At 39.4% G+C, this 60,948-nt stretch overlaps 2 protein-coding genes across 5 annotated transcripts; both read left to right on the top strand.

The window, feature by feature from the left end:
- Nucleotides 1–1,991: 1,991 nt before the first annotated feature.
- Nucleotides 1,992–23,043, top strand: LOC139122844 (diencephalon/mesencephalon homeobox protein 1-A-like). Of its 4 annotated transcripts, none has more exons than XM_070688652.1 (6): nt 3,073–3,426; nt 9,796–10,100; nt 18,304–18,525; nt 19,858–20,036; nt 20,632–21,118; nt 21,610–23,043. In XM_070688652.1, the coding sequence occupies exons 3-6, from the start codon at nt 18,309–18,311 to the stop codon at nt 21,996–21,998; spliced, it is 1,272 nt and encodes a 423-aa protein (XP_070544753.1). In that variant the 5' UTR covers nt 3,073–3,426; nt 9,796–10,100; nt 18,304–18,308; the 3' UTR covers nt 21,999–23,043. The 4 variants fall into 4 exon arrangements, with proteins under 4 accessions (XP_070544755.1, XP_070544753.1, XP_070544754.1 ...); XM_070688655.1 differs by having other exon boundaries at nt 3,084–3,426; nt 18,304–18,456; nt 21,610–23,042; XM_070688654.1 differs by lacking the exons at nt 3,073–3,426; nt 9,796–10,100 and adding an exon at nt 1,992–2,125.
- A 12,932-nt stretch (nt 23,044–35,975) lies between these two features.
- LOC139122843 (diencephalon/mesencephalon homeobox protein 1-A-like) lies at nt 35,976–48,322 on the top strand. Its single transcript, XM_070688650.1, has 5 exons — nt 35,976–36,107; nt 41,136–41,279; nt 45,580–45,758; nt 45,977–46,460; nt 47,528–48,322. Exons 2-5 carry the CDS (start codon nt 41,138–41,140, stop codon nt 47,893–47,895), a joined length of 1,173 nt encoding a protein of 390 aa, XP_070544751.1. The 5' UTR covers nt 35,976–36,107; nt 41,136–41,137; the 3' UTR covers nt 47,896–48,322.
- Nucleotides 48,323–60,948: the final 12,626 nt, after the last annotated feature.

The following is a 60,948-nucleotide window of genomic DNA, read 5'->3' as shown; positions in this document are numbered from 1 at the left end:
AGATTTTGACCCCGAAATCTACATTTGAAAAGAAAAGGTCATGATTTTGGCGTGAGTACGTACTGAATACTAATTTGTGTAGATTTTTAATGCAAATGAACAACTCCTAATATGGGTTCATCGATCAAACTGTGCATGTAGTACCTGAGTTTAGGTACACGCAGATACGGCGCCAAACTTTTCTGAAAAGAAGAACGATTGTCGAGCATTTGCAATAGAGAGTATTAGCGATAGGCTGATGTGGCACTTTTGGAGGCAAAATCTCTCTCAATTCTCCTACCGCTTAAAAGAATAAAAAATACTCAATACTGGTAGCTTATAGGTCTACAGCAGGCCTGGGGTATTGAGCCCAGTGAACATTCAGATCTTTATCAGTGTTATCTCTGAGCAAATTGACTAACTCACTGTGCAAAACTTTCAAAGCAGAACAAACGACTGCCCCTTTAAGGCCTAAAATCGGAGACTGTAATTTTCATCAGAAAAAAATGGCGGTCTCTCTTGCCCAAATCTTCAAAGGTTCAGGATTTTGCGATTTTTCAAGTGAACACTGCCCTCTGCTGCTCTCATGATCACTTATATAATCAGTCAAGCAAGTACAAAACTTCTAATTTTTTATGGCAGTACTAAAATTTTGTACTTGGAATTCGCAGAGTGACCGCAAAATCACCAGACTCAAAAGCGAAATTCCTAGAAACCATTGTATGGCCTTAACTTTATCTTTCACCGTTCATGTAAGGGAAGAAATCATGACGATACCTAGACATTCTTGTGAACACACAACATTAAGTTTATTATTTCATCATGAGTTAAATATTGTCACATATATGTCGTGCGTGTATCATTAGGCCATTGGAAGTGTAATAATTTTAAGGCACCCCCGAGTGGATTTGCTGTGAGATCACATGTCAGTCGAGAGCATAACGGTTTACATTGGAGTCTATTGCAACTTGCTGAAGGCGGAGAATCTTTAGCAAATATCCAATTGTATGCAACAGACCGGTACTCCTACGGGTTTTATGTAACGGTGGACCCTGATGATACTGTTTGTTCGTCAGAGGTTGACTGTCCAGCAGGAGATAGCCCGATAACATCTATCTGGCTGATTTGAGCTCTGATCTTATTGACACGGCGGCTTATCCAATTACAAGATGATAGTTGTGGGAAGATCTGTTCTCACGTCCCCAGTGCGCTGGGAGTGTGAGAACACAGTGTGAGAACAATTTGTTCTCACACTCTGTATTGTTGCGCGACCGAACACCTCGTATGTGAAACGTATGTTGATTGGTCAATTCTGCTCAGCGCCCAGTTCTCTGTACGAATTATTTGACGAATAGAACATCGCGTAATGTACAACTGGCACTATAGGGGACAGACGACTGAACCGCAGAGTGAACAGGTTGTTCTAGATTTGAGTACGGTCAGCGCGGCGTCGGCAACAAATACACGGAGGATGACCGCTTTTATGTTGTAACGGGAGAATTCAGGCCATTACAAACCTATCGGCTATACGCTCGTCGACATATTTTCTGGAGAAGAACTGCCTTGACAGCGATACATTTAGCGAATAACTTCGATGAGCGAGCCATTTGCACACGAGGCTGTAGCAGACGACAGCTTTCACGCAATGTCATCAACAGATGGCCACCAGAGCTGTTTCGCAACATTTTCCTCAGATGACCTGGAGAATTTTGTGGCTGACCAACAAAACAAAATTGCCATATCGGTAATATACATGTTAACGTGTTTGATATGCTCATCAATGAACGGAACTTCATTTTTCTTTGCGGAATGATACAAATGAAACAAGTGCAATCGGGTGCTGGTTCTTGATAGTACTTATATAAACCTACCACAATAAAATGCAATTTTCTTAAGATATTGGAGGGACGTGAGAAAAATAATCCCACACCCCAATGGGTTGGGATGGAATGTCTCACACTCGTTGGGGAATTCTGTCTCCACACTCGCCTTCGGCTCGTGTGAGACAGAATTCGAGACATTCCATCCCAACCCGTTGGGGTGTGGGATTCTATTATTCCCGGTCACATGACGACTGTATCTGATATCTGCGAATAGGATAACACTTATCACCGGGCCGGACAGAAGCTGACAATTTCATTTGACGGTACAGATTTCGTTTTTTAGGCTTCGAAAACATTTAACGGGAGAATATTCAGAGTGGTGGCGGAGGAAATTAGCAATTATCCGAGAGAAGAAATCCAATTTATATACATTGTTATTGATAAGGGGTACGCATTTGGTAAACTCACTGTACGCTACAGCAGTTTGCAGATATCGTCTTGTTGTCATGGAATTTCTGCATTATTATTTACACTTATTGACCTCTTCAAATGTTTCACAATAATTCGTTTTCATTGTAGCTTGACACAACACTATACATGACATATGCGAGCAAACATGCCTTTTCTTTTTGGGCCTTGAACGGAAATTTGTTCCTGTCATCGAGGCTAAACGGAAATCGTCCACGTATTTTGCGGTTGTCATTACAGATCGACCGTCTGTTGACTCCTTGCAGAAAGTTGTCGCGTCAGCTTTACTTGAATCATCACTCAATGCTATTCGATAAGCTATCTTAATACCCATCCTTCTAGTCCGGGAACAAAAACTTCAAAATGATATCTTCTTGGTCTGCAGATAATTGTCCAGAAAAGTGACCTCCTTAAAGCTTTAATCCCTCGTAATCTTCTCATGATTTGTCTCGGTATCTCACGAAATGTACCGTGTTTTATGTTTCGGTACTCCCTAATACAGTGCATAAAAGTTTGGGCGGGAAAGCAGAAGAGCCGACCATTACCACCCAGTAGGTTGACTATCTAGTATAATTTTTTATTTTTTTTCATCATAGTGACTCTGACAGGCGTTTTCCTATATCTAGGTATCCAAGAGATGCGAGACGTTTTAGGGTTATAGGGACTGTGTTGCAAGCAAATCATTTTTGAACAGTTAAATACGATGGGTGCAACCACTAATCAGAACAGCCAAACTCACTCTCGGCAGACGACAATTTTGGCGCCAAATTAATACAGCGACAATATGGATATTTCTGACAAAATTGCCAATCGTTTGGTTTCAGAACGAGATGTGGCATCGCAAGCCGTCGAAAAAACACAAACTCTCCAAATCGCATTGCAGTGGTAGCGATTCATGGAACAGCTGCTCTGATAGTGAATTAGAATTTGAATGTAGGAAGTTCCTGGTAATCTGCTTAAACTCTTAAAATAACATGTCGTGTCGTCGATAGCGTTTATCAGTTAGTTTGCAGTCGACAATCCCATACAGTCACTGTAATAATCTTTCTCTCGCCGTTTCTGAACTCCACTCGGACAAGTCGAATAGGGGACTCGAATTGCACCAGCAACAGGTGGTAGCTTTGAACAGCACAATTCCCGACGTCGCTTGAAGCAGGTATGATCTCTCTCATTACATTAATCACACGATATAATGGCACGACATTGTCAATCTTTCATCATTCTTCTTTGGAAACATTAACAAACTGTTATTGTGAATCTGCCGGCGCCATACATATATGTTGGACTGACTTTGGCATTTTTGATTTTCACACTAAAATTTGTACTCTCGTTTTCACAACAGTTATTGCCAGCTTGTTAAAACGCGCCTAAATGTATCGCTACATGCGTGCGCTCTTAAGCTTAGGTATATGTCGAATAGAATTTTTGTTTGTTTTTTCATTATTTTGTTATCTTGTTGTATCGAAGATTGATGTCATGTACTGCCCAAATTTCAATAGTTCACTAGAACCCTGCAAATTATTTGGTCGCACATGGAGGAAATAATTAACGAGTAATGTTTCAAACCAAGGCAAGAAAGGAATCATTTCAAAGTAATCGGAAGTGTACAGTGAACGATGGAGTCTCCTTCATTGCAACACTTTCTCTGTTACTATTTAAAATGGTATACATATCTTGAATGTCAAAAGGACCATTAATTTTGTCGAAATTTGAATCAACAAATTAATCAGTGGGGTAGAGCTGGTTTTCGTCTCTCTTTTGGTGGTAGAAGTCGATGTATTTTCCGTTGCGATCGGATCAACACCTTTCACCCATTCCTCCGAATATGCCGGGCTAGCTTGGACGAAACAGGCTCCCTCGCTCAGTCGTTGAAAAGCCATGCAACTTATATAAGAAGGGGGCTGCCTGTCAGTTTATTCAGTCGCCATAAGCTTACAAGACGCGTGTCATAATACCGATTGCTGTCACAAATCCACATTTAATTGAAACTCCAAAATCCCACTTTATATTTTGCAAATCCGATTGTCTCCCAACTACATTGTCCCGTTATCAGTGTTCGACGATTTCCCTAATACCGATTCCGATCTTTTATCTGCGAAATCCGTATACTGACTGCCTGAAAGCGGCTTCGTGCAGAATGGGTTGACCTATACTCTGCAGAGCCCGGGGAAACAGCAAGGCATGTCGGATAAGCTGAAAAGTATGAGTTATTTGTAACCAATACAAATATGAGTAAAATGTATTAAATATTACCAAATGCAAAGCAAAACCTGACACAACTACAATATTGTAATACTGTTTTAACTTTTCTCGACAGGAATCTGCTCCTGTTAACTATTAGAATATAATATAATTGTTCAGTCTTAACGCTCGATAAACCGGGTGGTCCAAGCTTCCGAAAAGTTGCAGTTTTTCCTTTTAACAAAGGCGGCGGTTTTACGGTGACTTTAAGAATGAAAATGATTGTTAGGAAGTAAGAGAATGATGGGCGTTGACGAAAATCCCCGGCCCGTTCTAGCTGTCCGTGTTATCCCGCTGTCTTGCAACTTCATTAAAACGTGGGGAAATATGCCGTGTAATTGTGACAGGCGACACAAAAGCGCCATGGAGGTAAGGGCTGTCAGCTTTTGTTGCATACACTGTAGGCAAAATCAACGAGTGCCGTGGCTTAGGCCGGATTAGCGCCGCGATATTCATGCAATTTACGGAAAAGGCAAATTGACACAAAAGCCGGATTGACATCAGATTGAAAACATATTATGATTTTTACAGCGTGATTTTCTTGTGCCTGGAAGAAATGAATTGTGGTCGCGGATAAGCGTACAGCACGTCGGTGGGGCTGATTCAAGTCAGACATCTGTGCGGGTCGCCATTTTTTTAAAGCGGGTTTTACGAAGTTGTTTAAGAATAAGCCCCGTTCAGTATAGTGTGGACGATTTGTGTGCGCAGCTGCATGGCTGCTCTTTTGCGCTGTCTTTTATAAGAGTATTATAGTAAAAATTATAAATAGGATAGTCTCATTTACAACTACATATCCAGATGAAAAGGGAGTTACAATAACACTTGATATCTAAAAATTGTTTCTCGTCGACGTTCTAATTTAAATTGAGATGAGGAAAGCAGCCAAAATTTGATCATTTCACTCGCAGTTACTGCACCACTGTGCTTCACGTAAGAGTTTGACTGCTACTTGAACAGTCGCCAGCCGTGGTATGGATAGAGAAAAACATACTTTCCTGTTAATGTCTTTCAAAAATATTACAAATTGGAGATGGACACACTAAAGAACTTCAAATTGGTGTTCAGCCGAGCGTTCTTCACGAGCAGTTTCCCCTCCCGGTAACAAAACAGTAATTAAACTTATCCGGCCCATTTTCACAGAAGAACAAACGAGAAGAGAACGATTATTGTCCAGACGACAACTCAAAAGGAGGCTCCCGCCCTTTCTTTGAACTTCCTAAAAGGTTTCATGGTCAGTGATGTTTTTTTGAAAACAGCATGATCAAAAACCGGAAAAACATTCAGCTCCGCGCTAATCTTTTCAAATGCGCTGATTGACAGAATTGTTGGAGGTATTTTTTTTTCTTCAAACGGTCTATAATTCTCTAAATTCTTTAGAGAATAGACCTGTTCGGTGGGGGTTTGTCGAGCCATTCAAAAAAGTAAGAAGTTACAAAGCACTATGGTACTCATAGCATTTGTTCTTGAGAGGGTATTACCTCTGCTTCCGAACTAATGGTACTTTTTTGTTTTATTTTACAAACGCTTCTTTAATTCTGTCTAAATATTATTTCTCCGAAAGGTTTCAATTTTTCTCCCAACAAAACCGTCAATTGGTTCGAAAAGGCCTTTTGAAATAAGAAAGACGCGCCCGGTCGAGCCATGTTTCATGTCAGCAGAATGAGTGCGCCATCTTTTGTGTGTGTTCGCTTTCACAACCACCACTGTCGTTCATCGCTTCTTCTGCGGTACTTCCCTCCAAAACAAATATTCCAGCTTTCCATCGGCAATTAGAATATCTTAAAATCGCACAGAAATTATGACCGATCGAGCGTTTCGGAGATCAGCTTATTAGAGTCCGCAATTCATAATTATGAGACATCTTGAAAATTCCTAATTCGTATATTGTTCGAAGTGCAGTCTTCGTCAAGGGAGCGCTAGTGAACCTCAATGAATCGGGCCACCCGTCCGAAGAACACGTTTATTCTTTAGCTGAATAGGGTCCAGTTGCAAAATATTTGACTCGAGAGATTTTTCAACTACCAAATACCTCCCCGCAGCCATATGCAGCATTGCCTTCCGAGACGGTGATATGTTTGATAGAGTGGACACACCTTTTTACAGAAAGTTTGCTCTCAAAGCCCCGCCTTCGGGCAAATTAAGAAAACATCGGCTCAGACCCGTTTGTGTTCTGCCCTGAGGGTGGGTGAAACCCAAATACGAGTACAAAACGACAGACAGAATAAGCCCGCTATTACTTTCCCTTGGAAGACCAGACTATCTAAAGAAAATGCGTTACAGCGTTCTTACACTGTCTAATCGCCTATAGAATGTTTTAAACACGTTCACAGCGAACTTAATTCCGTGACCAATTTTCACTTGTGTCAGCTTGAGTGCGCCCTCATAAAGAGAATAGCTGCTTCAATGTTATCTCAACACCGAGAAGCTGGAGGCAGGATTACCGCCACTTTTAGAGAATCGTTGAGAGGGCACTTTTCTGTTTGTTTGACGGGTTGCTTTTACCAAATAGCAGGTGCCAAGGGAGTGAAATGTGAGTCAGAACTGAATTAAACTTAAAACATAAACTTCAAAATTATGTGCAAAATCGCAGGTGTCGCTCAGTCACGGATCAACTGCGCAACGCGTGAATTTTTATTGTTGAGTGAAGTTGAGTGGTTTAGTTAGCTGTTTCTGAACCGTTTTAGTGGAACTCAACGCCTTTGATGTGGAACACAGAAACTATAGCAATAATGGAATATCGTGGAGTATACAATTTCTGAGTGAGGCCCGACTCTGTCACCCAAATTGCCAAAACCAGCACCACGGTGACAACGATCATCATCATCATCATCATCATCATCATCATCATCGATATATCATTATTATCATCACTTCACAACAATGATTGAGCTCTACCGCAGATATCACGCACGGTGATATCATCTTTGTTACTGCATATTTGTTTATGGCAAAAGGGATTTTATAGAAAGTAGATAAAATTTGTTTTATATTTTGGGTTTTTTCCCTTAAAGATTCTCTAAGGTACGTAAAAATACAAGTCTTAGTTGCATAATATGCAACGTCATCGCAGACACTGTTGAATTCTTGTCCCGATCTAAAGTTCACTGTACACACATACAGAACTCAACTCGACACCCATACAAGCAGGGACTCAAGGCTTTTCGACACAATTTTGGAGTAGGACAAGAAACTCTACATTACAGACTGGACAAAACGTTACGTCAAAAGTTACTGCCGGTGCAGTTTTAATCTTGTACCTTAGTCGCATTCGGTTTCTCGGAAAATGGCAAAATTCGGAAACATCAGCTACCGATTGTCTTGACTTCGAAGACAATCTCCTTTTCATCTGATCGAGGCGCGTCCGACGCGCCAGGTACTACCTCGGCGAGTTCGTCTTTCACTCCTTCACGTCTATCATCACTTTACAACGTCGTTGTACATTTCACAGCGACCTGGGCACTTTGTTCGCCGTTGTTGTGTTATAATCAGTCACTGGAGTGTCCATTTCACGGCTCACTGCAAGAAAACGAAAAGTGGTGAATGGGTACATAGAATACACGCCTAATCTGTGATATTTCAGCTTTCCATAGCCACCAACAATGAAACACGAATTAAGATAACATCATGAGATCCACCTAATCAGTTTCATAGACTGTCTGCATGAAGTGAAGTTTGCCGTCTGAATGAAAAATACCCGAAGGCAGTTTACTTACGAAAACACAGAACCTTGGTACAGAGGTTGGGTCCCCGTCCACCAGAAAAGAAATGTTTTCAATGCCCCCAAAAGATCATGGGAAGAAAAGCTCGGATTTACAGGTATTGTGCCGGTTTAGTGGGCTTTTACTTAATTGACCAAAATAAAACGAGGCCTATTCTATTCACAGGTTTTCTACAAACGTCCTCTACGTCCCACTCTCAACGGTTGACAAATGCTGGATTGTTTTGAGAGCACTCAGAACAAGGTTAATCAAAGCTAGGTCTAATAGCTTGGTAATTGGCCAAAGAAGCTAGACAGAATTCTTCAGACAAGGCATCGTCGAATCGATGTCTTTTGTCGACCTCTTAATCTACCGTTACAGGAGACGAAAAGTTGATTCTCTGTTGAGTTTATGAGCGTCTTTTGAAACACTAAAAAGTAGCTACGTATCATTTAATTTTCAGAGAAAACATGACACAGAGAGCAACCATAGGCTTCAAATCTGATATTGAGAGTCAGGCATTATCAAATTAATCCTAAATGCCAAAACCAGAGTGTATAAATAATAACACAAATTACTTCAAGTACAAAGTAATAATCTATGTAACTTAAGTTTCATGCATCCTGCAATCCTTAGACTTATAGAACTAAGGGAAATATAGTGCTATTTGTCTGATAATTGCAGGGCTCATAAAACTGTAACAGATATCATTCCTTTGTACTCGAAATAATTTGTGATTTGTGTCGATAAGATGATATATATATATATATATATATATATATATATATATATATATACAAAATCGACACAGTTCGCAATAAGATCAACTACGATGTGATCGTGGATCAACATATGATATCTCATGAATGACAAATTAAATATTTAACTTAAAAACAACGTAAACTTACCTGTCTGGTAAAAGGACTTCTGAAAATTTCTGATATACAGAAAGATATGCGCAAATGAACAAACACACACAGAGACACACAGATATACACAGACAGACAAACACAATATACCTTCACCAGCCAATGAACACGTCCCATCAAAAAAATCACCGTTACCTTATTTAAAAGCTGTCACAACAGTTGTGATTTCGAGCAGAAGTGAACCTGTTAAACCATCATCATACTCCCTTTGTTATTGTTCAGGTTTTATTATAGCGAAATGCAAAGATTGTGTTGCGACAAAGAAATACGTTCGCACTTGTTCAAACACCACCCGTTGGAGTCAAAATCACGACAAACTCGTGGTTCCAACATCACAAGATGATTCGAAATTCGACGGTAACGACTAATCTTTCCCAGCATGATTGACAGTTCAGAACCTTAAGTTTAATTCTAAACATCCTTCTTTTTATACAATGAGTGTCTTCACCCCAAGCAGTTTACATTAGGTCGAACTTTTTAGAATGTACCAGATTGCCAATGCACGTTTCGCACATATTGACATTACCATCACGAAATATCCGCTTATCGCGCGTTTCAAACTGTCCATCGTTTCTCGTATAGTAGAAACCACAACTGAAATTCTCAGATACCGTGTTCAAAAGTCTTTATATTTATTTTTTTAAAATTTTATTGTAGTGTTTGTCTGCCGTTGAAGATTAATTAAATCTGCTCCGCAGAGTTGTCGGACAGAAAAAATCAGCCAGATGCGTAGATTATCCGGAAACTTAGGGAGCCCTGTCAACTCGCCGTACAAACAAAGGCACCATTGAACGATTCGCGGAGTTGATCAAACGCGATGAGCCCCTCTTGTCTACCGAGAAGAGATCATTTCAAACCGTAGCTTCTGAAGGTGTACCTCTGCTCGAAGGCAAGCTCCACGCCAACGAACAACAAGTTCAAGTTCTGATTCTAAGCTTTTCAACATTTGTCTACGATCACAGGTAGGGAAGTGAAACCTTCTTGTTATGTTTTTTTAATGTTTATGCACACCTGCCTTGATTAAAAAACAAAACGGAAATCATCACCTGTTGAAGTCGACGTTCGATATAAAGACGAAGTCTGCAGCTCTGGTCATTTCGTTCTCTCAACAGCGAATGTAGTTCTTGAAGGATCGCCTCTAAGCTGTACACAATGATATTTACAAACTTTTCACATTTACGATGAGCTGATTTTACCGCACCCTAAGTTACGCCGAGGCAACGATAGCAGTCTCATTCGAGTCTGGAGAGCGATAAAAAAGTTCTAAAAAATTCGAAGAACATCAGCTTAACCTAGCTGTACAACACAAAACAGTAAATTTCAATTTGAATTAATATGTAAGTTTGCGCAAAATGTACACTCCGTTGGGTAAATTTTTTATGAACTACTCATGAATAATATTTGAGGGGCTGTGTTAGGAGGCTATCGTTGATGCATTGTGGCCCTGAACACGGTGTAAACTACCGCGCTTTATCTTGTTTGTAGATCAATTTGCAGTCAATTACATTCTGCTCATTTCGCCTGGTTTCTGATACAATTGTAACGGCTAAGGCAATGTGTAATCAACACCTTCCGTGTTTGTTTCCCTCTAATCCGAATTTAATGTACGGTCTCTCACAGGTGTTTAATATTTCGTTGCGTGTGTGATGAAGTCGTTGACAGCTGTGTGGTCGTATCATTGGTCGCACACACACAAAAACACCGGTCGATCCGGTCCCTACTGAAATGCGCTCACTCGAACAAAAGCATAGAGACCCCTGCACAATATAGTACCTCCCCTTACTTCAAGCTCTGAATACGGTACAATTGCGGCCTCGTCGATCATATTTTTGTCAAGATTTCCCCAGAACGGATTTCAAACTCGATTTTCAGCGATTTGGACCTATAAATAATCACACACCCACGGTAAAACATGTGCAAACAGGAGCGTTTATGTGAACAGGTTTTTTTGTAGTGTGTGCACTAAAATCTGCACACACACATTGATTACATACCGGTAGCCAACGAATCAATCCACAGTGTAAACCTCTGGTGAGTTAATCCTCTAGCTTTAATTCTCCATTAACACATTTTCTGCAGTTATGTCAACTTTTCAGACGAACACACAGCTACTTAGCTCAGCAAATATCCACCCCGCTAACAGTTTTTTCGTTGTTCTTTGAAATGAAGATAGAAAACAGATATTCACATACGCCACTGGCCGTTAAGCCTGTTACTGTGCTCCATCTTTCACAGCGGTCTAATCAACTTGACGAAAACGGCCAAAGCGCAGGCGTTTTTTGTGGAGCGGGATTCCAGAAGTTTCCTCCATTAGAGTCCGTCATTGCCGCTTACTTCCCACGGAATATTAAAGTTTTCTAAATGTGATTTCCAGTAACGAACAGTACATAACTTAGAAAACAATTAAGAATAGAGGGGGTATTACTACCGCAGCACGGCCCGGGTCTTGGCGGCGGCGCTGTCAACGAACCTAGGGTATGAACTATTTGGTATACATGTATATCTGTGCAATGCACGACCAATGCATAGACTTTGTATGTCTGGTATTCGTGCATACGTACATCAGCGAAAAATTACAATTATCATTTTGCTTTTAAAACAAAAATACCTCCACGACCGGTGTATATTTTTACCGTAACGATGATACCTATATGGACAAACCGGTTCACATTGTATCGTTATGCTAGGGTCGCTTTGACAAAATATATAAAACATCTTGGTAAGAACGTTCTTATTTCTAGTCCATGAAACTCTTGTTTTCTTCATAATGCAACTATGTTGGAAACGAGATGTTTATGATTGAAGAGGTATCTTGATATCCGTTCTTAAGAACTACACATGAGACACTCATGCCTGCATTGGCTTGGGTGGTCCACGGTACAACCCGCACAAAGCCCTTTGGAAACAGCTTGCATAGTGCTGCAAATTGATTCAAACGAGGCGTCGCGGAATGAACTGCCCAAGACCAGGTCTCTCTGTTCCCCACTTCTATCATCGCCCCTTGCATATTTGCAGGGCTGGACACATTTGTAGTAGATGGTTCATTCACTTCATTCACCAGTACCTTGAGTATTTGGAATATCGGCAGCCGCTCTGACGGCAGGTAGGACGGGTACACCATGGCATTACCGGCGTTGGAACTACCGGCGTTGGGGTTACTTGGAATAGGTTCGGTCGGTCGCTACAGGTGTAGGTACGGCAGCTTTCTCGCCAGACACCGGTAAATTGGTCGTACGATTTGTGTTGTATTTTTCCGGCCTCAACTCTTTCTGACACTTCAATCATAAAAGCTCGTCTTCAACACTGTTGTTTTTCTATATCGTCGATATCGGTCCCGATTGCAGGACCTTCAGGTTGTGCGGTTTGGGCGGACGACATTGCAAGTTGCAAGTACTGTTCGTCAGCATTTTTGTAAGGAGATATTGTGAAGCGTCTAAGTTCAAAACGATCTTTGAAGTTCAGTTCTGCAAAGCACAGTTTCACAGACAAATCTCACATGTATATTGATCTATAACAGGGCGTAAATCTCGTGTCTTTTGTTGGGGGTTTAAAACTTGAAAAGCGATCTTCCAAAACTCTGCTATCAATTCTTCTGATACATGGTATTTGTCTTATTCAGATTCAATGCGATTTTCTTCTTCAGAATCAATGCGATAATGTTTCCCACAGTGTCAGTACAACTTTCAATAGAGTCATTCGTTGCATAAACTCAACTTCATCGATTACAACCATCGTTGCTATCATACTAAAACAAAAAAGAACCTCAGAACACCCTCCCAAAACAAAAGAAACTTCCCTAATACCTATTCTGACCAAAAGCAAGACAGTCTAATCCCATTTAAGGCATCACATAGACACAAAACACCTGCTGATCCCATTTAATGTAACACGTCCATACTATGCATAATTTAAAACACAGTCTCTTAATTAGGTAACCGTGCTCAGGAATAGTACATATTTATGAAATCATTATGAATATGTAATTAATATAATCGATATTAGGATCAATTTACCTACTATACTGCTAACGGGTTACACAATCCAGTTTTGGCCCCTGGGCCCAGTCTTTCAGTTGATTTCACTGATTGGGTAAAAACGGCATTCATCGGTGTCGTCTCAGAATACGTGGACTAGTTTCCGTGTACGATAACAAAAAAGGTTGTGTTTATGTACATCTACTCCACGAACTACTGCAATAGTGACAGCAGGACAAGGTGTTTTGTTGATATTTGCGTTCAAGGTTCTTTACCTGCGTTGAATTTTCGATAGTTCTCGGCTACATGAATGGTTCAGTTATAGTCAGTGCGGAACAAAACAACTGATGCTGGTAGACTCTTCAGGTAGGGATTTGAATATGTTGTCAGACGTGGGACGGTAGACGAGTCACATAGACGCTACCATTGTGCAGAATGTACCGGCAATCGAGGTGGTCACTGTTCGTGGTAGGGATATTGAATGGTTCTGACTTAGCCAGGGTTCATTTATTTGGATGAGTTTATCCTATGCTGAAGCCAAGGCAGTGCCAAAGGTCCATTAACTGTAACTTTTGGCGCGTTTTCCCATGTTTTTTGCCAAGTTCGTAAACGACGATTTCTTGGCCTACTCCCAAAATCATGTACTTGTAGAAAAGCCCGATGTCCAACCGCTTCATATAAACCTTATCTGTGTGGTACGTATGTCAAGTGTTAACACTCAGATTTCAGTCCGGACTGATATTAATGTTAAAACAATAATGTAGCATATATGTTTACGATTTGCATAATACTTAATTGCAACAATGAAGAACAATTGCGGTGAGAAAATGGACCATGCCTTTCAAAAAGTAATGTAAATGTTATCACAAGTTGCAATTATTGTCCTTTTCAGTTTAACGACGCTTTCTGATAGCCTTGCACGGATAATCAGGCTAGTGATCGAGGGCGTTAACAGCTTATCGGGAATGTCCATTTCAATCATAGTTATGCTGTGTAGAAAGAGTAAGTCATTATAATAGTATTGATAACGCGACATAATAACGTCAAAAGATAATCAATTTGATATTCATTGGTGGATGAAGTTATATCTCTTCTGTTTCTTTAAAAACTCTCAATAAAATGCCATTACATCATACCGATGATTTTTTTTCTTTACGATAAAGATATTCTGTGTACTTACGCTACATCGGTACAAGGCTGTTAGGTTACACGCTGGTGTCAGGGTGTGTAGCTGTTAGGTGTACAGTGGTGTATTTCTCGTTGAAAATGGCGAAATGTTATGGGTGAACCTCAGGAAATATTGAGAACCAAGATCTTCATGACAATGTTACAAAATTATGCTATTTAATTGCAAGAGAAATATCCGTGGAGCTCCGTCACTCCTTGACCTACCCAGATCGTCGATTCGGTTGAAAATAATCTCAAACGAATGATACTGTCCAATAGACCTTCTGTTACTGTGAACAAACTGAACTTTTAAAATGTACGAATTTACAGAATCATAGCGATAAAATTGATATTTTCAAATATTGTCGAATCATTGGCTCGTCATGCTATTGCCCAGTCAGCGGCGAGTAACCTCGTGCACCCTTGATCTGTAGTCTGGAAGAGACTTCGTGTGCAGGAAGAATTAAAACATTTTTTGGATGTGTTTGTGGTAATCGATTCTTCCGGGGGGTCTTTTTGGTGCAATTTGTCACTAAAAAGAGAAAAACGTCAGAGTAAACGAAAAGGACTTAGTTTTAATACAAGCAAAATCACCGCAATGTATACAGTGAAATTCAGGCTTACTTAAATCCGATGTACTTAAACCCAACTTCCGGAACAAAACTCGGGATTTTTGAAGGAAAACAAAAGGTTAGAATTCTGTAATGTCCTCTGATTCACATGAAGGTGTTCAGTTGCCGCATACATTAATAAAGCATGTACGAAAACTGACATATCAGGATAATGGAAACAACTTTCCATGATATTGCTTTTGACTCTTTCTCTACCTGTGTCTGTCAGTCTCTGCCTCTGTCTGTCAGTACGCCTCGCGCCTATCTGTCTGACTGTCTATCTCTCTGTCTCTTTCTCTATATCTGTTTATCACACTGTCACTTCTGCTGTGTTTGTTCTGCCCTCTTTCCCCCTTTACCATTTTCCCCTATCTGTCTCTCTGCATGTTTTAAGCCTTTGTCTGTGCCAATGGCTCTCTTTGTGTCCTTGTATTTCCCCCCTCTTCTCCCGCCTCTGTCTCTGTCTGTCTGTCCTTAATCTCTGTATATATCTACCTGTTACAATCTGTATGTTTTTCTATCTGTCTGTCTCTATGAATGTCTCTCTCTGTGTCTCACTGTCTCTGTCTTCCCCTCCCCTCTCCCCCCTCTCTCTCTCTCTCTCTCTCTCTCTCTCTCTCTCTCTCTCTCTCTCTCTCTCTCTCTCTCTCTCTCTCTCTCTCTCTCTCTCTCTCTCTCTCTCTCTCTCTCTCTCTCTCTCTCTCTCTCTCTCTCTCTCTCTCTCTCTCTCTCTCTCTCTCTCTCTCTCTTTTACTCTATTATCACCATCGCGCATGACTCCTATGGCTCTGGGAACTCTATCGATCTCCATGTGTTACTTAAATGAAAGTCAAACCATACCTCTTTCCGTTCTAGACCTTTTACATTCGTCCGCATATCCAATGGAAAAACATTACTAAACGGACAAAGGATTTCAAGAAAGATATTAAATATAAATCTGCACAGCGCCAATTATAATTTATGTGTCTGATATAGCCTCGGTATATTTTCATCGATTATAGTATTCTTCCCTCTTTTGATGCGGTTTTTCCATCTCTCTCACTATTGCCCGCTCTATCAAAGCAAATCGAATACACCCTCAAACTGTATGAGTTGCAAACAAAAAAGAGACGTTTTTGTCAATTTTGCGAGTGCCTTTTCTTTGATTGTCGAGAAAATCGAGCTGCCGATGAGGCTGTGATTATCCGCTGTCGAAGGAATCGAGTCAATATGTTTTGTCCCCGTTTCAACAAGTTTGCAAAGTGTCCCGTTTTGTTTATGCGTATGCGAAAGTGTCTGTGTGTCTCCCCTGTCACTGCAAAATGTCGGCATCAGAAACGATTTGCAGAAATTTATCAACACATAGAGATTCAACATTTGTGTCCCAAAGGGCGGGAATGTCAGATAATGCAACGTATTTCGACGAGAATGAAGTTTGGTAGCATATTTATATTAAGTAACTTGACTTCGAACATCCAAGTCAGATATAAAATCCAATATTTTCAAGCTTTCGTCTTTTTTTTTCAAAATATTATAATATCGCCAAACTTGCAACTGCAGGGATATGGGACAACTTTAGATAATAATATCATGAAGGTGTTTTTCCTCAAAACGAGAAACATTGGTTACTAGAATGGCCTATGTAAAATATTGTCAATCCAATTTGAAAATAAATTATCGCCAATCATCGTCCACTAGCGTTCCCAGCCTTATGTTTGCCCTCTATACTTATATTTGCTCTCTATACATTTCAAAAAATATACTTGGTCAAGTTTCAGCGAATTTGTATTCCTGATTCAAAAACTCACACTTGACTTTTCATTTTCGATTATGAAAGAGAACAGCTTTGAGTTTCCTAGAGAACAACATGAGTAAATGCGCAAAACTCATATTTCGGGTGTTCGCTCTACCTTACGGGTACGATGACCTTATACTGGTAAGTTTTGCGTACAAACATGACGTCATAGTGGGATTAATGTTTTATTGGGAACTTGCAAACGCTTATCTAGTTATGGTCATGTGACTGTAGCACTGCATAATGAGACATACACTTTCAAACACGATACGAAATTCTCAAAACTACATCAAATGATGGGGCTCTGTCTGTGGATTTAGGAATTGGCCAGGAAACTTAATATGTTTTCGCCGTCAAGAGGCAAATCAGAGCATCTGAGCTAGCTCTTTGCAGTATCATGTTATATGTGGCTACGATTCTCTTCCCCAAATTAGCAAACAAAATCACGACGAGGTAAATGATAAATAACAAACAAACAAATCAATGACTAATCAGCCCATGAATTTGGATGTACTAATATATTTTGTTGTCACAAAGAACTGTTACATGTTATTTAAAAAATGAACTTTTTTCTTGATTTTACTCCCTGCAAATGAAAGTCATGTTCTATAAAATTTAGTTTTGGCGTTTATCTGAGAGAAGCAATTTACACAGCGCTTTTGATGCCCAATTTTCATAGTTCTAGCTACACCTGTCATGTCGCTAATCCGATTTCTACTAAACTAACAGGAGGATGTTAAGTCGATTAAAATAGGGCCTCTCAGTAATCCATTCAAGGAATAATACAAAAAACGCCAGGGAGAGAACACTGCATGCATGGAGTGTTGTTCACTAATCCAGTTGTGAAAGCTGGACGGCCAGCAAGCCACGCCCTCAATTCATTGTGTGTCTCCCCATTCCCGTTATACTTAAAGTGGCGATATAGAGCCCCTTAAGCAAGTTGTAAAAGTGACATAACCGTTCATACTAGTTTTGTATAACAGTCTGCATAGTGGAACGAACAAATATAAAATACACCATGATTTATTCTATTCGATAAATACTCTGGAGCTAACTCTCGGATAAAAAAACTATCTGACTTGTATCTTGTCGACTGGATATGCCATTTCATGCCAAAATCATACGTACTCAGAGGTCGACAAGGAACCGAATTTATTTATTTATTTATTTATTTATTTATTTATTTATTTATTTATTTATTTATTTATTTATTCATTTGTCCATGCATCCATTAATTTGAATAGTTCTTAGTTTTCAAGTTAATCATTTTCGACTCCTAGTTCGTATATGTTTAGTTGGTTGGTTGGTAGGCTTATTATTTATCTGTTGTTGGTGACTATATTTCTGTTTGTCTTTTGTCTATTTAATTATTTTATTTCCTTAAATGTTCATAAGTTTAAAAATATTGATAAATGGCATTATGAAACAGATACATTTGAATTTCGAAAACAATGCGATGCTATTTATATGGTGTAGATGTTGTCAGGAACATGTGTCTGCGTGCACTTTTTCTGAGCGAGCATATTGCCAACATCCATAAATTATTAAATAGCACTCTGTACCAACACTTTGAGGCTCGTTACCATGGACACCGCACTTGTAGATATCTCTATAATCTCTGACATGTTTCGTTTTTCAGGAACGATGCAGCAATATGGCGGTTTCAATGGTTACGACGTACACTCCCTGGGTACTATGGGCGCAGTGTACGGCGTCCCACAGCAGACGCACAGTCCACAACCTGACTACCGTCCCGCCGGCCCTGCTTTGACTCTGGCCGAACGTTTAGCAGGTGAGAAGATTACTAACGTCCAATCAGAGATGGTTTATCTTAACGTGTGTGCGAATCACCCAATGAGAGGTGGGTGTTCATTCCGATGAGTATAAATTGGGTTTCTTGCGAAACATCACAGAATTACTCAAAATATTACAGAATTCCTCAAAAGTTATTTTTTAGCACTCAATCAGATTATACAATGCATTAAGTAACTTTCCAGTCCCCGGGCCAATACGATGTCTTAGATAGCCTGCAGAAAAAATCCTGCAAAATTAAACCGCGTATCTGTATATGGTGATTATTTGAGCTTGATGAAGTTCATTCATCGCAACTTGAAACATATTCGCTGTAATCAGTTCAGTATCTCGTTCTTTCTTTTGAAAGTTGCGTAAAACCACGCGATAGGATAAAGAACAAATGTGCAAATATAATTTTTGTTCCTTTTTGAAGACAAACCAATCAATCGAACACGATTCGAAACTGCATGGAGTGCTCTTTATTTGAGAGCGGCGGAGGCAAAGACCTGGCCCCGAACAATCTCACAATACGGCTGCGTAAAGCCGAATGCATTCTCCTCGTGTATCCGCATATAATCCAGGCACATAAAGGAAATTATACGATTTACTCAAAATTAGAAACTAGAACCAGCGAGCATATCTACTCTTATTGGATTTATTAAATTATGAATTCCATACGTAGATTATACAGTCATAAATTAATCAACTTTCCCGCTTTTTTGCGATTAATATTAAAAACTTAAAAAGTGCCATGCTTGTACTTCAGCAGGGGTCATGCTCCATGAGAGACGCAAAATTGATTTTTAATTCACGCACATATTAGTTGGTATCGAATCACACATTTTTTTGTGTCTGCAAAATTTATGCGCCGCGTTTCTCGATAAGTACGGAGTAATGAAAAGGTTGGACCGGAAATAGAATTTATGCTTTCTCTTTGAAAGGTTGAGCAGTGGAAAGACAGAAACGTGACGACAACTTGTCACAGTATAGCTAGGACAGACAAGTAACGATGGACTGCAGGAAAACTAACGGTCTGTTGAGCACGGAACAGACAGATCGATAAAAGTGAAAACCGACAGATATAGTGCAGGGCGTTGATCTGCTCGTTGTGACAAAAATGGTTTAAAGTTTAAACAGAAATAGCGAGTCAAGCACGCAAGACATGAAAGAACGGGAAAGGGAAGGGCCGTAAATAAGATTAAAACATTTAGTTGTGAGTTACGGGAGAAAAACATACCATTAAAACTATGTTATGATGAATTCAGTGAGATAAACAAGGCGTTGTTATTTCAATTCTACAAACGATATTCCATTTCCCTTGTTTAACGTTTGTTTACTATCATTCCCGCTTCACTCTATAGTGACATTTATTAAAATATTTATGATTATTGGTTCACAGATATAATACTCGAAGCTCGTTATGGCGGGCACCATCGGAAGCAGCGGCGCAGTCGCACTGCATTCACCAATCAGCAACTAGCAGCTTTGGAGAAGACATTTGCAAAAACGCATTACCCGGATGTTGTAATGAGAGAACGGCTTGCCATGTGTACAAATCTACCAGAAGCGAGGGTCCAGGTTAGTGATGATTATTCAAAAATAATTCACTTGTGACTCAGTTGAGTCATTAGAGAGATTAAAAACTTCTTCATGGCGTGTTTAATCTCGAAGTGAGAGAGAAAGTTGTCCGAGTTTTTGTTAAAAAAAGAGATTGCCTATAACAATGTAGACATCTCAAAATAGTCTCATCCTAGATATCTTTTTTTTATTTCTTCCAATTTGATGAGTTCATTTCGAGCATCTGCAATATAATAATAAGATACATCATAATTTGTTTTCTTCATCGGAAGATTTTTCTTGGCTTGTAAATGCTTCTGCATCATTACCTTTTCCCAGTCATGTTAGTTTTTATCTTTTTTTAACTCTGAAGAGGCGTGTATCATCTCACGAAATCTTAGTTTTGAAAGAATAACACAGAATAGAATCTGCTCAACTTCCGTCTTTCCAAGGCATGGATATGTGCAATTATTGAAATGCCAAGTTCAAGGAAACGTTTTGTCTCCAGCAAAGTTTCTGGTCTTCCCAGCATGCCCTGTTCAGTCCTGAGTGTCGCCCTTGCAACACCGGTCGCTTTGTTGTTTGACAATTTCGGTGCGTGCCATTCCATTTTCAGGTTTGGTTCAAAAATCGGCGAGCCAAGTTCCGTAAACAGCAGAGATCAAGAATTAAAGAAGAAGGCGGGGAACGAAAAGAGAAAGAAGTCAACGGAGAAACGACAGGAACTACACTGGGCTTCGGGATGTCGAACATACTCAACCGGGGTGATAGCGTCGAGGATCCAATATCCAGCTCCCGGCAACGCGTGGAGGCAGGATCCGTCAACGACGACGGGTCACGTGACGTTACGGACGTTACTGAGTCGACTGAGCAAGACGCCGGGAGTGATAAAGACACTGAAAATAATGACATTGACATCGTGAATCACGAGGATTTGAAAAAGGAGGAAAGAGAAGCGAAGTCGCCCGAGGCTGAAATGAAAGATGAAGATTTGACAGATGAAGACAAGGTTAAAGACAACCCTGCAACTGAGATATCACAAACATCTGGGGCCGATGTAAGGTGTGGGAGCGAAATTGAAAATGATCGTCCGGAGATAGCTCGTAAGTAGCAATATCTTGTCAGTTTGGTTAAAGTGTGGTACTAACGGTGCCGCTGACGTGAAGTTAACCAGAAACGTTCTAGATAAATCTGGACGAAAACGTGAGTAACACGTTTCGTCAGTTTAATCGCATGATTTCATTATTAGTCCCGAGGGAGCGGGTACTTTCCACCGCTTGTAGCAAAAGTACCACTTTTCCTACACACTATGACTTTTTAAACCATAGACGCCAGCATAACTTTCGAAAAAGTTGTCTCTGCCATTGTGCTGTACATGAAGCCGCTGGAACAAGTGACCGCCTTGGATCCCATCGCTAAACAAATTAACACGTGTTTGCGTGTCATATCGTGTTGTTCGAGTGATGCTTGAGAAAAAATAGAGTCACCCATATGTATATCAATACATTGTGACGTCATGATAGTTATTAGCTCTAATTACAGGTCTCATTAGAATTGTTGTTTATTGTCTCCACACTTTCTTGTCGGTTTACAGACATACCTTTGATGTCGCCGGACACCTGTTTTCAACCTCATCTCCAGTCTCCTACGTCACAGTTCAGCGTGCTGCCTTACCCTTCACATTTTCCCCTATCGCATCACAGATACGTCACTTTCCCATCATTCCTCAAGCATCCGGCGCAGTGGCCTCTGACCTTTCCTCACGACGGACACAACTTCCAGAACCCGGCACTTGTATTGCCCCCTGCCCTGCAAAGTGGATGGAATGGCCCGATGAGGCAGCGGCTGTTCCCAGGTGCACTGACACTGCCTTGCTCGGCTATGCAAAACAGCAGTATAGAAAGTTTACGCATGCGTGCAAAACAACATTCATCGTCATCGGTGCCCACGGATGCCAGTTTCCTTTCTTTCTGTAAGGATTAAATGTTAGATCCTGCTTGAAAGAAAACACGAATTTGACGGACATTATCTTCAAAGAGTTGAACTCTTTCACTGCAACTGGACATAAGGAAGCCAACATATACTACGCAGCGGACGCCACTTCAGCAAGCAAAAATCGTCGAACATTGCTGATGCAGCATCGGTGTGCAGCTCTACGCTGAACTTTTTCAAACTAGATATACCATGTAATAAATTTTAATTTACAAGCATTTTCGAAAAAAAACATGACTTCTGAAACTCTCTCAACAGAAACCTTAGAATGCTATCTTGAATCAAAGACCGTTGATAATTTAAACACGCGAATGACGAACGAAACTCAGTGTGATTTTTTGAAGAGGTAGCTGTATTTTTATTTCGATTATCAAGCACCACTGAACACTGACAGTGTGACACGCATGCGCCATGGAAACTGTGTACTGGTGTATACATGTTACTCAATCACAATTCAGAATTTTCTTTTGAAAGGTTTGCTGTTCGAAAATTTAGTCAGCAGTATAAACATTAAAGAACCTATTTTCAGTAATTCTTCTTGTTTGGGAAGTTCAAATCATGGTTTTGTCGTCGGATTTTCACACTTTGAAAACTTTCGTTTTTGGGAGGGGTTGAGGTGTACTTCAACGAGTTTTGTTTGCAATTCGCGGGTTTCCATTATTTACGGTCCCCCCTAGGTTCTCGTTCAAATTCGCATTTCAAAATACTATGGCAAACATCGCCGTTACTGTGTTTTAAGTCGAAGAGTCGCATCTTTGCAATTATTTTCAGCATTCAGGGGATCGTAAACCAACAGTTTGATGCACAAACTGCCAAGAATTATCATGAGATTGACGTAAAGCGCGCAGACATTCAGAAAATACAGACTTAGCAACTTACTCCTTGTACACGTGACGGGTAGCCATGATTACTTCACGTTTTTTCACTCATCCGCTGATGACTGTTTTTATGCTTGATTGAAATTCTAATAAGAATATTGCTAAATACGACTTTTCGGAGTTAAATAAAGTGATAATTATTGACAAAAAAACATAGGCTCTTGTGAGATTCGTTTTCATGTATCTAACTTGCGCTTTTCGTGGGTTTGTTTAGTATGGGAAAATAACTAGTGGGCCTAATGCCAACATAATGATTGGTAGCGGACACAGTCGAAGAATTGAAGCCGAGTTTTATGAATAGAAACATAAAGTTGATAAAATAGGGTGATAGGCAAACCTTTGCAAAGACTTGTGGCCAGAGCCAAACTATTTGTACCGGTTGCCCGCTTTGTGCGGTTCGCCCCTTGTGAAGATAGAGATGGCTAAAAGTAGCGGTCATATCAGGCTAAGTGGCTCTCTATAATACCGATTGAGTCCATTTCTATTCACGGTCATTCTAAATGGTCCGTGTATGATCCCCTCCAGAGTGATTTGCTTAAACGTGCCTTTCAAGTCTGTTCACACATAAGGTGTAACACTGCTAACATATTTATTTTGGGGTCACTTTGTTGTAAATGCGCCGTATCCTCGGTCAAGTTCTGTCTCATTTGAGATGCAACATTCTAATCTCACTCCGCCGTAAAACCACTCCAGAAATGAATGTGCCTTCTCCTTGGAGTTAAATGGTGTGTTCTGAAGAGAACTCACAACTTCTCTCGAGTCCACCAGGGTCCTTGGTCAGTTTCCGAAACGCGCATGACAAAATATTGGTATTTTCTGCGTCAGTGTTTACTTCTTGCTCATTTCAGTAGTTTGTGGTAGTGTGGAAAACGGATACATTGCCCTCTCTCTAAAGTATGTTGAAATACAGACTGTTAGCCCTGACAACATAACATGCACTGTTTACAATATGCTATGTGTCAACTATTACAATGAACATTACGTCAAGCTGAAAGCTTGCCATGATTTTGGAGTGAAACAAAAATCTGTGCTTTACTAACTAAAAAAAAGATATAAATAAATTGAAATTATCAAAAGTTACAGCTAAGTGAGCTGTAATGTATGCCCAACAGAGAAATTTGCCTCGTGGTCTATTTTTATTTTTTTTTCTGTGACCTCAGAATCGAATTTACATGAACGGTTTTGATCCAACACGCTGTTTTTAGGAATTTCAAAGTTGATTATCCAAATTATGAAGACCACTCATTTCGTTGATATTTGAAACATTCGTTCAGTTAAAAATTTGAAGTACATGAAGAAGAACATGGCAAATATGGTGAGGGAAATAATGCGGTCATTTAGTCTCGAGGATGATAAAATGACATTAGAATTTTAACTTTTTTAGTTGCACTCTTGGTCGAGAGAGACTGCCCGGAACGGCTTATTTGGGAACTGCCGCGACTACAATTACACTTCAGACATTGATTTCTCAAGAGCTCGGTAGGTAAACATTATTCCGTCGTACAATGGCCGAATCTTTGCACTTTTCATCGTTATTAAGTGGCCATCCACCCCCGAAGAAAGTGACCAAAGTGCCGGTACAATAGTCTTACAAAATAGTGGTACAAAAGCCACGCCCGACATGACAGTGGCGGTTTGGACAGTCTTGAGCTAATGAAGTAACATTTATTGTGGAGGGTTTGGGAGTGGAGGGGGTAATGAGCGTCAATTAAACCATACAATTGCTCCTGATGGTTTTGATTCCTTTCTAGGGCAATTGTACGTTTCTCGATCCCTGCGTCGTGTTTAATTTCACTCCGACAAAGCGGGGACGCATAAAAAGGCACAACAAGAAAACACAATTAAACTGTAGAGTGTCGGTTTCACTGCCTTACGGACACGCAGTGAATGCCATGAAAGGACGCGCCGGGAAAACAAATCCGAATGCGATCAGGAAGAGATCCAAAGTTAAAAAACAGACGCCAATAGGCACGAATTACAACAACCTTGCTTTTCAACTAATCACCAGCGTCAACGTAGACGGGTTGCATTTACGGTGTCGATTCGATCTGAAAGACAAGATCGCCCCGGGCGGTGTACGGGAGAAAAGAAACCGTGTTCTTCACACAATGTTATTCCTGTCGAAAAGGTGCCAATTACTTTTAATATCCTCGGAAATTTACACAGCAAAAGCTTGGATGTATTCCCTTTCTTTACCTTCTGTGTGCTTTTACTTAATTGATCCATATAAAGCGCACCTTTTTTTCTTTACACTGTAAACTGGCCCTCTGAAATTCCTTACTTTGGTCTAACCAAGTCTAACAAACGAAGGTGTGTCGGGTACCGTATAAATTAGCGTTGGGACATCAATGGGGGAAATATAATGACGTGCTGGGTATGTAAGCTAAGCCGGGTTTTAGCGAGACATTTCAAGTCAGCTCGCATTCTCGTCTTAATGCAGAAAATCCATTTGGACGGATGAAATCGCAGCATTTAGCGGTTAGGTAAACAGAGGCGAACGGATAACATTACACGGCAGCGTCCACGTTCTCCACACCTCCGTGATCACCGTCAAATCTGCCGCTTGATTGACGGGGGGTTTCCAGTCGACATATAAACATATCGTTTTGCGGTCACAAGATGAGGTCAACCCTGACGACGGAGTGCGCAAAACCGCACGGGCGACACATGCTATTTGACATTCAAAAACTGCCAATCAACCGAACTGCAAATTTCGCTATGCAAACTTTGCTAACCCTACAGTTATACAAGTGACATCACTTTTCATTCTGAATCGACGCGGAGTGATTTGGCGCCGAGTTTTATATAATTCGCTTACTCATCGTGTCGAAAACGTCTCACAACAATAACGTTTTAAGGAATTTACTTGCGCATGTCTTTTGCGAGAACAGAATATGTAACAGAGTTTATCGAGGGAGCACGTCTTGAAAATCCACTCATGAGAATAGTACAGACAAACGTTAAACGGCTCGCCATTCCGTCCGTTTGTGGCACCAATACCAGGCCTCATGGTCAGCTGGTCAGGTAAAAGTTGCTTATGACCCTAACACTACCAGGTAAACATACAAAGCATCTGCAATATTAAATAACTGTCTTGAATCACACTTTAAAATAAACCAGATTACTTGTAGCAAGACTTTTAACACGTCACAAAAGAATCGCACTCTTCCTAATAATTGCCACATTGCCGGGGTCATCATTTACAGAATCGAAGTGACTAGAAATATTGACAGTTTTGACATTTACTAAATGAAGGATGTTGTGGCTTAATTGTATTCTTCGGGCTCTAAGCATGGCAGTAATAAATCTTCGAACACACACCACACACAATGAAAATATATTAAATTTAAATCTCTATAAGGCCAATTACTGACGATTTCTTATGTATAAACTTATCCTACAACTATCGATTAGATGCAAGTAAAACCATTAATATGACCAAAGTCGGTTGAGTTGATTACATTTTTATTGTGCGATTCGATCGAAGATGAACTCTTTTCTACCTCACTGTTTACACTAGCGAACAATTTAAAGCAACGTTTATTACTGTTCTGAAACGTGATATGGCAACCCGGTTTCCATATTAATGAAGCATCTGTCTGTACATATACTTGAGTGTCGATGTCGTGTCTGTACATACACGCATCTCTCTTTCTCTCTCTCCCTCTCTCTCTCTCTCTCTCTCTCTCTCTCTCTCTCTCTCTCTCTCTCTCTCTCTCTCTCTCTCTCTCTCTGTTGTTCTACTTGTGCTCTTGTCTCTAAATACTAAATACTGAGTCACTACGACAGATGTGAAAAGATGGGGTCCTTTTCGGCACAAAATGTGATGCGTCTGAGTGGCGACATCGTACAGTTATGTTGTTTTAATAATCTTCTATGATTTTTGTTTTAGAAACTAAAGAATACTTATGATATGGTGATTTGTAGATTTTTGTAAACAAAATTTGGGCTTTCAATGTCAATGACCCCGATTTCAACGCTTGCACACCAAATATTCAGAGTCAAGGGCAGGTATTCAGTCGAGAATTCCCCCTTATTTTGTAATGTTTGATCTCATAATATGGTTCACGGCGTACAGATATTAAACAACCTTGCATTGATGAAATGGTAAAGCAGTGCAGACACTGAGAACTGTATATTTGGTATTCAATAGTAAAGGGGTAGATGTAACTTTTAACGGTTTTTTTTCGCTTTTTTATTTCAATGTCAACTACAGGTTCTTGTTCTTCTCACAAAAGCATGTTAAGATAAGTATTCAACTTGTGAACTCGGCTTGTACATGTGTAGACTACATTGTTATTGTTGACAGTGATCTGAATTCTTGTACGGACTAGAATTCAAGCGAAAGTAACAACGGTGCATTATACACAGATAGTTGACAAGCTAAATGGATGGTGCTTCAACATATACTTACATCCAAGTAAGACAAAAAATTTCAGTTGGCATACAAAACAAAAATAGGGAAATCAAAAGCATCCAAACTTACAGCTTTCGGCCCTGTAAGAATACACATTAGTTACAGCACTGGAGAAAGGAACGTACTTGCCGAGGGAATACGCATTCTGAACCTCCCGATTCCTTGAGGGAGAGAAAATAATTCAAGTAGAATACTGTCCATGTGTTTTAATCGTACTAAGGGGCAGTTGTATGTGCAAAAGTTATCTTTCAACGGGACTTCACCTCTCACAATATACCAACTTAGTAACAAATGGAATGACCTCTGTTGCCATGCGCGATAGAAGTTCGTCATGGCAGATATTTTTTTCTGATTTTTTGGTTCTGTCTCTGTCTCTATCTGTCTGTCTGTCTCTCTTTCTCTCTCTCTGTCTGTCTCTTTGTGTGTGTGTCTGCCTGTCTTTCTATCTGTTTATGTTTTTGAGTTTTGTACACAGTTTGTTCACAAATGTGAGAGACTTTTAAAGCAATAGTATAAAGAACCAATTCTACGAAAAATTGAGAGGTTCATATTACTCTAATTTCATTAATTGACGGAGGACAATCGGATGTGGAACACTGTGACTTGGGTCACGTGATCGCTTCTTTTCTTGGCCATGTTGTTAAAAGCTATGAAACTTGGTTTTTCGTAGAACATCTCGTAGTCATCAGCTGAAATGTCTGTAATTGGGAGGAGATACGAGTCACGTTTGTAATGATCACTCAAGCTGCTGTCCGATGACATTATTGTCTGATCGTCCAATAATGTTCATTCATACACATTATCCCGCAACAACGACGCACAGTGCTATGTTATCCGCTTATTCTCGCACTTCATAAATTAAAACTCGTATCTTGTTTCGACTCGAAAACTCCTCACCACCTAGCGCCACAAGCCGACATATCCGATGATAACACGTTTCCTGGCATTTAAAGGCTTATACATAAAACGAGGAAAAATCTTTCCTGGTCGGATGAAATTTTAGAACATGATTATTACTGTAATTATACCTTTCAACGCCACAAAAAGACCTTAATGGCATTGATGTGACAAATTCAGCACTCAAGATTTAGGTCAAGCGTTAATATACTGCTTGAATAAGATAACGTTACCTACAGATATCAGCTGAGACAAGGCATGACACTTAGTACGAATTATCTGTATGGTAATGAACGGACTACAAATTACTATATAACATATTTGACGAAGCTAAGGAAAATATTCATGTCGCTACCTGATTAAAGAAGAATGAGCCTCGGTAGCAGATATTCAGACTTTCAAAATGTTACAACACTTTTGTGACCCACCACTTGTGGTGACTAATTTTGAAGCTTTTGGGGTGAATAAAGTTTTCACCGGCTTATAATTTTGTGAAATTCGATAATTTTATTTGCCTCCATAGAGTTAACACAGAAATGGCGGCCATTTTGAATTTCATTTCAAATATCGGTATATATCGGGAATTTTTTTTTTCTTTTGTACCAAATTTGGCATGTTGGCCCCTGATTTCCATTCTTTATATCGAAAGGAAATGGTCGCATGTTTCTAGACTGAATATTTGTGGGAAAAGTGTAGACTGTAGTTTCTAGGCGCGAACTATCTCAAAGGGGCAATAGATGTATTTTTATGAAATTTTTGGTAGTTTTGTTCCATAAGCTAACACATATTTTCATACTATTAATTCTTCTTTCTAAAATTCGTTAATACACAAAGTATTAACCAAACCAGTACACACAAGATGCAATATTTGTATTAACATATTGATAGATGTTTATTTATAATATATTTCTTTCAATTTTCTACATCTACTTTTAGACACACACACTGGTTGGGTTGCAAAATAACAGTGATAAAGAAGAAGCGGGCACAAAGAACACGGAGACAGACAGTAGCATAGAAACATGAATCACAGGTTCATGTTTCAAAATAATACATAGACTGCAGAAAAGGTACTCCACCGTCACAGCTAAAATAAGAAATAAAACATAAATAAGACGGGTGAATAAAAAAAGCAATGTTTCCAAGTCTCCTGTACATATCCGTATTTCTCGACAGCTTAGCATGCAGCCAACTTCAATTAATCTTTTCTCTACTCCATACCCACCGCTCAGGGTCAAAGCACTTCATCTGCTCCGCTGTATAGCGTCTCCTTTTCTAAAACCAAACCTCCATTCAGCTGCCAACAGGAGGACAATGGGCGTTGCAATAAAACTTGAGTATTAACAGCAAATCCTATCAACAGTCATTCAATATATGTTAAATAATTAGATTAGTTCCTGACAGTCATGTACACAAACACAGGTACACACCGAAGCATATATAATAAATCCATAAATGTACATTTCTATTGTGCGCGATTCCATCATGCCGGGTTATCGTATTACTCCCAAAAAATTAGCAGTTGTCCATTTCATGGTTACATTAAAGAATAACAGAATAACATCAAGTTGTTTTTTCAGTTGATAATGGACGCCCGTCGTTAAATAGAATACTGTTTTTTCAGGGAGTAAAACCATTGCCATGACAATAAAATGTACCGTGTCAAAAGTGACCTGTAAAGTTTATTATTTAGAGTAAATGTCTTAATCCGTTCGCGTTCCCGCCAAAAAAATTAGAGAAAGCATTTCCAAAATTAAACAAAAGACCACTTTTTTCTTAAGGGTTTTCATTATTCATGCACAATTGCCTCAATTTTCTTCAAAATCTCAGAGAAAGCCGTCGTACAGACACGGAAAAGAAGCAAAATCGTTCAACAAATTTAGGCGGGAAGGTTTGTGATAGTTGGCCATGTAACCTCAATGATGTTCTATCGTTTGGTGACAGGGTTCCTTAGGAGGCGAGTGTAGTGTATTAATGCCATATGTGTTTGATAGACCAAAACGATTTGACTCTCAAAGGTGTAGTTCTGTATAATCGAGCGTTTCATTTGTAAGGTTATACAATTTTACACGTCAGGGAGCAATAAAGGAAGTATTAGAACTCAGTAAAATACCTACATATAAAACTGACCCAGACAAAGTCATACAAAAATAATACAATTCCACGTATATACATTATTTGTTATCCACTTCTTTCTCGATTCTTGGAAGAAACTTAAGAGTGTTTCTCGCCAAGGAGAGTTCAAATGATTTGTAATCTTACCAATAATCTTGCAAGACATCAACGCTACATTGCTTGTGAGACACCGACTCTACATGACAAAATACGCACAGTAGGGGAAGCATGAAAGAGGTTTCTAAACGACAACATACATGTCGGAATAATCTTTGACGACTTCACTGCTTAAATGATAAAGAAATGTTGAGATAAAAATTCTACTTCGTCTGTGAACAGCGATAATAATCTGAAGAGAGGGTATATAGCGATATCCAACAGTAGTTCTTTGGGCTTTGGCCTCACATTGCGGCTGGTATGTCCTTTGTTACCCCCTCCCCACTACGGTGTTGTCTTTTCTTTGTGAGAACGCCAACATTTTCGAGAAAGCAACCCATTTTCAAGACAACGACAACCGGTTATGAAGATTTTTATCATTGTTACGTTATTACTGTTAATCGACAAGTCGAGAATTAGTAGCGGTTAGTGGTTTGTTAAAAATGAACGACACACCGCACTCTACCCAATGCCAGTTCATTTGTGATATAATACTTCACTTCGTCTAACGCAAAACTCATCTTGCCGGCCAAACGTTTTAAAACCGCTAGTAAGACTTAATCTTTTAGAAACCAATCATTCCAAGTTATGATACAATTATATTAATGATTGTATACAACAGTTTGAAACTGTATTTGTTTCTAGCTATTCATTCAAATTGGTGGACACGAGTTGAACTGCAGTTTTGATGTTATGAGTGCGGTGAATGGGCAGTTTGTACATTCGAAGGAGCATTACAATCCTCTACACTAGGCAAATAAGTCTTTTCATCCAACAAAAAAGGATTCGGAAAATTCTCACTGAGGTCGTGGTAGAAATAACATTTGCAAGGCCGTGGGGCGAGCGGGCAGTTTACCCATGGTATCAACAGCGGGCCACCGGAGTCGAACACTTCTGTCTGGTCCATTCACACCTTTGGAAAGTGTACCGCCTCACCAGGGATTTGGAGGTTTACCGGCACAAATTCTCGTTTCGAAAACAATCCCAAACAAACGCTTCCCTTTCTCACGAGAGGCTCCGCGACACTTGTCTTGACATCTAACCAATAACCAGGCGAGCCGTGGGTCCTCTATCGCTGCTTACTGGACTGCATCTAAGATCCAAACGACGAGATGCATTGATCGCAACTCGGGCCCTTGGGCACGGGGAACGGAGTGGAAAACGAAATACGCGTAGTGTTAGGATATATTTTGCAGTAGCACCTACTCACAGACAAGTTATCCATAGAGATAGGGTAGTATTACCAGATCTAGTACTTCTTTCGTCCCATCTAAAGCATTCGATAATTTGATTATTTTCCAGTCAAGTCAAAATGGATTGAATCTAGACGTTTTATGTAACAACAATCTTGTGTTTCTCAGTAGTTGGGAGTTCAAATCGAAAGATGTTACTTCCAAGACAGTTTTTCTCTCCCAGATAGTAACATATTGATATGGCATCAGCGATCGGCATTACTGCCAATTACATGCATGGAGTATTGCCATTGATGTCGTTGAAATTGATGATGATGATGATGATGATGATGATGATGATGATGATGATGATGATGATGATGATGATGATGATGATGATGATGATGATGATGATGATGATGATGATGATGATGATGATTATGATGATGATGATGATGATGATGATGATGATGATGATGATGATGATGATGATGATGATGATGATGGCGACGATGAGGATGATAATGATGTTGTTGTTGTTGTCGTCGTCGTAGTCGTCGTCGATGATGATGATGATGATGATGATGACGATGATGATGATGATGATGATGATGATGATGATGGTGGTGGTGGTGGTGGTTGTGGTGGAGATAGTGCAAGACGACTTATACCTATCGTAATGGTTTACAGTTAACCGGTATCTTAAAGGGCAATGTTAGTAAACAAGCAAATGCGCCAACAAAAACTATCCCGGGTCGAAGGATGTACAGCACCACCTCCGAAAAAGTTCTTTTACCACACGCGAAACAGGCAAATTAAATGAAATTGACTATATCATAAATATAACCGTCTTGAAGCCCTAATACACAGTTGAAAGGAGAACATTAGCGGAGAGCCTGTCGATAGTGATCTATATTGCCCTAACTCCATATCCTTGATGTAGTGGGTATTTGGCGCTTTATCCTTTTCCAAACTTCAAACTTCAAACTCTCAAACTTTAGTGGGCAAAAGGGGCTTTTCAAATCCGTGACGATATAATATGTGTATACAAACATACACGGATGCACACTGATAGATAGACATATATATATATATATATATATATATATATATATATATATATATTCTATCTATCTGTCTGTCTGTCTGTCTGTCTGTCTGCCTGTCTGTCTGTCTATGTATCTATCCATCTATCTATAAAGCATTGCCTGTACCTCGAAATTCTTCTGTTGAATGCCTGTTGGTACCAGAAAGAAAACAGAGACCACTGCCCTGAGACCACAACTTTATTAAGAAGGATGGACTTGTGCTTTGGTGGATTATGAAGAGCCCGGATGAGTGTTTCTCAAGTACCGCCAGCTTTATCATTTTAAATGGATTTATTGTAATGCTCTCTCGCCTAACAACTTTCGCATAATGCCATGCTTTTAGCGGGGGCATTAGCCCGAGAAATCTTTTGGAAATTTACAGAATTTTTTTTTCATGTCCCAGGACAGTCACATAGCAAACACGATGTTTTGAAACAAAAACCTGCAGCCTTTCTATCCTGGCCAGGACCCGCCTCCCGACGTCCTACTGTTGACTCAAGGTAAAGCATGTGTACGGTCCCCTCATCTTAGTGAAGATTCGTGCTTTTGCAGTGAGCCTTTAGATATGGCTTCCGTTTGTTGAGTCACAGAGACCAGCATTTTGTTAGCAGTCTCTGCCAGTCGAATTTCACCTATATAAAATGATGATGAATGCAAGGAATGATGGAACAGTTTTGCACATGACGTCATTAACCGTTTTACTTCAATATTCATCAGAAATAAAGAACAGGTATTAGTATTGTAAAGTTGTCTCTCTTCCTTCCCGCTTAGCAGTTTTAAGTCGAAATACCTCTTCCTTTGTGTCCCAGTTTGTCCATCAGCAAGTGATTATCAGATATTTTCTTTGCACGGCCTTGGATCTTTCAGGATAGTTTCTCGGTCTTAAATGTGGCGTGAAATTATATTTGAAACGTTGATTGATCGATGTGGTCAGGAGTCTTTGTTCTACAAAAAGGAAACAGTGTTGTTAAATCGCAACAAGCCGATCTAAAGTTTGGTTACTATTGTCGATTAAATAAACTTTCGAGTTCGGAGAAAGGCATTCACCAACCGAAGAGTTCTGAACATTTGGGTTCAGTAGGATTCCACTTTTTTTCTAATTAATCGATCCATTGATTGATTGACAGGTGACTCTCATTTCATTTTTCCGCGGGAAATTTACAACAGAGTTCTTTTTTTTCATTCAAGAGGTGGTTTTTCAGGGGGTGGATTGTTTATCGCCTATTACATCGCTAACATATGTGTGATTTCACAGAAGGACCCGGCTTTGTCACAGCTTCCTCACCGCGTGATTTCGGCGGGAATGTCAATTTCACGATTCACTGACGTGATCTGCGTGCGACGGAAATAGTAAAAAAAAGGCATCCGTTGAAACACGGGAGCTAAAACACCCTGCCCGCGGCTGTACAACGACACCAATAATTGCCACGAATTAAGATCACACGTTATCGTCTTAATCACCCCAAAACTGAACGGTACTTGAAAAAAAACAAGCAGGGACTTCGGTTTCCACAAGAGAAACACGACAAGGGCCACAGCCCTCTGGAAAACACACCGCTTACTGTCTAAGAGAATAAAGCCCATTAAGAGAGTAGAAATTCTTTCAATACCCCGAAAGATTTACACAAGCAAAGAAGGTTTTTATTCTCTTTGTAAAGGCTCCGTATACCTTCGCCTAATTGATCTAAATAAAACACTCTCTTTCCCCCCTATCAGCTACTAGACCTCTCTGCCGGCTCCCGCTCTACCATATTCTCCCCGTCATCTTATTGCAAATTAAAACCGCGCGTTGACTTCCGACCAGGTGTGATAACAGCATATTGAAAGCAAATCTTTCTCCACAGACACTGAGCGTTGTATTAAAGACAAGGAAAGCTCATTAACTCTATAATAGGTGCCGTGTGACGATTACAGACAGCTGAGGTGTCAGTTTCATCTTAATGCTATTTGTCTTTAATTTAACTGCGTCAATTTCTTTTCAATTTAAGTGAGTCATCTGATATGGCGGACTTTCAACCTTTCTGTAGAATTGTGTGGATTTACATTTTGGTGTGTGCGTCCACAGGTTGCGATCTCATGAAATCCGAGGTTATCGAGCGAAAGCATGCGTTTAAATGTGCAGCTTAAAGTTGGCCGAGTGGAGATAGGGTTTAATCAGAAAATAGACCTCCATTCCAACGGATGAAATGCTACAACTCACTTTGAGATGGTCACGTGGTCTTGGGGGACGCTTTTTATGCACGCCCGAACCAGTATGTTCGTTTGCTATAGCACTATGGCTTTATGCACGCTGTATGGAGAGCTGATCAAAGGCATATTCCCTCCACTTGTTATTAAACGTAATTTGACCTGGGAGACTTGACTACTTTGTGAAAGAAATATCATACCGTAATTGCAGTTAAAATCTCAGTCAGCTCCATAACTATTCAGACTGTACTTTCTATTTTTTCTGTGTGTATTTTTTGGGGGTCTAGGTTTCTTTTTCATATCGAAATGGGTTTGCCTTGTATTCCAGCGTATATTAGAGAGAAAAAGACTATGCGCTTATTTTCTTGAAAAAAAAATCTATATATATATACTTTCAAAAGTTGCAGTTATTCTCCTTTTAATATCAGTGGCCATAAGCCAGACTATTTTTAACTTATGAATTATCACTCGTCTACTTCTTGTCCCCGAAAAGCAATACAAATATTTTACTTCTCGACGGCCATCACAAACTAGTATGTACGCCCTGGTATGGCGACATCTCTATAGAAAATAATACAAAACGGCTTTTTCTTCGATTCGGAGTCAATACTTTGCATAAAATCTGTAGCTGGGTCAATATAAATCTCTCGGAGTCGTTGTATATTGACCGCTATCGACAGCGTGAAATGTACACATCGTGTTTATCCCTCAGTATCGATGATGCGCGGTTGTTGGTTGCATTATGGCTGTCAGATGCACAGTAGCTTGATTTCTGGCTAATCAAAAGTGATCGAAAACATCGCGTGATTCCATTTTGACTCAGAGCTCTAGAACTTCCTTAAAACACATCAAGTATCTTGAAAAGACTCCTCTGGCATATAGCGTGGAGTCAATAAAACGGAGGAAAAAGATTTTGTGTCAAATACCAAAAAATCATAACATATGTAGCGAACGAAATGCGGTGCGCCGTAACGAATACGCCTATACCACTGAACGAATTCGAATAAAGAGAACAGGGATAAACAACACTGACTTAGGGGGTTAGGTGATATGTTGATATTTGGAAACTAAACATTATCAGATGAGCTTACAGTGTAAGGCTACTCTAGAAGTGACTTGTCTGTTACTCTCGAAGGAACTCGGATCGGATCCCGACGAGGCAGCAAGGTAGAGGTACCTGCGATCCACAGGTAAATCTAACCCCTTATTTGTTATTAAGTTGACATGTTCACAGCCGAGCACCCAAGGTTGAGATTCAGTTAGGTACATAATTGATTATTTCATTAATTTTGCATTAAGTCTTATCGGCTACTGGAATTGCGCTGGTTGGATGAAGGGGAGGAGCTGTATTAGTCTAGTCTTTTCTAGGTCTGGGTTATAACTTGCTTGACCGCCTTGTCCAAAACAGGAATGCCAACTGTATTGACACCGTCACGTTGAGCATCGGTGTGTTCACTTGTTGCCTTGCCGGATCTGTGGACGAATCAGTGAAGCTGGAACGAGTAGACTGCGCCTGCAGTGGTCTCGCTTCCATGTCCGTTGACAGAAGTCGCTGACTGGAACATTCAAGTTCATGTAATGGAAAAAACTTTTATTGGCAGTTCAAGTATGCTGGTCTCTTTCGCTGTACGCGCTCTTAACAATCTAGTCGCAGTGAAGGCCCGCGCACATTTAAATGGTGAGCCTGTCCACAGTCCCTATAGAGGGACTGTGACCTGTCCAACAAACTCGAGATTAACCGTTGTGCTGGTAAATTGTTCTAGCGGGCTACAGGAAACGGTAGCCCCAGCTACTACCAAATCGTTTTAATTAAACAAACTTTAGCCTTGGACGGTAATAAATTGCAGAGACTTCAAAAACTGTATCGTTTTTCTACTAAAACCAAACATTTCGTTCTCTGTTACGGGAGGATTCACTTGCCACCAATGCGAGACTAGTGGAACTCCCGTCATATTGACAGGGAAAAAAAACTGTCGCAGGCTTATCATTTTCGATTGTTACCTGTCAACTCATCTTCTAAAGCTTGTCTTGTGTACATATTTTGAGCGTTAATGCATTCGTGAAAGAATGGAGGGTAGCACACAGCCACGATAGTTTATTTGACCGTGCTATTGTGGCGCTGCGCGTCAGTTTGATGAGCACACATGCTATGTACATATAACGTGAAAATCAGCCGCGGAATCCATCAATATTACCTCACATGGATAGATAATCCCGGAGTTAAATCTCGCCATTAGCATGAACGTACACAGTAATATCAATGTATACTTGCCACTTTCACAAAGTATTGTCGCCGAGCTTTCTTTACTTTGACACATGTATAGCAGAACAAACTTAGCCAACCTTTAAAATTGGAAGGTAAAGTTTATACTAATATGGTACAGGACCCAGGCAGCCAAAGAGCCCAGCGTTTGAACTTCGTGGTCAAATTGCACTGGAGGTTAAATATTAAAATTTTGATCCAAATTGCTGTGTCTTTTTTATTATTTTATAGAACAAGGAATTTTCAAAGCCTTTCCATGAAAATATCCTGTTAATTACCTTAGCAAGCGCCCGCACAAAAGGATCTGATTTAATATTTTGTTTCCAAGCGGAAAACACAAATTCTACTTTATCCATTTCAATTTTTTTCAGTCGCTCTCTCACGGCCAAGATGAAATACGCTGTAGATCACATCGGTTGGAATCTTGGTTTGCAGTACTTGAAAAGTTGAAATGTCTTCTTAATCAACGTCTTAGAAAATAAATGAAGCACTGCAGTGCCAAATATCGTAAATATATAGTGGTCGAAACTGAACTTGAGACGGAATACCTACACGATTAAACTCTCTTAAAAACACTTTTCATTGATGTGAGTCAAGAACCTTAAATTCCCCAGGAAGGCCTAGAATGTTGATATTTTTTTTTTAAATCGTTGACCTGCACCTCGCCTCCAGGTGTATGAGCGCCGTCAACACGCGCGGGTGACAGAAAGCCTAAGTTTGAATTGAGGGAACATAACATACATTTTCTTTTCAAATTTTGTGTAACTTTTGTGTAACTTCGACGCACTACTGATTTTTAAAAGTTTCTCAGCCTTAACCATGAGATGTCTTCTCACAGAGTTTTCACGGTGAGTGGCCGACCAAATTCAACAGCTTCTCTTGACCTTGTCCTTTGGACAGAATAGGGTGCGCGAGCCGGTTGCCTCGGACACGGCGAGTCCTGTATACTGAACGGAACGCAACGGCACCTGTTTGTGTTGCCCTTTCTCGTGATGTTTTCGGAGATATTCGGGCATATTGTCGTCCTTCCCCGTGACATTTTCGGTGATATTCGGGCAGATTGTTCGTCGAAACTTGATGCTGTAATAGTCAATCTTTTAGTGCCAGAAACGGTTTATGCCGTTTGTTAGCACACATTACATCGTGTCACAGCGGAGCACAAGTTGTCATTGTATTACCACAAATTAACGCTCAGCCATCACATCGATTTTTAAATATTGTTTACGATATCTACGATATCAAGTCTAAAAAGTACACTATCATAAATCACTTGTGTGAAGTGTGGCCACTGCCGTTTTGTTACAACCATGAAATGAAACAACTTGAAATGAACAAACAAGTTTTGATATGTGCTGAGTGTTACCGCGGTGCAGTGCAGAATTGTCTTGGCGGCGTTGCTGGGTTCTATCATGATGGATATCGTCACAGTTGTTATTTAATAGAAGCAATACCAAAGGGTGAAAAAACTGTGATTCGGCGTCATTCTAATGCAAGTATTCGCTAGTCCTGTCATAACAGACTGTACATGTGAATTGTGCGATCCCGGGGTCCGGTCGAAACGAGCCAACCATTTTCTTCGGAAATTTCTTATTGATACGTCCTGAGCCCGAATTCAGCTATGAACGCCAATATTTACAGCGGTTTACTGTGTAAGTCAAACAATACAACTTCGTCAAAGGAAGGTTAATTGTGTGTTTAAATTATGAATAATGGCCGTTGCCATAGGTAACAAAGTGATCAATCCCGAGAAATCGTTTTTTCGGGTGAGGACTAACGCGCGCGAAAGGCAGTACTTTCCTTCAGTCGATGACAGTTCCTGAGTGATCGAATTATCGTATTTTAGTACATTTCCAAGCACGAAAACTTTAGATCTAGAAAGTTTAACGTAATATTTATCGATTCGCTCCGAAAAGACAATCAAGAGTATTAGCTTTTTTGCTGCCTGCGTGGCAGTTGCGTTTCCGAATTGACGCGTAGAGACCCCAGATTACGAAACCGCCATCGAGGCTCACGTCTAAAGCACGACTGCAAACGCGAGAGAATTCTTCGATCGCCAAAGAAATTGAACAATTATTGCATTCATACCTGCAAGGGAGCTAAAAACTGAAAATACAGCAATATCCTATTAAATTTTTAAGACTGAGTGAAATTTTCTTTTTCTGCTGTGATCTAATAGAAAAAAAGTATCCCAATCGATATTGGCGCCTTTTGGTAGCTTTAATGTCATCAAACACACAACGGCAGCGCAGCGAAGTTGCATCGATCCCTGTCGAGCTATACGTACAAAACTGTTTTGTTTTCTTTCCCCTTGCCCTTATAATTGTGTCAGTACTGGGGATATGAAACGTATTATGGTGCGAAGACAGCGCACAAAGAAAGGCAAATCAGATATAAATCTGTATAAGGCCAATTATAATTGATGCATTTGTGCAACCCCGGCCACTTAACATCGATCTAACTTTTCACTAGTCGCTTTCCTAATTACGTCAGGCGATGTGTATAAATTCCCTTTGTTCCCATGGATCGAATTTTTTCTCCTTTCTCCTTTCTCGCTCTCTCCCTTTCTCTTCCTTTTGACGGATAGCATCAATAACACGAGACAACATCCCGTGTTTTGCCGCCCCAAAAACCGTCGTTAGTTATGTATTTTGTGCTGTTTTGTTTGTTTCCAGCGTCATCAAAAGGTTCGACACGTGCTGTTGAAAGTTGCTTTTAATTTGAAAATATAGTTTCATTCATAAAAAAATAATAATTACGTTTGTCTTCGAGTGAAAGTCGCTTGCTGGCACGATGACAGGATATAGAGACCGGCAACTGTGTAGTCGGTTATATCAGTTTCCATGGCAACAACACTTGAGGGATACTTAAAACTAAAGGTATTAATAGTACCGGACTTCAAAGAGCCGCGTTTGCCCAACGCAGTCACGGCGCGGGTAAGATTCACACGTCTTTGCGCGATCTTCGCTGAGGACTCGATAAACAACAAAAATTCTTTACCAACATAGGGGTATGGAAATCGTTTAAACATATAATTATACTTTCTTTGTTTAGAGTATTTGGTATTCTACGATCTTCGACATTAAGTGTGTTTACAATGACCGAGGAACGTAGCCTCCAGATCTCTGAGCCAACTATACAAAAGTGGGACGCTGAACAATGACTCTGCGGATAATTTAATCAGTTCGATAGCACATCTAAATGGGAGACTTTCACCGTCGAGGGAATGAGCTTGTCTGTTTTTATTCTTGATTAACGAAGACTTTTTCTTCACAAACTAAATTATCCCAGCCAACCCTGTTTACAGTGGGAACGTGTTTAAAGAGAACAAACTATAAATTAATATTAGACCAACACAAAATATGTAATGTGATAAGTTTTTTTTGTGACGTGGGTCCAAAAAAGAGCAATTTACTCTAGCCCTTTTTGACGAACATTTCTTTACACGACTGTACATCTGTCATTTTTGTAATCCGATTTTGCTGCAAACTCAGGCGTGTCTATATTGTAACACCAAATAATGTTGCGTCCCGTTGCTGACACATAAATCCGAGCGAAGCTGCAAAAAAGTTTGAGGGGATTCGCTTCTGAAAATTAACAAATGTCATTGATGTCATAGTCATTAAAAACAACGAATGATTGGAAAGTTAATAAAGGTTTATTGCTTTTAAAGGACAGCTATGAGTGGGAAGATTTAAGCTTATATTACGTTTAAAAAGTGCTGTTCAATCGAATGGTTGGCGCTCACCTTAGAGGGCGCCGGGAGGAAACGAGGAATTCGTTGAAAACCAAAGTTCAACTTATTTCTCTTGTCTGGTTTTGGTTCATGTTAGCCAATATTAAACGAAATTGCGTAACAATTAAATGTCTTTTCCTCTTCGGGATGGCTGTTTCTGTCGGTGGGAGATGAAATGTTGCCACGGTGCTGACGCCTATCGCCTCGTTCCGTCCATTACAGGCATGCAACAGTTCAGTGGGTTCGGTGGCTACAACATGAATACCTTGGGCTCGATGGGCGCCATGTACGTTCACCAACAGTCGCACAATTCCACAGAATTCCGTCCGTCAGTGCCCGCCTTAACCCTGGCTGAACGCCTGGCAGGTAGGTGTTTACCAACAACGTTTGATGCTCTGAATTCGAACAGTACTTTTGTAATAATTTGTCGCTTTGTTTACTGTTGTAAAATTTACTATCTGTAACGTTTGATAATTTTTCTGTTGTATTTGTGTATTTGTAGAATATTTTCTCGCCTGTGCCAAAAATCATTTTGAAACGAGCAACTGTTCAACTGTCAACATAGTCTGTGTGCATGCAATGTTCAATGTTATTTTTACGAATAAATGTTAGCCCGGATCGAGTAGAACTCATTTGCCAAGAATGGTGAATTCTACACATTCAAGGGAGAAAAGAAGAAACGATATTCATTTTCCAGAACAAAAATTATGAAAATGTAATCAAAAGTCATAGCCATAGTGTAATTTAACCACTCTGTCATGTCACTTTAGAGCTTTCATCTTCTGTAAACTATTTTAATGAAGTTCAAACACTGGACAACGTAGTGAATATAGTCGGATTTGACAAACGAAGGGAATGTTATTTCAACACGGGCATTTAAAGGTTGTGTTTGCTAAAGGTAATTGCCTTCATCTTAGTTAATGAACTCCCAGGTTTACACAGAGGGGATAAGACACGTCAAATCCGCCCTTGTTCTGTAACTTCCACACCTGCGTAAACTGAGCTGTTCCCCGGGCTCATTTCAGACCCATTGCCCTTCCGTTGTCACGTCAGCAAGCCGGAATTAAGCGATTCATGCAGAAGATGTTTGATGAGAAAAACAAGAGTGGATTTACTTTAGCAAACCACAGGAGCCAGGAATAGAATTTAATTGAATCGGGAACATTCATTAATTTTTTGGTTTTTGTCTCCCGTCAGTTCCTACCATTGTCGAAAATTAGAAGGACAGTAGCTGTAACTTTTGGTGGCATTTTTTCCACTTTTTTAAAATTCTAACCACAGTGTCTTGTCGAAATGCATGTTGAAACATACAGTATTAATCTTGTCGACACAGGCTATACAGGTGTAGACCGCATTGTCATTTGTGTTGTTCAGACTGGCCAATTTGCGTCGGTGTAGCACCGGTGTTCGCCCTGGGCCGACGTAAAATAACCAATGTGGACACGCTGAAATGTGAATCGGACCGAAATTCAAATGTAAACAATAACAATAAATTTTACACTCAGAGACGCTATGTAACATTTACAAAAAAAAAATAGTTGTTTCAACATGCTTTGGATGGGGACTCAGAAAAAGAGCTCGCAATTGACAAATATTAAAAAGGTCATCCAATTTAAGTCTTAGCTACTGGTCCCTTAATGTAAAAAAGTAGTTTATTTTAACAATCATAGCAAATAATTGTTTCTTTACTTTACACCCACCTCATTTGACGAGACAGTGGTGTGCTGGGGGGAGGTAGGGGGAGAGATATGTGCAGTAGGCACACCCGTCCGCCATATCTGATGCTGTGAAAGAAATTAAAATGAGAAAGTATGAAACCATGTAAAGGTGGCACAGAACGAACACTTTGTACACTGTTAATTCATTTGTAATTGAATTTGTTCTTAAACCGAATGATAGCCTGGGGACGAATATTATTCACATAAAAGAGGCCATCGTTGATGTACACGGGTAAAACGATTAAGTAAGTAACAGTCTAAGTCAATCCAGACTTAAAAGTGCCCAGGGTGATTGACATGTCGTTTGAAAGAGCGAAAAGTGCTGTAGAGGTAATGTTCATTTCAGTAATTGACATCGCTGTTAATTTCAAACTTTTCGCCTCCACTCTGTTTTCGTTTCCCCTGATTTAATAATCGGGGAAGATATGTGCGACCGCTGTACGTAAACTTCCTAACACATTGACTACCACAACGGCGAAACCATAAACGTTACTGCTTGTTTGCTCAACACGAGCTACCACTCTTTTCCAATCACGTCCAAAACTACCTGCAGCCTCACACCGGGAGTACGGTTCACACTACTACGTAAACGCTATTCGGGATTACTGAACATGCGCAATTGGATATCTATATGCTTTGTCATCAATAATTATACTATGTAATATAAATTTATATACGTACAACTTGTGTGTATATATATATATATATATATATATATATATATATATATATATATAGCATTATATATATATATATATATATATATATATATATATATAATATATATATATATATATATATATATATATATATATATATATATATATATATATATATATATATATATATATATATATACGAGCAGGACGTAGATTGATGTCTTCATCGGACTGGCAGAGTGCTCAATAGTTGAACTAGAGCTATAGGTAGATGAAAGTCCGGAGCTGGATTATTAGATTAAAACATTTATTCGCTACTCAGAGTTTCGTGCATCTTGCGATGCAGTCATCAGGCAACTGCCAAATACAAACCAATACATTCTAGAGTAATGAGAAAATAGAACAAAGGCATTCTGAATGGAACATATCGTGATGCGCGTATATACGCGCGCGTATACGTGTTTAATTTATGTGGGATAGCAAAAATCTTTTAGAGTGCCTGCAGCACGAAATTAGCTCATTGCTAATGAGCTAAATTAAACAACTTAAACCCCAGTGAAGAGAATAAGACAAACTGCAACTGCAATAATAAATGCCCGATGAATGGTAGTTGCAATGATGAACACATAATATACCAAGCGGAAGTCATTACATCGGACACAAAACAAACTTACATCGGACTATGTGATACAACATTTAAATTTAGATATAGAAACCATATTTGCTCGTTCAAAAACCAACGCTATAAAAATGCAACTGAGTTAAGTAAATATATTTGGAACTTAAAAGACCAGAACATTGAGTATGAAATCAAATGGAGAAAGGTAAAACAAGCTAAGCCATACTCCAATACCAACAGAAGTGCAACTTGTGTTTGTGGGAAAAGTTTTTTATCATATGTAGACCAACCATGGCAACGCTCAACAAAAGAAATGAGCTAATTTCGTGCTGCAGGCACTCTAAAAGATTTCTGCTATCCCACATAAATTAAACACGTATACGCGCGCGTAAATACGCGCATCACGTTATGTTCCATTCAGAATGCCTTTGTTCTATTTTCTCATTACTCTAGAATGTATTGGTTTGTATTTGGCAGTTGCCTGATGACTGCATCGCAAGATGCACGAAACTCTGAGTAGCGAATAAATGTTTTAATCTAATAATCCAGCTCCGGACTTTCATCTATATATATATATATATATATATATATATATATATATATATATATATATATAATATATATATAAAGCATTGTATCGCTGTGTACATGTACGAGGAAATTATCACTTCACTTCAAAACTGTCACTTCAAAACCAAAGTCCATTGTGTTTGAGTCACATTCCAGTCACAGCTAAATGCTTTGATATTCACTGAATGAGATAGTCTATTCGAGAAAGTTTAAAATCTATGGGCTTCCTTATACCACCGCCATTTCATCAAATCGACTTTTTGATTCCCAATTATAATTAAGGTTTCTGTAGTTCCAACTTTCTATAATACCTGAACATCGGAAACTATGTGATGAAGAGATCATATGCATCATGTAAATTGGGCAAACACTAATATATCCTTTAAAATTTCAGAATTTGAATTCTAAACGCCTTTCAAACGACCTTGTATAGCGCTGTTCACGGTTACAGGTTTGTTACTAAATATAGCTGTACGCGCGCGACATCGGACACGCAGCTTGAAATGCGGACAAATTTTATCAATGTTGCATGCGTGGTTTTTTTTGCAGCTTGTACTCTGAGTCGTGAATATGTTTTTTAGTATTCACTGGTACACTAGCAGTCGCCCACTGAGATGTATTTTCGTCGTTCTTGCATGCGTAATTTTCAAAAGCGTAATCTAAAAATACGGACAAATATTTATTTTTGCATACTGATGAGAGAACAGTGACGTAAACTGTGAACTGCCCTATTCCATACAGGTTATACTCGGACTAACAGAAAGTTGAATTTTCTTCAAAGGCTATAAATCTAGAATTTCAGTTCGGCATATTTATCCCTTTGTTGACTTTTTTGTTCAATTCCCATGATATGGATACATTTTAAATATAGACAGCTGGGCTTTCCACGCTTCCACTATTCCAACAATATGACATACCATTTCATTCTGAGTTTTATAGAGACACCACATGATACTCGTACAAGTTTTTAAACCATCAAGAGTAATTTCCAGTCAGGATAACCACCCACCAGTTGTCTCTTTTCTAAAAATATCTTCAGTGTGACTAAACTGGTTTGATCAGAGTCTCTTTTGCATTCATAAAATTTTGTTATTCGCTAGATATTATTCTCGAAGCTCGTTATGGCGGACACCATCGGAAGCAACGCCGCAGTCGCACTGCATTCACCAATCAGCAGCTTGCAACTTTGGAGAAGACTTTTGCAAAAACGCATTACCCGGATGTCGTAATGAGAGAACGGCTTGCCATGTGTACAAATCTACCAGAGGCCAGGGTCCAGGTAATTTTTAAAATTTTTGTTTCGTTGTCGTTTTTGCCAATGTTAAAATTCAAAATAGGAGGTTGTAATCGAAACTAGTAAACTTACAACTCTCAGATGAACCTCGTAAGCAAACTTCAAAGCGAAAAATACCCGGATGGAAAAAGTTGAACAAAAGAACTTCTGTGTCACAACACTGTCCCAACTCTGATTTTAAATCGAAAAATTATGTACATTAGGTCTGGTTCAAGAATCGACGTGCCAAGTTTCGAAAACAGCAACGCCTGAAGGCTAAGGAGGGTGCGTCGAACCCAGCAGGTCAAGGTGACCTAGACCGGCCTGGAGAGGTTGGAGGGAATTCCGCTGCCGAAAAGACCGAAGGCTTGGGACAGAAAAGTGATAACGAACAGACGGTGAGCAAAAATTCTGCGCAAGACGTTGAAAGGAATCACTCGGATGTCGAATCGGAAACCGAGGATGAAAACCTTGTGACCTGTCAGCGTGACAACGAAACTGAAGGCGGCTGTAATAAATTGGAAAGCGAGGTGAAGACACAGGCAAACTCCATGGAGGATGAAAATGCTTTGAAATTGAAGGAAGATAAGAGCGGTACAATAAGCGGTGAAGCTGGTGATGACCAAGAAGATGCTGAAGATCTCAGTAAATCAAACCAAAAAACGGACAAGAAATGTGCCGCCCATGCTCTCCGAGCGAAGATTAAAGGTGAGGCAGCATGATGTGGTTGTGCCACTTCGGTAAAATTCGGAACGGTTCGGTACAGTTCGATTTTTGTTCAGTTCGTGGCTGTATTTTGAGAGGTATCAGTGGACGATCCTAATTTGCCACCATTTGCTAAGTGTAACCACTGGCTTTGAGGGCCGCATCTTTGAGGGTCTAACATATGTGTCCCTCGAACTGACAAAAGTTGCAATTTGCCCTTCTTCAGTAACCTTTTTAATTTATGTTGTTTTGGTCCGACTATATTCCCTGAGAAGCTACATTTTTGGTTTCCCATCAAGACATACCAAACATAGACAGAAAGGAACCATTAACAAGGATACACTTTTCAGCGCACTACTTTACCAGGGAATATCTTTCGAATTAATACCGTGTTTTACACGTACCTACGCATCGAAAACGTTTGTAAAACAAAAAACTGCAACCATGTTTTGCATCCGATTAGGGAAACAGAATTTCAACATTTATTCTGTTCTGTGCCTCAATCAGCCAGATTTTTTTGTTCTATTTTCCGATAGTATGATGGTTAAATTTCACAGTATTCTCCTTTTCGCCAGTCAGTATGTGTAAGTGCTGACTTCGAAATTTAAAAAAATCTTTCACTCCAATTACAAGCATCAAAAAGACCTTGATTATGTGTGTTTTTTGGTAAAGAGAATTAAGCGCCACCAGCGGGCATTTTGAGTCCACACACATTCTGCCCAAATATAATTTCCAAAAATGACGTCAGTGTCAGAGGTTAATTTACAGGTGAATTCAACTATCGAGTCATTCTCATCGGTTCATTCTATGACAAAGATACAAACAGAACGTACGCTGACGAATATACACAGCCATAATTCGCCTTGGTTTGCCTGGCACGACCTATGTGTTCGGTCGTTGCTGTGCATATAGTTAAAAATGTCGAAGATTAGGCCTACGTGCGCCAAGTGATGCAAATGGGAATACGACTGCCAAAGTAGTGACGGCGCGCCTGAAAGCAGTGGAACTTCCACTTTAAGTCATTTTAACAAAACTTAATGTGATGGCTATTTTTGTTTCCTTCTTTCCAGGTCAAACACCCCCATCTTCACTTTGCTCATTCCAGCCAGCCGGCGCACCTCCGATGACGTCATCGCAATTTAGCATCCTTCCCTATTCACCGCATCTGCAGGTTGCAACCGCGGGGCATCCCGCGTACATGTCGCTCTTCAGGCACCCGTTACATGTTCCAGGGCCGCTGAATCTGCAGTTTCATCAGGGCATATTGTCTCCTGTGGCCCTTCAACCTGGCTGGAGTTACTCCGGAAACCAATCACCATCACTGCCGCTGCCACCTGCCTCCAACACCTTGCAAATCAGCAGTATTGACAGTCTGCGCATGCGTGCGAAACAACACGCGGCGACATATGGACTACCCTTCAATGGAGCTGAGAGCTAAGATTTGTTTGAAAGAGACAGTGGACACATATTTCGACGAAAAAAATTCCATAAAAGGACGACTTTATTAATCGATTCAAAAACACCCGCTTTGGCCTTAAAGCGAAGTAAACCGTCTCTTTCGTTCGTCAAGGACGATATATAGTACACTTTCAAGCTGACACCATAAAGTAGAGAGACGAAATTTGCGAAATTTGATTAACCCTTTCACCATTATACTTCGGCCCAAGTCCGTTATTAACAATGGTGAGTATGGGCCTCCTTACAGGAAATCGGGGTGAAAGACACCCAAAAAGGGCTTAAGGAATGGATAGAGTTCGATGCCAGGAATTTTTAATTCTAGAATTAGAGATTGCAACGGTTTCACTTTCATATTTTTAAAAACTTTCATTAAAGTTAAGCTTGTCACTGTCGTGTGTACATATCAATATGTCATCGTTGTGTCTGTTTATCAATAGAGTGTTCTCTGTATGTCTCTGGCGAAAACGGAGGCAAAACATCGACTTCATAAATCTTAAATCTGATATTTTCAAATCGGGCAACAGTTTTGTCGATTGGTGATTTTTGTCACACTTTATGCAACTTTGGACATGAAATCGTCTGATAACTCTTACAACGGTCACACGCTGTTTGGGGGGATTTTGTGTCTTTCCATATTGCCAGTTTCAATGAAATTCAATTATGTTCTCTCTGCTATTTGAGAAAACTCGAAGAAACTCACTTCCCTCCGATACTAATCACAAATAGAGACCTGTCGAACAATTTTAAAAAGTAGTCGTAACAAGCTTTTGAAGCATTCACTGTTCGCAGGATAGTGTGGTCGATAATTTGTTTGATATTTTTGAAAGTGAATTTTTTTTACTATACGAAAATCGAAGCATGTGAGGCACATCATTAATATTTTACGGACGATGCAGTTTACACTCAAACTGTGGAACGAACGACTGGTGTATAAAATGAACGCATGAACCGGACAAACAAAACCACAAAGACGTAACATACCATTCCTCATTCACTAACAAGCATTTATTCAAAACTTTTTGAGGTGGAATTTCGACTGAATGCTTTCATCAAAGTGTCCTGGTGAATACGACATCACTTTTGATATTTTGTAAACATAGCTCCACCTGTAAAGATCTTTCAATTAAGAACGTTTCAAAGATGAAGGAATCTAGTCATCAATCATGGGTTAATTAACAGTTTTAACTCGAAAGGGAAGCAAATAAAAGTTTCATTGCAGTTTTTTAAGTGCTAAAACTCATTTATGTGTGTTAAAAAGTGAAAACCACCGATACCAGTAATCAAGCAAGTACCTAGACCCCTTTATCCCCTTCATCAAACTTTCCGAAGATATATATATATATATATATATATATATATATATATATATATATATATATATATATATATATATATATATATATATATATATATATATATATACATTATACATACATATTATATAGATATAGATACATATATATGCATACATACACAAACAAATTTGCAATTACAGGTAGGCAGGCGGATAAGTATGTATAATTTTTTTTTTACCCTTTGAGTGCCAAAATCGATTTTTGTTGCCTTTATACAATATAACGCCAACAATTTCTTTCAGATGTAGACAATTTTGGTCAAAAAGTGTAGCTCCTGAACAATTTTGCCTATTTGGTACAAAACCATGGAAAAAAAATTGCAGAAAATTCATAAAAATTGGTAAAATGTTGCCCTGACATTTTCGGGGGAAAATTACAGTGCTCAAAGGGTTAAAGCTACTTTCACATAATCTCAAATTCAATATCGTTCGTTTGTTACCAACTGCAACTTGCGCTTATGGCACTGATTTCAGCAGCCTTCAACAAAACTGCCGATTTTATAAGGAGCAAGGAAAGGTCTTTCGCCTATTTGAAAAATCTTTACTTCTCTCCATTGACTGGTAATCCCATGATGCCATGGCGAGAAAACTTCTTTCAGTGTTTTGCTCTCACAATTCTGTGGATTCTCTCTTGCTCGGACAGACACATCAGTCACTTCAGGAAGGCCCATAAGTCGATGCTTGATATACTTTATCGGCTTGTACGAGTACAGTGGCCGCTTTCAAACTCTTTAAATCATTAATTCGCTCCTTTCGGACAAGTTACAAAATAATACGATAAAATGCTGGCTTTTAATGTGCTACAATATCCGTTTCAAAACTCACGCATTTCACAAACCATTTAATCCGGCCTCGCAGTGGAAATTATGCAATCGTATTATTTCAGCTGAACTGATTTCCAACATCTTGGAAATATTCTGTAAATGAACCGCTTGGTGAGAACTAATATATTGAAACAACAGTGGTTTGAATAATATGCTCTGAAATGTCCGATCTTTATTGATATGCACTTGACGGTATGTACCTTCGGAGAGTTAAAAAGTATGTATGTATGTATGTATGTATGTATGTATGTATGTATGTATGTATGTATGTATGTATGTATGTATGTATGTATGTATGTATGTATGTATGTATGTATGTATGTATGTATGTATGTATGTGGCGCACACACACATATACATATACATACATATATATATATATATATATATATATATATATATATATATATATATATATATATATATATATATATATACATATATTGTTGTTAATTTGTGGCCTCCTTTCTCAGTACTTATTTGTTCTGTGTGTATATTCCAAAATAGAGGATATGTAGTAATTGATATGACTGTCAGTTTCAGCAGCCCCAAGGGGTGAGAATTCACACAATAGTTGTGAGACATTATGGCTGATAAGATTTCCCAGAGGTACGGGGGTAAACGTTTGCGTAATTCTAACCACGGTAGGCTAGGAAACATATACGAGATTGGAAATAATTATCTCAAATCTTGAAAAAAATTGTCAACTCCGCCGACCCTTCTTAAATGGCAATCAGTTTTGGTCATTCATGCCTCGTTCATGAAAACCTAATAATTTTGATAAAAGCTGCATGGGATATGACAAGAACGACTCCGGTTACAAAGAAACTACACTTAATCAAATGCCACTTTCGCCTTGGCTCTGATGAGCCGATGACTGAAACACAATAGTGGGGGCGATAATTACAAGTAAACGAGCTTGATTCGCTGATTAAATAAAGCTTATTCATGTATATATAGTCTTACGCGAACAATTTTGTTTGGAATAACAAATACACTCATCAGATTCCGTGTACATTCAACTGTAACAGAAGTCAGGTCGGATCTCATCGTCGTTTAATGTTACTGAAATTAAATTGATCGGCGAGTATACCTACCTGTGTTTCCAATAATTACAAACTTTGATTGCACACACAGAGCTACGGTTGCTATGATGGGATAATCATATCCGACTGTAAATTAAAGTGCTGCCAGTACGTTGAGCGCTGAAATCGGTGGAATGGAAACCTTACGAACATATGAGAGAGAGAGAGAGAGAGAGAGAGAGAGAGAGAGAGAGAGAGAGAGAGAGAGAGAGAGAGAGAGAGAGAGAGAGAGAGAGAGAGAGAGAGAGAGAGAGAGAGAGAGAGAGAGAGAGGAGGACGGAGGGAGGGAGAGACAGACACAGAAAGACAAAGACAGAAACAGAGAGAGACAGACAAATACAGAGATCTAGACCGAAACAGAGAGAGAGACAATTTGCGATGACCAATGTTTTGCTAATGTTTGATTAATCTTGACCTTGGACTTGAAAGATTATTTACCGGTGCCACAATATGAACAATGGCATTTTGCGTTTGTTGTTCAATTCACGAGTCCACGTATCCTTAGTGCACTGTCCAACGTTGTCTCTATTCTCGGCAAGAAATAAAAACAATACTGAAAATCAAGGGATGATTCACGGTCCCTCCACAAATATGACTCCATTAAAAATCATTATCAAATCAAAATTATCCATTTCTAAGTCAGTTTGTACAGACTTTCTCCCGTCCAGCGCGATTTCCTATCAAGGCTTGATAAGTAATCTAATTTCCTGCGATCCATACCAGCAGCCGGAAACGCACACTGGCATGTAATCAGCTCGTGGATGTGTTAATGCGGTTAACTTCATGTAGTGCACAGCGCCGAGGGGTTTTCCTGACATAATTCATCATTGTTTGCTGATTTTATTTGTACTTAAAGTGTCCGGGCCGTAGCTTGTAACGGTGACATAAAACCGCTTTGAAATAAAGTTCTGAGAAAAGCTCCTCAAAGCCAGCATAAAGAAGAAAAAATTCTGTGTCCTGTTTTTGAAGTAAGCGATGACAACAAAATGAGAGAAATCTGCTGGTCAATCAAACACCAAACTGACTTTCATTGATTGTGTTCGTCTTAATTTTCCGCAAATCGCTAAGATTTAAGATCTAGGATTCCACAGTATGAGAGTTAAAGATGATGATGGTGCGTGTATCTTCATGTCTCTTTAAGTTTCTGTTGGTGATTTGAGAGAGAGAGAGAGAGAGAGAGAGAGAGAGAGAGAGAGAGAGAGAGAGAGAGAGAGAGAGAGAGAGAGGGGGGGGGGTGGATCAACTTTCCTTCAACCAAACCTCGCGTTCAAAATCCACACAACTCTCATAAGTTTGATGCGAGACAATGAAGAAATTCAAGAATGTCACATCTAACGAGCTGTAACTCATGTTTCCACTACTTTCTTACGTTTATAGAATAAAACTTGTTCTAACCCAAGTAACGTCGACAATATCCAATGCTGAACTTGTAAATAGCCTGAATGAGAAGATTATTTCCGACCCCAGAATTCAAATCCGCACGAGAATTCATTTGTCAACTCTAACGTTGCACATTGTACCCAAATAGTTCTGTATGCGACTCTAATTATTATATTCCAATATAGTTATAACTGGGAGGAGAAGAAGAACGAAAAATTTTATTATTTTATTGATCAGAAAAAGTGAAAATGTGAACAAAAGTAATGGCTATTGTCATAGATGGGTTAAAACATAGTAAGAAGAGTCTAATTTTGGAAGAAAAAAAATCGTTACACAACCAAACCTTAATTGGTGTTGACGATATAGAAAGAAGTTTATCCTTGACTAGTCATTTTTTATTTTCAAGAACAGCGCAAAAATTCGATCAACTCTCCTTAAAATTGCAACTGAAAGTTAATGCGTTGAAATATCACGTGGACTTGTATATAAAACCACTGATGTGAAATTACAGTCGTATCTGGAGTGATAGCTTGCAGGTGTGTGTTTTTTCACAGAAAGTAAATTGTTCTCGCTGTCTGTTTATTCTCCTTCAAACATATTAACTTAATATTTAGACACCTTCAGGAAAAAACGTGAAGAAACTAAACAAGCCCCCCGGGCGAGTTTATCCAAAATCGGATTAAACAAGAGAAAGGTGCGGTCCTATCGATTGAAATGTACATTACAGCCAAATGTATATTGCTTGATCTGGGTCCGGTAAACCAGATCACATTTCCAACCAATTGACGCACCGCGAGCATTACTACGTCAGTCCCGGCGTTATTTGCATACTTACCGTAAATTACCATGCAACACAATCGCTTTCTTCGATTTTTTCCAGCTCGCTTTTTACTGAAATTCTGCTTTGATATAATTATAATGGTTGTTTAAATGGCCAGCCCTTAAGTCTCATACAACAGTATAGGGGCATTACTTTAAGGCTTTCGGGTTGCGCACACAAGTGTTGGCTGGGCCAATAACCCCCACCATAGAACTGTTGTACAAATACTTGTCTTGGGATTTCTTGTTCTCCTTCTACTGTCTTTTGGTTTCATGTGACGAATTTGAATTGATCGTTCCCAGTGACATGTTTTGTGAATTATACTGGTTTAGTTATCAGTTTTATATCACAATTCCATGAACAGAAAAACACGTTCAATTCTTAATGATAGCACACATCCACTTTACAGATTGTTTCAGAAACTTCCATCTGGGCGCAGATATCGAGTGCCTAGAGCTAGGAGAAATTTTTACAAACATTCTTTCATTCCGTCAGCAATATCTATTTTAAACAACACAGAATGAGTTGAACTCAATTTGTAGTTTTAACCACTTTTTTCAAATCACTTTCATGTGCTGTTGATCAGCAGTGTCTTTGTAATTGTGTTTCTATGTGTGCCATTTAACTCTTTGTATTTCATTTTATTGTACGTATTTTACTGCGAGTGATAAAAAGACGATTTTCCAATTTTTGGACAATAAAGTTATTCTAATCTAATCTAATCTAATCTAGTCTCGAGATCCATTTACCAGGCAGTTTTGCCAATGTTGTTGATACATTTACAGATTCTGTCATCGAGTGAATATTCCTCCATTCAAAAAATACCCTTCACACTGTTTTGTTTTTGCCCACGGTCTGTTGTAGTAAACGACTTTTCTTCGTATTTTCACTATTGTCATCATAAAAATAAGAATAGTGAGTTTACTTGTGCTCTGTCTTCTGAAAAGGCCTCTATTTTGAATGAGTTTTGAAGATAATTACGTAAATTTCTTCGCAAATGTTTCTCACTTATTAGATCATCGCTTCGGTAAAACGTTAGAGGGGGTGTCCACGAACGATTAAACGCGTGAAGGTAGTATGAACCTTGCAAGTGAAAGACTTAAACCTTTGTTCAAACTTTCCTCAATTTTCAACCATGCTCTCACCAAGTCAATAATAAAAACCAGGGGTCACCGTGCAAAGTTTTGTACTCGAGAAACAAATTACTTCACATTTACCGATATTTGAAATATAATGGCCACCATCCCCGTGTTAAATTTACGGCGGAAATAAAGTTTGCGATTGTCGAAAAACTAAAATGGTAGATTTTTTTCGAACTCCAAGAATTTTAAAATGAACCCCAACAAAATGTATACCAGAAGACAATTGTCAATCTTGAGAGTCCGAATGTCTATCCCCGAGCGTATTGTACCCTAATGGCTCAAACTTTCCTGAAAGCATGAATTTTTAAATGCAGTTCTGCATCCATCCTGTTTGCTACTCATACAAATACTGTTTAAAAAAATAAAATCCCGGGATGGTTGTCTGACCCCGAAGATGTAAGCTTGGTAGCGTGGGAAGCGGCCAGTCTCGCAAACAGAGTTTGCAATTACGTACGTAATACAGGTGAGGCTGCTGAAAATTGACATAAACGCAGCAGAAGTGCTAATGGAACCCCGGATCACAGGATTAAGGCCGAGAAACTAAAGTACTATCGACGGATTCCGGTATTGTTTGTCGCATAACGTCCATGATTTGAGAGTGTGTGCTCTCTAAACTTAGGAACAGCAGCACAAAAAGCGCAATCCTCAACAACGCGTTCGTTATTTGTTCTCTTTTTAGCAGTTAGGTGATAGTTGGGCCGTTTTGTTGCTAGCGATTGATGGACGGAGGAAGCGCGTCGCCGTGTGGACCATGTTGCTGAGAAAACCGTTGTCATGGAAACTAAGTATGTAAAACTTCAACGCACTGATGCAGAGTACGAACAGGTGCAGGAGGAGTAAAGCGAACGTTCGTCAACTGGGCGGAAAGTACACTGCTTGTGTTCGTTGTACACTGTTGTATGGACGCCATGCATACCGACATACGTTGGCGACAGTTTGATTGGCACCCCTCTCACTGAAAGCGCGGGGATAAAGATAGCAAATGTTGATACAGCCGACCAGTGCAAACCCGATAAAGATTACTCGAAATGAAACTATCGGTCACTTGTTAAAAAGGTCCTGGTGGCGGTGTTGCTACCGTGCAAATATTGGTGCGGCACTCCCTCCAAAGATATATCGTGTCGAAGTAACGTCCGCATGTGAAAGAACGTAAGATTGATGCACTGTCAAACTCTTTCTGTTCGCCTTTCTGGAAACAAATGAAAAGTAAATAGAGAAAAGCATAATAACAGGGAAGGTAGAAATGCGTGGAGGCAAGGATCAACAGGTGGGCGGACAAACAAACAGAGATAATGGACATCGGTAACGACTATTACACAAAATTGACGACCAAGACAATAAAGGAAAACGGGGATTGGCGGGAAAATGCTGGACAAATTTCGGATTTTAAACGACGTGAAACCAAGTTTCGCTTGTATGCATGAGTGTAGTTGACGATAAACAAATTGCGAGAGAGAAAGAGAGAGAGGGGGGGAGAGAGAGAGAGAGAGAGAGAGAGAGGAGAGAGAGAGAGAGAGAGAGAGAGGAGAGGGAGAGAGAGAGGCAGCAACATACCGATAGGCGGACAGTCAGTATGTAGGTATAGACATGATGGCAGATTTATGGGAGAAAAATGTAGGAACAGAAAGAAGAGGTAGGAGAACATTGTCGTTGATTTTCTAGATGGCTAAGTTATCAGACAGAAAAACAGACACACAAACAAATACATGCATGGATAAATAACGAAATAGATGGATAGGTAATAGTTAGGTAGACAAATAGATAGATAGATAGATAGATAGATAGATAGATAGATAGATAGATAGATAGATAGATAGGTAGGTAGGTAGGTAGGTAGGTAGGTAGGTAGGTAGGTAGGTAGGTAGGTAGATGGATGAGACAGACAGACAGCCAGATAGATAAACAGAGGTGGCAGACATATACATAAATCCCTGTGGGAGTGCCGGAACGCATCACGTAGTGTTTGTCTACCAGTTGTTTTGCTCACTCTGTAGGCCTTCCTGAAATCAGAAATTCTCTTTTCATTTTTCTATAAAAGCCTCTTGACTTCAGAGCTTTAATGACGATATCGTTTCAAACAAAGTGCTCAATATGCCGATTTAGTCGAGGCGTATATTGAGATTGCGCAACGGAGCGTTTCATCCACCTCGCAAGTTTGGGACCAGCATTATGCTGGCGGGCTCGCTGAAACGCTACAAGCGCTTTAACGATGAAATTTCTTTGATGGGACAATTTTCGCAAATAGCTTTAATTTCAAAATGCTTACAGACTCCAGTTTGAAGCATTTACAGAGAGTAAAATACACCGGAATGCCACGTCCGATTGGCCGTGATTTCCTCGAAATTTGCGGCTCAGTGGAGATGACATTCTTTGTGGGGCGCACTCAGTGGAGTGTAAAGCGCCGCAGAATGGAAGAAGTGCGGATATTGCCTGACACTCGCTACTCTCCATTGAAAACATGAAGTACTTTAAAAAGCCACAAAATCAATCCAAATGGGTTTCCACGGAAACGGAAACGATCAAAACCACCACAGAAAGAAAAACGATATTTACAGCTACTTGGATTCGTAACTCGAAAATGACAGAATAGTATGTTTTCGGAGCTCGTGCTCTCTGCAGAGAAATGAAGTATTTTAAAGTTTCCTTGCGCGAAAACCACCATCCGTAAAAAAACTACAGGACGAGAGTAAGAAGCGCGTAACGATATAAAACAAAGGGACAGTGTGATGATATTCTTACCGCTACCTGTTGATTGGTGCTGAGTAAAAGGTGATTTACAGAGTATGGAAGAAAAGCCTGGTTTGTGTAAAGGGGGTGTCGCTATCGTATGAACGTTGTAGGTGGCCGGTGGAATCGAATCAGATAAAAAGAGAGAAAGCATAGAATTTGTTTAGTACAAGTTTCACTTTAGCGATCACTTTCTATGCTCACCGTGTTCGATTTCACGGTGAAATGGACAATATGAATTCCCTCGAAAGACGCGACAATCCCACTGCAGTGTTTGCCAATTTTAAGCCTCGTATTCCACGTGGATGAATTATTTAAGAGTTTTTAAGAAAGCACGGCTAATCTGCAAAAATCCTGAGGCATCAAAACTTCTATAATCCACGCATGTCGGGCATAAAACAAAAAACCTCGAGCCATCTCGAAAACAAACTTAAACGCTCTTGTCTTTAAAGCTACGCTTGAAGGGCTGGGGGTTTACGTCGATAAATTGTTTCCACAAGGTTAGTAATGGACAATTTTGTACAGAAAAAACGCTTGTAGATTTAAATACCGTTTGTCAAACAAGACATGTCAAAATTAGATGTAGCTGATAAAATCAGTCTCTCTCCTTGTGTTCTGGCAAGTGAAACTGATTTCTGAACGAACGTGTATCCGCATTTCCGTGATTCAACTTAATGTCGATTTATTAGACTCGTTTTCGAACTCTGAATGTGACAGATGAGTACTTACATACACATATGGAATTTATTTTCATACAAGCCAAGACAACATTTGTGTACTACTGCGAACACGATCTACTCTATTTGTAACTCGTCACTAAACTATTGTTTTCATTTTCAAGTATGAAATTAATGATCTCCCTTCTTCCTTTTGATCAAAAGGGAAAATGGAGAAGAGAATGAATGAATCAATCAATCAATCAATCAATCAATCAATCAATCTATCAATCAATCAATCAAAGAAGTGGACAATGAGTAAGAAAATAAATACGGAAAAATATCCCACCAGACTGCATTCTATTGATGTGCAATTTTTATCAGTACATAGATACGTCCTTTGGAGCAATGTGGATACAGGCTATAGTTTAGGTGAAGGAAGATTTATCCAATAATGTGTGAACGTATAAATGCAGACATTAATCTGCGTAAACATAGATAGATAGATAGATAGATAGATAGATAGATAGATAGATAGATAGATAGATAGATAGATAGATAGATAGATAGATAGATAGATAGATAGATAGATAGATACATAGATACATACATAGATACATAGATACATACATACATACATACATACATACATACATACATACATACATACATACATACATACATACATACATACATACATACATACATACATACATACATACATACATACATACATACATACAAGCATGCATGCATGCATGCATGCATGCATGCATGCATACATACATACATACATACATACATACATACATACATACATACATACATACATACATACATACATACATACATACATACATACATACATACATACATACATACATACATACATACATGCATGCATGCATGCATGCATGCATGCATGCATACATGAATACATACATACATACATACATACATACATACATACATACATACATACATACATACATACATACATACATACATACATACATACATACATACATACATACATACATAGAGACACATAATACATACATACATATGCATGCATGCATGCATACATACATACATACCGTATCGTATCGTATCGTATCGCATCATATCATATCATATGATATCATGGACCTGTCCAATTAAGTTGCAAAATTTATAATAATAAAGAAATCGAGTTTACCTTAAGTGGGATTTCCCTCAGTTAAAACTAAAAGATTATGACATTTGTAGATGGATTTATATTCAGACCATCTAACTTGCATCACAGTGTAAAGCCACTGTCTGCCCTCGCCTTTGTGTCTCGTGAAAGTTGGTTTTCAACAAGACTATAGCAGCTTAGTATTATTCTTGTGTTAATTACTGACAATTCTCATGGTGGTATCAGTCCGGCCTCTTATTAAGACCTATTTAAATTAATCTGTCTGTACATTGTGGGCATTTGACGTTGCCCTAAATAGGCTGAAAAGCTCTTTTCTTTCAACTGTCTGTAATCCCGTCAAAACGTGCTGGTAATATATTCCCAGGAATTAGCAGGAAAATACAAACATTTACGAAACAAAAGCTCTAAAAAAACGAAAAAGTGAAATAATAAATTGTGGGTTTTAATCGCGAGGTTGGCCTTTCTGCGCTGCAGCTGGTTTTATTCCATAGGCGATGAAATGATGAAATCTATGCATTTTTGTGAATGAAACTGGAAAATGAGAGCCCTGTCGAATTCAAGAAAGGAATCCCTTAGGGACATGAAACATATGTGCAGTGTTGTTTGTGAATACGTCTAGGATGCCGGGTACGGCTGTTCACGTTCCAGCGGGTCAGCAAAGAAACCATACGAACACTAGCGTTGTCAGCTGGGGTGTGAACAGAAATCCCCGCCTGGACAAGCAACACTTGACTGTCTACATTTGAAGTAATCCCTGAAAGCAGAAGACAATTAATCGGGTAGGGTTTTTTGTCTCAATGCAAGCTGTGAACCGCTGGACTAGATGAATACCTGCTCCAAGCGGCTTACGTCGGATTAGCAGAAGCAAAATTCAATGTAATTGGTTTGGAAAAGGCAAGTTGGAACAAAAGTTTGTGTTATTGTAGTGGTGGGAGCATACCCAGGCTTTTCAAGAGTTCACATAACCCCAATGTGACTTAAATAAACGTCGGCGTTTGCTATTATGCAAGTCGTAACAGGTGACAGCAATGCGGTGAGAGATGTGTTGCCAATCACCGTTTGTGTGTCCGTGTCCGTGAGCTCACCGTTATATCAAAGTGTTATTTTAAGAGAGAAAGATGACCAAATCAGATCATTTTCATTTCAAAGATTTTTTCGCGATGCAGTGCACAGGGTCCAGGATAATTATATATGCTTGCATTTGCAGCGTGATATATAGAAAAGACGGCTGACAGAGTCCAACGTTGATTAAAGCGCTGTTGAATCTTTAGTTACTGTAGCTTTCGATATATTTCGAGAATTTCAGCTGTGTTTGTGAGATGCAGTTTTTCCTCTCAAAACCCCTAGCTCCAAATCATGTTGAAATGTCCACCGTTCAATTGATACAGCATGTAGGGCCTACGTGTGGGATTTCCAATGTCATTGTTTGTATCTGAATTTTAGTCCGGACCAGAATTCATAATTGTCAGCGATACCATCGGATGGTGTATACAATATCTTGTGCTGCTGGTACAGGTTATCCGTGTTTCAAGAGGCTTTGGACAAACGAGTGAAAAACACAAACTTGTTTTACAGACCAAAACTCGTGAAGAATCATCAAACGTTTTACCTATTGTCCCTTTAAACATTCTATCTGTTCTTTTCAATAACATGAATCAGTAAACGTTGAGCGAAACTTAACATACGGCAATGCCCACCAATTTCTTCAGGCTTGTGCGTACAACTTTTTGAATTGGAGTCACAAATGGGCTTCAAATGCGAGTGTTTGAATTGCAATGTGTGGTCGCGTCACCACATTATAGTTCAATTGTGATCATCGAAGTTTTTTGTGAATTTGTCTATCATAACACAGAAATCAAACAGGACTA

The sequence above is a fragment of the Ptychodera flava genome, chromosome 22 (genome assembly GCF_041260155.1).
Source record: "Ptychodera flava strain L36383 chromosome 22, AS_Pfla_20210202, whole genome shotgun sequence".
Classification (NCBI taxonomy): Eukaryota; Metazoa; Hemichordata; class Enteropneusta; family Ptychoderidae; genus Ptychodera; species Ptychodera flava.
The sequence above is the reverse complement of the archived record's forward strand: the minus strand, read 5'-3'. Positions and strand labels throughout refer to the sequence as shown.

Coding starts and splice junctions, on each gene's coding strand:
- LOC139122844 (XM_070688654.1), top strand. CDS start 18,309: ATGCAGCAATATGGCGGTTTCAATGGTTACGACGTACACTCCCTGGGT. Junction 20,037..20,631: donor TACCAGAAGCGAGGGTCCAG/GTTAGTGATGAT, acceptor TTCCATTTTCAG/GTTTGGTTCAAAAATCGGCG. Junction 21,119..21,609: donor TGATCGTCCGGAGATAGCTC/GTAAGTAGCAAT, acceptor GTCGGTTTACAG/ACATACCTTTGATGTCGCCG.
- LOC139122843 (XM_070688650.1), top strand. CDS start 41,138: ATGCAACAGTTCAGTGGGTTCGGTGGCTACAACATGAATACCTTGGGC. Junction 45,759..45,976: donor TACCAGAGGCCAGGGTCCAG/GTAATTTTTAAA, acceptor TATGTACATTAG/GTCTGGTTCAAGAATCGACG. Junction 46,461..47,527: donor TCTCCGAGCGAAGATTAAAG/GTGAGGCAGCAT, acceptor CCTTCTTTCCAG/GTCAAACACCCCCATCTTCA.